Source organism: Spermophilus citellus (genome assembly GCF_964194105.1).
Source record: "Spermophilus citellus genome assembly, chromosome: 9".
Taxonomy (NCBI): domain Eukaryota; kingdom Metazoa; phylum Chordata; class Mammalia; order Rodentia; family Sciuridae; genus Spermophilus; species Spermophilus citellus.
In genome coordinates this window covers 70,728,677-70,800,765 of record NC_138191.1, presented here as the reverse complement: position 1 = coordinate 70,800,765, position 72,089 = coordinate 70,728,677, and the positions used below count along the sequence as shown (strand labels likewise).

At 36.5% G+C, this 72,089-nt stretch overlaps 1 pseudogene across 1 annotated transcript; it reads left to right on the top strand.

Moving 5' to 3' along the window:
- Positions 1-62,404: 62,404 nt before the first annotated feature.
- LOC308657072 (large ribosomal subunit protein uL23-like) lies at positions 62,405-62,905 on the top strand (annotated as a pseudogene). Its single transcript has one exon. The product of its transcript is annotated as a large ribosomal subunit protein uL23-like (transcript).
- The last annotated feature ends 9,184 nt before the right edge of the window (positions 62,906-72,089 follow it).

Sequence of the window (72,089 nt, the reverse complement as noted above, 5' to 3'; positions counted from 1 at the left end):
AACAACTAACCTCCAAAACATAAATGGGGTTTGGGGATAAAGCTTAGTGTCATTACACCTTCATAGCACACATGAGGCCCTAAGTGGATCCCAGCACCACAAAAAATAAAATAACTGGTTGGCCCATCTTGGAATTCTCTAAATAAGTCTTTTTAATAAGCAGTCATTTCTTGATCAGGAATGTTGATTAACCTTTTTTTTTTTGTTTGTTTTAGGCCAGAGACAGTACTTGATTTTCTGTTGCAGGTTTGAGACTCACTTGATAGAAAATCCATCCATCTACACAGTTTAATTAGGAATGAATTTTCAGTATTCAGAACCAACATATAATACTTTGACTTTTAGAGACTAAAATGAGAGCAGTGATTAGTTAACAGGCCTCACATTGGCTTCACCATTTCACTGCTTTTAGAAATTTAACTGCCTGCTCCATCTCACCATTTCTAGCCTTTACCTCTTGCAAGGTTATTGTAATAGGGATACTCAATGCAGAGAGAAAGATATTCCTTGGTAGTCAATTAGATACTAACTACTGAACTAGAAATAGTAAACAAATAACAAATATGCATAGTACCCAAATAAATGAGATAAATATACTATTTTATTTTTAAAAAGAAGAGAATACACTTGTACTACAAAAGTGAGACGTTCTGGCATCCTTTTACCAGGCAATCTGAAGCCTGTAAGTTTAAGTGTCAGAGGGTAAGAAAAAATCGGGAGGTACATTTATAGCTGCAGTTTGCAGAAGCTGAGAGAAGCAGGTAGTAACTGCTGCAGCAGAAGAGCCTATTATCAATATGTAAAAATAGTTTCTTCTTTTTCTACCAATGGTGAGCAGGTACTTGCTTTTCTTTCTTTCTTTCTTTCTTTTCTTTTCTTTTTTTTTTTTAATCCATAGGGGGTTTACCACTGAGTTACATCCCAAATCCTTTTTTATTTTTTAGACAGGGTCCCGCCATGTTGCTGAGACTGGCCTTGAACTTGCAATACACCTGCCTCAGCCTCTGAGTTGCTAGGATTACAGGCATGCTCACTGCACCCAGCTGGTACTTGCTTTTCTTTAGGAAATTTATAATAATTTCTTTTTAACCTTTAATCATTGACAACTGATACCAAAGTCAGACAGGTAACCCTTTCTTTCCTTATGCTTTGGTAAAGAATAACTGACAAAACTCAGTGGTTTTCAAAGAGCATTAAAACAAACAAAGAATTGTGTCATCCATGTATTTTTAATGTACTGCCACTTTGGATCTGAGGGAATAACTACCTGGGGGGAGGAATATTCTTTAAGGTATTTTATTTTTCATATTTAAAACATTTATTAAGTTCACATTGGTATTAACTTTACAAATGCTTCCTAGTCTAGTCTGTTCATCATCCCCTTCACCCCCAAAGACTTGCTTTCTTATTTGCACTCACATCTGCCTTGACTAGAGGAACAGATGCTCAGCTTCTCAGGGTCAGAGTTTGACCCTCTCTCTCCTCTCTCCAGGACAGATAGAAAGGGGTTTGTAAGCAATGGTGGCAGCTTTCCAATGGCTGGCCTGGACTTTTACACTTAAAGTAAGCAGGTGGCATCAATGGGCTGTCTAATGACTAACAAGATAAGAGTGCAATTGATCTTTTTATTAACCCATCTCCCCAGGTGGGTGGCAGTCTACTCCTCCCTCCTGGGTTTAGTTACATTGTTCAGTTCCAGTAATCATTTTAGACCCTTTTGCTTTTTTAGTCTGAGCTGATACTTAAAGCACAGGGGTATAAACAGGGATATTGCCTCATCTAAATTCTGTCCATCTGTACCTCCAAATTGGTAAATGCCTTAATAATTTGAATCTGATGCAAAAATACACCTTCATTACTATTGATCTTTCCGTGCTGTGTTTGAACTAGGATTGTCTGTCTTCTTTCTAGGTCACAGTCCACTTACTCTTAAACCTTACAACTCATTCTGAAGAGTATGGAGCCTACATAGAGCAAGGTAAATGATTAATTTCAAAATAAGATATAATGGATCCAAATAATGTATGAATTCAAGCATTGTGTAAATGTGCTGTGCTTTATCTGCTGGTGGTTTCTAAGTTATTATATTGGGTAATCCTTGGGTAGAGGATAGAGCTGTGATCCTAGGTAGACATGGGGGATAAGACACTGCACTGCATGCAGGTCTTCCCTCCCTTCACAGGTCAGGTTCTGTTGTGTGCTGCTTCAGGCTGGCTGCCTTCCTAGATTACTTAAAAAGTATTCTTCTGCTCTTAGGAAGTTTGGAGGAGGCGTGGAGTATGTCTGGAGAACACAAATCACATAGTCAAGTGGAGATCAATTATTGACATTTTCGTAAATGAAGTCTGAAATTATTAGCTGCATTCCTTTGTAGAGGTAGGAAGAAGTGCAAAACACCCCACTTAGGCTACTTCTACCACATCTGGTGGTAGATGACTCAGTATGGGATAAGGGACTTTTAGAGGATAGTCTCACATTTCCATTTCCTTGAATCATCATCGTGATTTGCTTTCCTGGTGGTTTTTAAGTAATTGTATATTCCTAGATACTATCACTTCTGCGTTAAGGTAGATATACAGGAGCTTTGATTCCACCTATAGCAAAGTGACTGAAAGTCTAGGCTTTGGCACCAACTTAAATTCAAGTTCGCGTTATTTATTAATCCAAATGGTGGTTTTGCCACTTACCAGCTACAGAAAGTGGCCTTTGGAATTTTCATCTGCAAAATTAAAAAATGCAATGGTAACCTTAAAGAGCTGTGGCATAGCATAAACCAGTTAGTAGAAATACAGCACTTATGTGTCAGCAGTGACCTGGCACATAGTAAGCACTACTTTACTGATTAACTAAAGTGTTATTATTTTACCCCTCACTCTACTTGTCTAAGTCCCTCTACTCTCTTATAGTCCGCAAACCTGGTTGTTGTAGAATTACTATTATTTTAATAATTTTATTTATTTATTTTTTGGTCATGTTAGGTATCAAATCCAGGTCCTTGCTCAGGCTAAGTCCACATACTACTAGTTAACTACAGTCCCAGCCCTTTGGGAATTATTAAGGGAACCAAACTCCCAAGTTCCATTTAGCAGATTCTCTCCTAAAGGAGTTTTATTATCCTGCATGTAAATGCCAGAAAGGAAAATAATTGGCATCCATTGTCCCTTGAATGCATCCTGGCCGGCCCAGGTAATGCAACATTTAAAGTAGCCTGCAAGTGGGGCGCCTGCCAGCTCAGCACACGAAGTCGTTGGAGAATCAATTAGGAGGCTTGTCACCATTTCGGAAACACGAAAACATGAATTGGCATAGAGCTTCAGGAAGCAGAATAAAAAGGAACCAACAAAACAAAAAGCCTTTCAGGGGACTGGAGGTCCAGTTCTTCCAAATCACAGCCATGATTATGATCGCCATTAGAACTTAATGAGCCCGTGTATGGCTAATGACTTCATTTCTCCAGTAGATTTGCCAATAGTCCATGTTTCTAGTCACTTTCATCCTTCTCTTCCAAGAAGTAGAACTATGGTGCTCACAGGTCAGAAAACATGTCCCTGGATTTTCCCTTCCTCCATTAGCAAAAGCATCTCTCTCAGATCCACCACCTGCTTCCTTCCTTTCAGGACAGAGGTAACAAAGAAAATAACACCAGGTAGGGTTTATAGAGCCCTGGAACACCTGGGTTCAGTCCAAAATTGGGCTACTCTCTGACCTCGTGTTCTCATCTTGAAAATGTTAATTGGCTGCTATCTTATCTACATTTACATAGTGATACATCACTACCCTATTTCCAAAGACAATACTAAAAACAAAAATGTGTGAAATTGCCGAGTATGCTGGTACATGCCATCTACTCGGAACACTGAGGCAAAAGGATTGCAAGCTCAAGGCCAGCCTCAGCAACTTAGTTTGACCCTGTCTCAAACAAAAAAATTAAAAATGGTCTGAGGTGGAGCTGGGTTTGTAGTTCAGTTGGTAGAAAGTTTGCCTTACATGTGTGAAGCACTGGACTCTAATCCTCAGAACCACATAAAAACAAATAAATAAAATAGAGGTTGTGTCTGTCTACAGCTAAAAAATATTTTTAAAAATGACCTGAGAATATAAATATGTATGTATATATGTATGTAAATATATATATACATACATATATACATATACATATATATATACATACACACATATGTATATAAATATGTATACATATATATTTGTGTAGTAAGTTATATTTCATAGAGGTTCTGATGGAAGAAATGGAGTCCAAGATGTGATTTATAATAGTGAATAAAGTTCAGATTCACAGTTCTTTTCTGGGCTCAACAAACACAAATACTATGATTTTGGAGTATCCAGGGTCAATGTAATGTACTGTTTCACTACAAGTGAGGCAGGGAGGTAGCTGAAGGGGCTGGGCAGTTCACTATGAAGTTATGTGAATCCCAGCAAGCAAGGCTTCCACTCTTCCAAGCCCATATCCCATCAAATGCCCAGTGTGGTTGGAGCCTGGGGCATCCCCCTCACCTTGCAACACTGAAGGTTCCAGAGACTACAGAGAGAATTGATTCACTTCTGGAGAGGGAGGTCACTGCAACTACTACAACCTTTAAACCCCAAATGCTGCTCTTATGAGCACAGCTCACTCTATAACCACAACTGGCTGAAACAGAACTCAGAGGCTTTGAGGCTCATGCAGCCCAAGTGTTCTCTCCCTGAGGACTCAGTTTCTTCTGCTCTTCCTGTTGGCCCATCAAGATGCTTTCTTTTGGTTTCTGAACAATCCCACAGTGAACCAGTTAAATGAGTTTGTTTTCTGCCTCCTGGGAATATTAATAAAGAAGGGGCTGAGACTCTAGCTCACTGGTAGAGCTCTTGCCTAGCATGCACAAGGCACTGGGTTTAATTCCCAGCAGTGCGAAAGAAGAAAAATGAATGGCCTAAGGATATAAATATACTTAACTACCATTATGAAGAGTTTAATGCGTGCCTGCCACTGTTATATGCCTTAATATATGTATATCTCATCTAATTCTGACAAAAATTAAGAATATATTGTTCCCAGTTTAAATATAAAAAAATGAGGTTTCAAAGTTTAATTTGATCAAGTTTAATTAACCAGAAGCAAGTGGCAGAGCCAGGATTTGAACCCACATCTCCCTGAGGCCACAGGCTATGCTCTTTCCATTATGTACACTTAGACAGTGTTGCCTCACTGTCTAATGATGCTTTTGTTATATACTCAGGTACCAGCAAGATGACTGAGTTGACAGTTTTATTGCATGTATGACCATTAACATCAACCAATATTATTATTTAGTTCCATGAAGTCAATGAATGTTTTGAAAGCAGATGGGCTACAGATTCAGAAAAATCAATGAATATTTGAGTAAGCAAGTGAATTATAAAGAGTAAAAGCATTATATGTGCTTTTCCTTGGAAGTAACAAGAAAGCTATAGTGTTAATAAAACAGACCCAATGTTAGTGACTTAAAGCCCCCAAAGTAGAAATCAGTCTGACAGTGAGTTAGGTTGATTTTTCTTCTTCTATTAACCAATTTCTCAATGAAGTTTCTTAATTTTGACATTCAGTATACAAAATCCACCTCATGTCTTTACGTTCCAATTCAAGGCCAGTTTTCTCCTAATCTCTTCTCATTTATTATTCGATTTCATATAAGGCTCACTTTGCCTTCTTCTCACATTCTTCATGTTCTCCCCACTCGTTAACACTGTTCTTACTGTCTGAAAGATCTTTCATTGATCTTACCTTTTCTTCCATCAATTCTTCACCATACTTAGCTTCCAGGATCTGAAGTTCTGATTTTGCCCAAAGCCTCTTCAATTAATACATATAAAACACTATAGTCCTTCCATGAAAATAATTTGTCCTCTATAGCCAAAGGCACTACCAGTGGTAAAATGTATTCACTTGGTATATAGCAGTAATTTCAGCAGTTAGATTGCACTACTTCTATTTTTTTTTCTACTTTTAGTAGAAAGTTTATTGTAGAAAATGATTAAATATCAAAACATACAAGAAGGATATGGAAGTCATTGTGCATGCCAACACCCCAAAAAAAGAATCCTTGACATATTGTCATATTTCTTTCTAATCCTTTTCTTTTTTCAACACATTTGGTTATAGTTTAACTTAAATTCCCCCTGCGTTATATATTTGTATACTGCTTTCTTTCCCCTCAAGCTAGACCCTCTAGGATTTGGTTTCACTCAGTTCTCTGAATTCTTATAAGCCAAGTAACCAGTTAGAGGTTTGAATCTTAGGAGGCCTGGTAAAGCATTGACTCAGAAGTACTCAGATTTCTGAGGCTTATTTAAAACATGTAAGTCACACACGGTCATGTGTGCAACTCCTGGGTACTTCTTCACTTTGCCTCCGACATGTGTTGATTTCCTGTTCATTAAGTCCTCTCATTATTTATATATATATAAATATTTGGGGGTGGGGGTACTGAGGGTTGAACTCAGGGGTGCTTTACCACTGTGCTACATTCCTAATCTTTTTACTTTTTTTATTTTGAAACAAGGTCTACCTAAATTGTTGAGGGTCTCTCTAATTTGCTGAGGTTGGTTTGAACTTGAGATCCCCCTGCCTCAGTCTCCCCAGTAACTGGAATTACTAAGCCTGGCAAAAATATCTTCTAAGGTATTAAAATCCGTTGCCAAGGCCCAATAGGATGCTGCATCATTCCTGTAATTCCAGCGACTTGGAAAGCTGAGGCAGAAAGAAGGATCACTAAATTTGAGGCCAGCCTCAGCAACTTAGTGAGACTCTGTGTCCAAAAAAAAAGGACTGGAGATGTAATTCAGAAGTAAATTACCTCTGGGTTCAATTCCCCCACCCCCTAAACAAACAAACAAACAAATAAAACCCATCATCAAGTCAGCAGGATAACAGATTTACTAAGCAGAAGACTTTCAAAGATTGCATGAGATGCAAAAATGCTTTCCTTCTACAAAATTGTTTTCCTTAAATGCTATCTCTGAATCTCCTATCTATGAAAAATGGCTTTTCCACCCCTTATGTATTTTTTTCACAGTCCCTAAAAGAGATATGAGAGATTATCCAGGTTAAACACTGATTCTAGAACTCTTGGAAACCACCAAATAAATACATGCAGCTGTAGTGTAGATTTCACTACTGAAGTTACAGAAGCTCAGGTCTGAGCACTACTGAAGCTGAGCATGAGGGATGAACAGCTGTAAGAAAGCTGAGGTTCCCCCAGGCAGTGGGGGCTCAAGAGGACAACCATAAATTGTCAGGACAATCAAGATACCATAGTATTTTAGACTACAGACATTCTGCATCCAGGCAGATATTGCCAGCAAGAAGTCTGTGTTTTATTGAAGTCTAAACTAATTCCCCTTGTTTTGTGCTACTGAATGGTTCATTTGCTTTGGGAGCCTCAGGGGATAAAGGGGAGGGAAAAAAATTAAGTCAAAACTGCAAAGACTTGTTAAAAACTACATAAGGTGTGTCTGGCTCTCTTATTGTTATATGATACACTGGGAGGAAAAAAAAATCTGTGGGAATTCCACCCTGACTGACTCCATAACAACTTACAGCTGATTAAGTCAAGCTTTGAAATACTCAGTGAAAATACAGAGAAAACCAAACTTAATATGCAATAGCATAAACTAATCATTGTTTCATTTTCTGGAAATTGTGTTGGCACTGGGGTGAGAAGTAGATGAAAAAAAAGCTCCAAGAAAAACAAAAGCATCTCTCTGTAAATCAGTGAGTTTACAGATTAATGAAGAGCCAGACTCTGCTGTTAAGGACTTAATACACAGTGATTATGTGCATGTCCCTCCATAAGGGCAGGCACTTAAGAGTTCCAATGAGGGACTCGTATATGTGCCTAGAGAAAGGAGGAAATAGAAACATTTATGACTTCTGCACCACCCAACATATACAAAAACACATCCTCTCTTAATCCCTATCTATAAAACTTTATTTACATAGTTATAAATTGGGAAATCCCATGCATAAACCTCCGTATCTATTAAATACACAATGGTTTAATGGACTGGTGACCAGGCAGGCCTGCTGACTTTTGTTTTTCCTGGCAGCAAATAAGAAATTATAGGGAATCCATATTTCTAAAGGCAAAACATAGCTCCCAGTCATTTGTGGCATCATTAGCAACATTGTGATGTTCCTAAAGGACAAAACACATAAATGTTCTCATGTCACTTACAATTGTGTCAAGGAAAAAACCAAAATGAACTTGCAAAGTCATGCACTAGCTCAATTTTGGAAGGAAAAAAAATCTTCCTTTGAAGGAAACGAAATCAATCCCCAGTTCAAATTAAATTTGAACTATTCTGTGAAACTCCAATACACAGCTCCAATAACAATCAGTACTTACGGACTTGAGGTGCAGGCAAATAATGTTTCATTTAAAAAGAAATTGAATGAGGATTACTGACAGAGAAAGTTTTGATGCTATTTTGTCATTAGTTAAAGTTAAATCATGCCATTATTGGCTGTCTTGACATCTCAATTCTCATTCTCTCTCCCACCCCACTCATTCTTTTCTATGCAGTAGAGGCCCTTTGCTTGATTGGGCTTATGTCTTAATCTTATCAAAATCTTGTCATGCAAATGTATCACAAGTTAGGCCTGGCTCATGCAAAATTTAGCTTAAATTCTAGTGGCATGCAATACTTTGTTATGCACAAATCTTCTGTTTGGTTTGCTGACATTCTTCTTAGTCGGCTCTCATGGTGATTCATTATCTTGTGATATAGATTTCCAAGTATCATCTTTGTATTGATTTTTATATCTTTAATAACCACTCCACAGAAGATGGCTCCACTGGTGTCATTGATCGCATCAAAAATTCAAGGCTTACAGAAATACTAGAGGGCTAATTGGTAGCAGTACATTTCAGACTTAATCTTAATGCAGTCTTAATCTTCTGCATTAAACCTACCTGAAGCTTTCCTCTTGGAGTCAACGAGGGGAAGCTTTGTGCTTCGTTGAAAAACACCTGGTGAGAACATTGGAATAAATGGAATACAAACTTGAAAATGTCATCTTGATACTCAGATATCAAGAGCAATCTCTTCATCAGGACTCTCCACATAGCATGCTCCTTGCCTTCCCCTCTGCAGCCTCTGGCTCCACCCAGCCAAATGCTTGCCCATTTTGGAGCTAAACCAGGCTAAGATATGCCCTCATAATTCCATAGCATGGGCTACCCTGCAGTTCCATAATTTCCCAACTTAACAATAAGTGAGATTCCTTTGTAGACATTCAGAATGATCATCCTGTCTGTGTAAATGACTTTAAAAAACAAATTTAGGATCTTGGTGTAAGGTTTTGTTTCTCATTGTAGGAAGAGAAGAAGCCACTTAAGAGAAGGTGGAAAAGGAGAAGCAATAGAAGAAAATTTGTATATATTCTGTTCCTTGGCAGAGTTTAGAACTAAGAACTAAATGTACACACTGATTCATCAGTAGCATAGATATTGTATCCAGTGCTAAGGAGAATTGGGAAATATTTTTATTTATTTTTATTGATTCATTATACTAGTATACAATGGTAGAATCTGTTCTTACATATTCCTACATGCATACAATAAAACAATATAATTTGGCCAATAACATTCCCCACTATTTCCCCTTTCTCTCTCCTTTTTCATCCTCCTAGTGCCTTTCCTCTACTGATCTCCCTTTGATTTTTTAGGAGACTCCAATCCCCACCTTTTTTTTTTTTTTCCTTTTTCCTCTCTAGCTTCCACATCTGAGAGAAAACAAAGACCTTTGACCTTCCGAGTCTGGCTTATTTCACTTAACATAATGGCCTCAAGTTTCATTCCTTTTCCTATAAAGGAAACTTCATTTTTCTTTATGGCTGAATAAAACTCCATTGTGTATGTATACCACATTTTCTTTATTGTAATTTTAAAGACATTTTAGAGTTAGAGTGAGGATTTTTAGAAAGACTAGAAATACAAAAGGATGAATCAAGGAAGGAGGCCACAGTGAGATATTATAAAAGACATGGTGAGTTTTTTATATTAACATTCAGATTCTTGAATCTTAGGATTCGAGTGATTCACCAGAAATTATAGTTGCAAATTTCAGTTTCTAATTTTTAAATTGAGATCACAATAATCTCATAAACAAAAGAATAATAACTGTCAGGTCTATGCAAGTAATTTATCTGTTTAGTGTTAGAATTTGTTGCTGAGATCATCTTCAAAGTGTCACATTATAATGCAAGCATGGATTTCAATTTATCTAGGATATGCTATTTAAAGAAACAGCAAGTCTTTTTCTTTTTTCTTCTTTTTCTTTTGGTACCAGGGATGGAACCCAGGGGCATTTAACCACTGAGCCACATCCTGGGCCCTTTAAATATTTTATTTTGAGACAGCCTCTTGATAAATTGCTGAGGCTGACTTGGAACTTGCAATCCTTCTGCCTTAGCCTCTTGAGTGGCTGGGATTACAGGATTGTACAAACCACGCCTGGCTAAATTCTTATAAAAATTCTTTTTCCATTGAAGTCATTATTCCTGTTTCATAGTTGTTTGCTTGACAGTTAATTTAGGGACCATGTATCTGGTCATAAATACCCATGTGCTGATGAAATTTCCATTTATACTATTTTCCAGTTCATCCTCCTTTCTAACAGGCCACAGTTTTCAAACCTACGGGAGCAAAGCACTTTTGATCAAGTTTCATTATAGATGGTTTGACTTCATACTGTATGTCTGCCTTTTGAGCTGACTTCCCACAAAGCATTTGTTGATTTTACTAGTTTATCAAAGTATTTGTTATCCTACCTCTTGGCTCTGCTTGCCTTCTATTTTCTTCCTCCTTTGCTTTCTTCCTTCCCTTTTATATTATTTTATTTTTTGAGTACTGGGGATTGAATCCAAGGGTGCTTTAACATAGAGCTACATTCCCAGCTCCCCGCCCCGCTTTTTTTTTTTTTTTTTTTTTGGATGGGGAAGTGAACCAGGGTTATTTTACCACAGAGCTACACCTTTTTGATTTTTAAATTTTGAGACAGGGTCTCACTAAGTCGCTGAGGCTACCCTCAACTTGTAATTCTCTTACCTTAGCCTCGTAGGTCACAGGGATTACAAGTGTGTGCCACCATGCCTGGGTTCTTTGGATATTTTAAATTACAAGGTTTATGAATATATAAAATGAAAGGAGACAAAAAATTCTCTAAATTTAGCCACTATAAGACATCATGAAGAGTGTTTTCCAATGTTGAGAAATTTCTTTTTTTCCTGAAACTTTAACCACTCAGCCACATCCTGGGCCCTTTTCTTTTTTCCTGAAACTTTGCCTTTTCACTTTTTTCTAACATTCACAGAAACTATTAAAAGTCTCTGAGGTTCAGTCTAGAAAAGATATCCTTTTGCTGAATAAAAAATTAATATGAAACGTGAACATAATTTTCAGTTCTTATTTACTTTTTGGTACTAAAAAAAAGTACTGGGCTTTGCAGATGTAATTTTCTTTTTAAAACTTCTGATTTTATAAAAAGAAACTGAATATCCACTCTTAATATACGACAAAAAAAGGTATCTATTTGGTGCTAACCAACTCATTCTTTTATTTTTTCTGAAAAATTGTCTTTCCTTTTTAAATAGTATTGTCTATTTTTACCCTTGACAAGAAATTAAGTTTTGACTTACTACTTAACAATAATACTGTCAGTAATATCTGATTATTGAACAAGAATCAAATATTTGAAAAATGCCACTAGCAAAAACATGTTTTAAATTTTTACTCTATTAAATTTTTCTTTGATAGTTTTTAAAACTACAGTTAATAGACATTTCCAACCAAATGAATTTTCAAAATATTAATTTGTATATAAAATGGCCCAGAAGTGAAGTATGAAAGTATTGTTATTTTCAAAGCATTTGCTTTCAGACTTTGTTCTTCTGGTCACAGCTTGGTACCCTTAACACTCTCCAAGCAGTTTCCATATCATTCCATAGAGGGAGACACCTTTGGAATCATTATTGATCTAATCATTAAGAGAAAATTGCATGTGCTTTTCAATTTTTAAATTGGCATTCTAACTTCCAGTCAGGTAACAAAAATAACTGCCATGTTTGGGGCAACTATGATGCTTTCACTTGTATTGTCTTGTATTGTTTTAAAAACCAAATTTAAGAAATACCATCTTCATTCTATAGTTGAGAAAACTGCAATTAAGCAATGTTGTAAAAATTCACAAAATCAATAACATAAGACTTTCTGTTCCATTTGGCAAATAGCAATATCCTCTAGAATAGCAATTTGCCAATGGTTAGTAAAATTTTTATTTTTGTGTTCAGATTACTTACCATGAGGACTGGGGTTGTGGCTCAGTGGTAGAGCACTTGCCTAGTATGTGTGAGACACTGGGTTCAATTCTCAGAACCACATATAAATGAATAAAATAAAGGTTCATCAACATCTAAAAAAAATTTTAAAAAAGATTACTTACCATGAGTCTACTTTGTTAAAATATTTTTAAGTGACAATAACACATTATATATACACAATGTTGTACAACATGTCTAGGATTGGTTCATCTGGCCCAACTGAAACTTTATACCTGCTGATTAGAAATTCTCCATTTCTTCCTCCCCATAAGCCTAGCTGGTAGTCATCATTCTACTTTCTACTCCAAGTTTGACTACTTTAGATACCTTATCTAAGTGGAATCATGCAATATTTGTCCTTCTGTGACTGACTTATTTCATTTAACAGAAAGTCCTCAAAGTTCATATATATCACATATTGGAGAAATTCTTTTTTAAAGGCAAAATAATATTCTGTTGTATGATACATACCACATTTTCTTTACCCATTCATATGTCTCTGGACATTTTAGGTTGTTTCCTCATCTTGGCTATTGCAAATAACGCTGCAATGAACACAAATAAGTAAATATCTCTTTGTTGTCCTGGTTTTAATTCATTTGTATAACTACCCAGTGGTGGGATTACTGGATCATATGGTGGTTCTAGTTTTAATTTTTTTGAAGAACCCTCATACTGTTGCCCTGGGCAGCTACACTATTTCGCTTTCCTCCAACAATGTGAAAGCGTTTCAGTTTCCCCACATCTTTGCCAAGTTTTGTCTTTTATTAATTTTGGTAACAGACAGACTAAGAGGTGTAAGGTCAACTCATTCTGGTCTTTGCATTTCCCTGATGATTAGTGACATTGAACATCTTCATGTACCTGGTGAGGTGACTATTTCTGTGTCCTAGGCTTCCTTTTAAATCTAGCAATTATTTCCTTTGCTTATTGTTTGATATTGTCTCACTTTATTGACTTTTGTTGAATAAATGTTTTATACTAGCATTTTGTGTGTGTGTGGGGGGGGGTACTGGGTATCAGACCCAGAGGTTCTTTACCACTGAGCTACACTCTTGTCCATTTTAATTTATTTTGAGATAGGGTCTTGCCAAGTTACCAAGGCTGACATGGAATTTATGAAATTCCTGCCTTAACTTCGTGAGTCCCTGGGATTACAGGTGTGTGCTATCATGCCTGGATATACTAATGACTTTTTTTTTTTTTTTAATGCTAGGGAGTGAACCCAGAGCTTTACCACAGAGCTACTCCCCTTTTGGGACAGGTCTTGCTAAGTTGCTGAGGGTCTTGTTAAGTTGTTGAGGCTACTCTAGAACTTGAAGTCCTCCTGACCCAGCCTCCAGAATTGCTGGGATTACAGGTGTTTGCCACCAGACCTGGCCTACATTAATAATGTTTTAAGAATACATATTGTGCTTAAAATAGAGATCAGGGATTGGGTTGATGTTTCCAGAACATTATTTTGTGTCAATTTTACTTCAAACCACATAATTAAACAAAGCATTTTGTAAACTTTTTCTTTCATAAGAATTTACAAATACAGAGGCTGGCTGTACAGCTTAGTGGTAAAGTCTTTGCCTGGCATGTATGATGCCCTAAGCTCAATTTCCATCATTAAAATTATATATATATATATTTACAAATACAATAACAAGATATTTACAACAGCTGTGTTACTTTAGGCATGAAGTAACTAATGAATTATTTCATGAATTGTTTCATTTTCAAAGTTAAACCAAAATTGCAGGGTTTTTTTTGTTGTTGTTGTTTGGCTTTTTTTTTGTTTGTTTGTTGGTTTGTTTGTTTCCCTTCTAGTGGTAGAGACTGAACTCAGTGCTGCTTTACCCTGACCTGAATCTCCAGCTCTTTTCTATTTTTTACTTTGAGACGAGGTCTCACCAAGTTGCCCATGCTGCCCTCAAACTTGTGATCTACCTGACTTAGCTGCCCAAGAAGCTAAGCATTTAAAAAATGCATTTTCTCAATCCATACATTTGACAGGTCATATTACAAATTTCCTAAGGTTTTTTTTTTTTTTTTTTTAATTTCAAAATGTCCATGTCCCACATCAGACAAACAGACTCAAAAATCTTAGGTAGCACACCTTGCAGAAGTTGTATTTAGGGTTGGGGATGTAGCTCAGAATGTGCAAAGACCTGGGTTCCAATCTTCAGCCCCACATACACACCCACATGCACACACAAAAGTATAATGTCCTGTTTCCTCACTAATTGAATATGTTGCTGAGGAGTTGAAGAGTCATCCCTTTAATTTATTAATGAGGAATAAAACGGTCAGACAAGGACAAGAAACTTTGGATTTTCTGCCTTTTACCAAATTGCCTCTGAATGCTGCTCCTAACTAGGCAAGAGACATGTAAAAAACAGACTGTAAGAAACACATCCACGGCCTCGGATTTCCCTATAAAATTGCTAGCATTTTCCTTGCTTCAAGACGCTCTGTCTTACCTCTGCCAGGTGTATATTTTATATCAGTCCAGAAGGCAACAGCAGTACTCATGCAGACATGTGACAATCCAGATGTCTCCTGCTCTCCTTTCACTCATGCAACCTTCTATTTCTTCCTGTCCTTTGGCAATATTGCTAAGTTTTTAACAGAGAAAAGGAGTCCAGAAAATAGAACCAAATATGTTTTTAAAGCAGAACAAACACATTACTTACTGAACAGTAAAAGTCTTTTATCTTAGTTTTAGTATTTTTAAATGTTTAATATTCATTATCTTTTCTAAGAACATAACACACTGTTGTAATAAATCATGGTAACAGACGTAAGAGGGTTCTTTTTAGCTAAATTTTCAGAATGACTAAGGCAATTTTTGAGACATTGCAGAGTGTCAATAACACTTCATCTTCCTGTGCTCATTCTGACTTTTACATCGTGTTAATTTATGTCCACTTATTGTATTTTACACTAAATTCTAACATGTTGCTTGGGTAGCTCACTAGTAAAAGATCTTGTTTAATCTTCCAAAATACTTGCTTTCCCTTGAGGCATGTCATGCAATCTCTTTGTTCTTTAATGTCTATATGTACTTCAGAGAGATAAAAAGATAAAATACTGTAAATATGTTATGTTCTGAATATTTTCTCATATAGCCCAGGAAGTTGAGAGCATAGCGAGGAGGCAAGGAAACCCAGTTGAGTGAAGGAAAGGAAGGAAACATAAAAGTTTAAACTAGCCAGTAAACTTGAATTCTTCTAACCACAGAAGAATAGCTAATGTACAAAATATTAATAGTAATAATAATAATAATAATAATAGGGGTCTGGGGTGGAGCTCAGTGGTTGAATGCTTACCTAGCATGCACAAGGCTCTGGATCCAATCCCCAGCACCACAATTTTAAAAAGAAAAAAAAAAAGAAAGAAGAAGAAGGGAAAGTTAGTTTTACTGTCTTTGATGATCCTTCACAGTATGTAGACAAATACGTATAGAAGCAAACTCAAATTAATGAGAGATGGTAGATGCTGGCCAGTCATTTTTTTCCTACATGATCTACAAATGTGGCATTTGACATAAAGTTATCAGGTTAAGTAGACTAATTTTTACTCGGTTATTCAGTTCCTTAGTCCTTGTTCACATCAGCATCTTGCTCCTGAGAGCTTCCAAGTATATCATTGTTGAAATGCTAGGCTTTTATGCCTTCCTGATCAGTCAAGGGCTAAGAATGCTATCCATATTCTGGGGGATAAAAAGGTTGTTGCATTTATTTTGTCAAAAGTCATTTATCAGGATTAGGGTAAAGAAAATGAAGATAGAAAAAAGAAAACAAGTTGTATAAGCTTTGTTGAAAAAACACAAGTTGTTGTTGTGTTTGAATTTGCAGGTTGGAGGGGGAGCATTGCGTTAGACAGACTGGGTTGGATTTTGTTTCTCCCTCCTTCACCAGCTACACTGTTGGTCTCTCTGGGGCTGGATTTCTTCTCAGTAAAATGGATACCGTAACTTTTGTGAAGTTTAAACCAAGCAGGAGAACGGCAGAAAAAGTGTTTAGTACTCAGCCAGCTCTTGTTAAATGTGATTTCACCTTGCTAAGATCTTTTTCTTCAAAGCATTTCTCATATTCGTTTTAGAGGCTGGTTCCCCCAAACTGAGAACTTTTGTTCCAAAGACAGGCCTGGGAAACCAATGCTGTAGCTGTTGTCTGATTTCAAATCGAAAAGAGGTTTTCTCCTGGCCTTTCTCCCCACTGCGCTGAGCTGTGAAGGTGTTAGAAACAATTCAGTTTTGTTTTATTTGTCCTGGATTCTCTTTAGTGAGGTAGTTACTGAAATTATAATAAAACATAGACCAGAAATGCAATAACCCCTGGGTGATCGGACCTCAAATACTTAACTTCACAAGGTGGTGTGGAGGCTGAATTAGAAGACTGATGTTTGTGACAACGGTTTAAGTTCTTGCAGAAAACTATCCTTGGTGCTGTTATTTAAGTCTAGAAAGAAGAAAAAAATCTCACTTCTGCTCTCATTAAAAGAAAACTGTATTAAAGCCTACTGTAAACCTGTTTCTCAGGTTGGTCCAGGTAAATGCAAGAGTAGATAAGTTTCTTCCCCCCCCCCCCCCCCCCCGCTTTCTTTCTTCCTTCCTTCCTTCCTTTTTTCCCCAATGCACACAAAGCATTCCATACATCCACATAATCATATTAGAAGTACATCCCATTGGGAAATCTGAAATGATTGATATTTAAAATGCCAATGTCTCAGGTGGAAGTTTCCATAGAGTACAAATTACCCAACAGTTGCATTTCCCCCTTCTCTTTCTTTTTGGCAAACATGTAATATACACCCAAACAAGTGGTGCCAGGCAGCGTCCTTTCTCCCTATTCAGTGCCTTCCTCTTTCCCCCCTCTACTTCTCATTAACCATTTGGATTTGTACACACAAGCTGTGCCCCCACCCCCACTCATCTCTAGCAGTGTGAAAGGAGAAAAAGCCTCGGAGTTTCTGGGCAGCCTATCAGTTTGCTAAGGTTCGTTTTAGCTAATCCAGACATCCCGCACAGCAGGGGGAAAACTGCTGTATCTAGTGAAACAAGAGCATGAATAATTAAAACTCTGTTATTAATGAACTTCCAGTCGTTATGTAAATGAAACTGATTTCAAGTCTAATTTGTCAGCCTGAATTCTTTTTCTGTTCTCCCTTTGTCTAGGACAAGAACTCATCATAATGGACTTGATAATAAAACACTGGTAGACATGCTGTGTGCAGTGCCCATCTGAGTTAGAGCTTTTAGCGTGGTTAATTGATACAGTTACTCCAGAACAAGTCTATAAGGCATTTTGTATGGCTCTCAGTTTTAAAAGCCGCTCTTTTTCCCTTTGACAGGGTTGCCTATTCTTTGCACATACCTCATTATCATTTACCTTTACATGAGGGGTGGCATATAATTACTGCCTAGTAAATAGTTTCTTTTGCAATATCCATGATGTTCAAAGACAGCAGAGTTCAAAAAGGTCCAGGGGAAGGGAAGTCTGTAGTCTTCGGAGAATGACAAATAGCCACCAGGGAGAGAAAGAAGAAAAGAAAAGAAAAAGGCATAGTCGACAAAGCACAAGACCACTATGTCCCAGTCGCTTACTGTTCCAATATCAAGTGTCACTCATGCTATTGGTGGCATTGTCCAAGCGGTACCCTGATGTCGTTGGTCACATATTTCAGTTACATTGTTTAGATTCACTGCATTGTTGGTGAAATCATTCACTATTAAGGTGACAGCTTCAAATACGGCAATCTGATTTCCTCTAGTTACAAATATTTTACACAACATAAAAGCAATAATTCTCTCAACAGAAAACCATTCAGTTGCGTCAACTCATTGAGAATTTACTGAGCTGGGATCTCTAGATTTGAATTTTGAGAATGCATCCATATTAAACTTTTTAGGAAAATATATGAATTAGATATCAGAAATTAATTAGTGCTTTGGATAGTTGACATGTGATTTTATATCTCTAAGACAATATATAAATCCCGTGACAGAAATCCACTCATTTTTTTAATACACCTGCCTAAACATTATTTTGTTCCATATTAAGAAGCAGGATTTTAAAAGTTTTTCATTTAGAAAAATGCTATATTTTAAGCTACAAGTGGCAATGACATGATTCTTTCTAACTAGCAGATTTCTTTTTTAATTCAAATGATAGTATAAAATACTAATAAAACCTGGAAATTTTTCTAGATCCCACAAAATCAGTGCACCAACTAATAGCAAGTTTGAAGTCCCACTCCGGGCATCTACAATACCCTGCTATCACTGAAATCAGAGAGTGTTGTTTCATTGTTTAGTTCTGCTGTCTTTTGTTATTTTGTACTCTTGCTTTGTTTATAGTCCAAAGAATAAACGATATCGTAATCACTTTTGTCCAAACAATGAAAAAAATGGAAATCTAAGCATCCGTCTGAATGATATAATCAATCCTGCAGGGATTCGTAATTATAAATTTATTTCACACACATTTTCAGTTACCTCAAGTGTGCCAGACCCTGGGTAAAGTGATGGCAATTAAATTTTCAAAAGAGAAAATCCTTTCGTAAAATGGGGAAATGACCCATCAACCAATATTTATCACATAATGTGAAATGTATATAATTGAGAGACATTCAGTCTATTGAATGTGTAAAGTGTCACAGAAATATTCCAGAAGTGATCTGTAAGAGGTCAGGAAATATGATGCCTCTGAGCATACCATCTTTTTTTTTTCTAATGGTAAAATATTATATAGCTCAAGGCCACTGCTGATGCCAGGTGCAAGATCTCCTTTTAATTTTGTTTCTTTGCTCTGGATACATTGTGTAGCAATGTATGCCTCAATTTCCCAGCCAGTGAATGGAATACAGTTATTCCAAAACATGTCTGATTTTCATGATATAAAAAAAGTCTAACTTGAAGGTGCAGGTTACATAAATCCAGATCCTCACAATTTCACAGGAACTTGACTGCACCGTAACATCACAGCAGGGACAACACACTTCCATGACTGATGATGCCCAGCCTGACCCGCCCATGCAGCTGTCCTGCACTTGATGGTTTCATCACTTGCACAGAAAAGGTTTCATCTCTGTGGTGCCTATGTCAAATTTGTGCTGTGTTCACTTTTTAGTTTCACATTTGGATAAATCCTGAAGTTCCTCTAAATTGATCTAAGCCTAACAACTCTCTATATTAAAAGTCAAAGGAATCTAGTGATATGTACAAAGTGTGCAATGACACAAAACATAATCTCTTTTTCACACACACACACACACACACACACACACACAATCTTTCTGTTTTCCATTGATAATATGGCTCATGAGGCCAGCAACTCTGTTCATTTTAATTCTGGCTAACTCGAGAAGTCATAAAAAATACGTAATCTGAAATTAATGCCAATTAAACTACGTTGCTTCTTTAAAAAGTTAAGAGGAAAATACACGTAAGTAATAGAAATCAATTATTATGTATTCCCAGTCCTATTCTTATAAACCAGAGAGGTAATCTATCACTCTGGAGATTTCTACAAGGTAATTACTGTTTATTCTTTAAAGATAGTATTGTCTTCCCCTTCCTTCACACCAGCCTTTTGCAGCTACCACCTCTAAGAAAGCAAATAAGCTACAGTTACAAAGGAAAAAAAGAAGAACTGTAAGAAAGTTGGTGTTGTGCATACTGTGGACAATGAGACTGCTGAACTTCATCCCCTTTTTGTGACTTGAGGCTACACTACTTTATGGGCCATGCTGTATATACATGTTGTAACTGTTTTTCAGTAATAAATGCAGCTGTGACTTTGAGAAGGGACACTGCTGCAAAGGATGAATTAATAGGAAATATTTTTCTTGTGGATGTTTAATTACTTAAAAGAATAAAGTTTGAAAATTATGAGCTGAAAAAGAACATGGACCAATTAAGAATTTGAAACAACTAGCCTGAAACCAACTCTCTTCCCTATCTTTAAACAGAAGGGGAGAAAAATGAAAAATAAAAATAATGCCGCTGCTATTATTATAAGCATGAACTGAGAAACTTCACGGTGCTTCAGTCAATACCGAACTAATAAATATAAGTTACCTTGGCAGATTTTAACCGACTTTGAAATTAAGGTCCCACCCCCTTGCATGCAGGGAGAGCTGGACTTGAGCAAAATAGACTTAATAAACTCCATTGTGCTTGTAGATCCCTAGTGAGATTTCCTGCCCATCCATGACCAATCGGTATTATTTTTTTCAGTGACTGGTACTTTTGTGAGCAAGATTGGGGTTTCTGGGAGTGATTAGCACTTTTCACCATTGATTGACAGGTTCAAACAGAAGTGAGACAATAGAAGGAGTCATTAGGAATTCAAATGTAAGGTTGGTGTTTGCAGGCTTTGGGATTGATTTTAATAGAAAGGAACTATATATGTAAAGAAAAGAATTAATGTTAAAAATGTGAACTTCAGTTTAAATTAATCTTTTCAAATTCAAGAACTTTTTTCATAATTGAAATTAATGAAAAATTACACAGATACAATAGCAAGTTTTGAGATGTTCTTTTCTAGAAATTTCTCATGTCAACCATGGATATTTTCAGCCCATTGTTTTAGATATTTAAAATCCAAAGATTTAAATCTCAGAGAAATTCTCAGTAGCAAAGGTTTAAATTTAATTTTTCTCATACAGTGAAAATCTTGTAAAAAAATATTGTTTTTTTAAAGAAATAGGATGAAACTCTCCATTATATCCAGGGAGATACCTTGGGGAAATAATTATAGTGAATGATTCTAGCATTGACCAGTAATTGATAATTGGCCACAAATAATTAGGGTGGAATATCTTCACTGGTGTAAATTATGCTAATAGCTCAGCTTTGTCCCTAGGTGCTGATGTTGGTTTCTTATAAGTAATTTTGTTTTAAATTCACATTATAAATTTAGCATACTACATTTGAAAATTTAATCTTGTTTGGCATCAAAGCAAAGGCAGATAATGCAGAATTAAACAAAGCTTAATCAAAGAAGAAAAATAATATGCACCCCAGAATTTGTCAGGATTTTATAATCCAATTTCGCTTCTTCTGGGAAAAGAAGTTTTCTGTGACAACACTGAACATTAACTCTGTTGTTTAAAAGCAAAACCAAAGCAAAGCAAGATGTGTTATTTGAAGTTACCACCGAAATTTGAATGGAAGCATTTCTGATACCCATAAGTTGTTAATATTTAAAGGATGATACCATAAATCCAATACCCTGTGCACGAAATAATCACCACATCAGATTTGTATGCATATCCTGTGTGTAGCTCAGCGTTCAGGCTGCATTTTTGAATATGTTGTGACTAATTTATGCCAAGTTTTCATCAACCTAGCATTTTTCGTTTTTCAATTGACATACAAAGTTCGGTAATTTGTGTGCTCAGTATGTTAATATACTGAGACAGCAAGAGAAAAATCCAGTACATCACAAGGATGAAAATAATCCGTGAGGGAGCTTCACTGGAAGTCAGGGGTCAAGAAAACAAATACAGTCCAGGGAGTGGCTGGTGTCAGGACTTATGTAAATCATTAATAAACCCCATTTCCCACATCACAGGATGAATTTGTCTTTTTTGTTTTGTTTTGTTTCTAACCTATCCACCCCTCCACCTGCTCTTCAATTTCCCTCCAAAATTTCAAAGAATCCTCTATCAATGTTTCTCAGATTTTTTTTTTTTTTTTTTTTTTTTTGCAATTGAAATTACCTGGGAATCTTTTAAAATTTCTCTGTGCATGTTGGTGAACACCTATAATTCCAGCATCTCAAGAGGCTGAGGCAGGACGATTGCAAGTTTGAGGCCAGCCTCAGCAACCTAGTGAGACTCTAAGGATTTAAAATTTCAAAGAAGGACTGGGGATGTAGCTCACTATTAAAGCATCTTTGAGTTCAATCCTTAGTACCAAAGTTTAATCCTTAGTACCAAAAATCTAAGGCTTGTTCACACATTCTGATTTCTTGATGAAGGTACAACCCAGTTGTCGAAAAATTTTTATAATCTCCAGGAGATTCTAATATGCAGCAAAATTTGAGAAACACTGTTGTAAATTGTGCCTCTGTTTTCTTTAAATTGATCTGAAGAGACACCGATACCCTCTCTTACACATGGCAGAAAGAAGTGCTTCCCATTTTGCTGTTGATTTCAAGTTCATGGCTCCTTATTCTGCAATTTTTTCTAAGGATCATATCAACGTACCCAGTGCTTCTTTTAAACTAGCTGACAGCCTCTCATCTGCACTCAACTTCTCCCTTTTATACCCTTTCATCCCCTAAATTACTGCAGATCAACTGTTATCCCTCTGAGTTTCCAGCTCTTACTTAATTTCCCATCCTTAGCCATCTTTGGTATCTTATCTTTCCTTTTCAATGATACCTATTTCTTTTCTTTATCCAAAAACCCACAGGCAGGCTCCATTCCTTTCTTCAATCTTCATCCCAGAGCTGAGTTAAGATCCTTAGTGGTTTCTTCATCTCATTATAAGTGGACATCTCTGTTTCAGACTCTAGTTTTCTGCCATCCAGTAGGTGTATTGCTTTTCTGTAGAAAAATGCTACCTTCAGAGTTCTTGTCATTGCCTTTGCTTATTATGAACATCCCATCAGTGAGTTCCTTAAATATATCTTATCCAGTTTTTCTTAGTCTCTATTCTCAAAGGTGCCTTCAGTGGCAAGCTAACCTAGAATGACAGATCTGGATGAAAGTGGGTCTCTATGTTGACAGCAATGCTTAATGAAGGATCTTCGCCAAAGAGATGGGTGCAGGGGGAGTTTTCATAGCACAGTGACCAAAGCCTCTCTAGAGTCCCTGCTAGAAAAAGGTTGGTTTGTTCCTTAGGTCTGTTCTTCTTCCTTTCCTTGCCTCATTTTATCAAGATGCACACACCTTATATTGAGCCGGGATCCTCCAAAAAGCCAGGAAGGAAGAAACAGGACTGAATTATAGACATCAATATCTGTGCTTTATTCTTTATCTGATTATGTGAATTGTGTGCTTATTTGAACAATTATAAAAAAGAATGGCTGCCTTTTTACTTTCCACCTCGAGGCTGTGTTCCTACATGAACTGAGCTATCCCTTTTCTCTTTCTTGTTTCTAACCCTCTTTCACATCCTACATTCTCCTTTGTCAAATCACCTTCTTCTATTTTCTCAACTTCCTCTTCTAACCTTCCTTCTTTTTAAAATGATACTAAAGATTGGAACCCAGGCCCTCACTCATGCTATGCAAGCCCTCTATAACATAACTACACCCCTGGCACCATGTTTGCTTCTTTCCTTAGCACTTTCCCTTGAGCAGCTTTTCAAATATCTCTTTCACAGGAAAAAAAAAATACACCAAAAAGAGTTGTTTTTTTTTTTTTTTTAAGCTGTAAAAATATACATGAATGAAAGCACTAATTTCTTCTTTGTAGGTGTGTTGTGTTCCTGAACTACTAAATATAGATGTCATACGATTATGAGTATCAAGTCCTGGGATGTAGACCCAAGTTAAAATTAACATGCAAAGAGAATAACAGATCAAGAATGGAAAAGCAAGATTCAGTTGTTGCAGAGTTTTTAAAATGAGTGTTGAAATGATTAATACGATTATTTTTATTTGCTAATTTTAAATGATGGTATAAACATACAGAGCTGTTGCATATTTATAAAGAGGGATGGTTTATCTGGCTTTGTACTTGAGATTTGGACAGATCTAGTTTCAAATTCTGACTGCAGTTTTCCTAGTTGTGTAACATTCAACAAATACTTTAACCTCTCATGGTCTGTTTCCTCATTGGTAACAGGAAAGGATAAACAATATCTTATGTGAAGGATATTTTTAAGGTCTATATGAGATAAGATCTGTTAAGTACATTGTTGGCCTCAAGTGGAGGAGGAAGTCTGTAAATGGTGGTTGACACTATTACTATTTATGTATTTCAATAAACCTATCACTAAGTACCTGGGTTTTGGTGTGTATATTTTGTTCATTTTGCTTTTGGCACTGTGGATAAAATGAGGGGAATATCATATATACTAGATAAACACTCTACCACTGAGCTACATTCCCCCCTCCCCTTTTATTTATTTATTTTTTTAAATTTTGAGACAGGGTCTTGCTAAATTGTTGAGGTTGGCCTTGGATTTTCCATCCTCCTGCCTGGACCTCCTGAGTAGCTGGGACTCTGAGTGTGTCCCCCACCACTACCACCCCAAACAGATCTGGGGGTTTTCTGTATATTTCATGGTCAGTTGTAATGTGATTATTTCTTCATATCATCTCAAATCTATTCCGACATTTAACATATCAGTAAAAGAGATTTTATAATTCAGTATTTTACATGTACTTTGCCCATTTTTTTTTTATTCTAGAGAATTTTAAATGGAAAACATATTGAGCCATGTGCTTTCAGCATAGTCTATCTGTTATCAGCCTCTATAGCCACTAGATGTCAATACAATGTTTATCTGGAAGGTTTAATAAGGATTCATTAGTATCCCATTTAATGATTAAATAATGTATTCTCGTATGCAAGGCATTTTAATATTGAAGAGTTTCTGAGAATTTTGTTGTAATATTATGTGAGTGAATATGGAATTCACTCCACTAACAACTCAAACTTCACCTCATCCAGGCATAAATAGTTGTTGAATAGAAACAATTTTAAGCCTGAATCAAATTTAAATTGCTAAGAAAAAATGTATATCGGCAGAGGATAATTGCCCTAATTGGGTATTTTGCTGTTACTTTACTTACAGAAAAGCAAATGAGATCTTTATTATTCAAAACAGGAAAAGACCTAAATTTTACATTTCATTTTAAAGCTGATATCTTCCCTTACCATACTTACAATTATTGAGAGCAGAAATGATCTCAGATATTTCTAAAATCATTTCCTTTAGAATACTGGCTATTTTAATAGTGATCTGGCTATGGGATAATTTAAATTCTTTTCAAAAGTGGGTTTTTGAAGGTCAAAGTCTTTACTCTCCAATTTTTAACCCTTCGATTATAGTCAATATTTTTTTTTCTGAATATACTCAATAACTTTATGTATTTGAAGCACAGTAGCAGTACAAGAGAAATATAATTCAAATGTCCTTTCTGTTGAAGTTAGGGGGTCATAATATACATGAAAAATGAGGAAAGAATTCCAAATACAAATAAGCCCCCCCAAAAAATCAAATAAGAAAAAAAAACTTATTATCTTTATATAGACGCATTTGCTTTCCAATCCCAACTTTATGTTTGTTTGTTTGTTATCTAATTATGTCTCATTAAACCTAACTGCTCATTTCAGCCAAATAAGATAACAAGAGAACTTGGAAAATCCACTAGCCTGAAAGAAATCTTTAGTCTTATCTTTAGTGTATACATCTCTTGATACTTAGAATCCCTTAGTGCCAACTCCCTCTCCTAAACAGTTGGGGTACCATAATAAAATTTTAGGATAGGAAATAAAATTTTAGGACAGCTTTAAGAAGTTTTTTTTTTCTTTGCTTTCCTTTCAACATCCAGACCGAAAGTTGACATTATTTTACATGAGATTATAATTTAACATATCAAATGTTTTAGAAAAGAAAAAGAAGGAAAGAAAGATGGAAATTGAGGGCAAGAAGATCTACTGGATCACCCATTGGTTTCTTTCCCAACCACTGTATGGAAATTTTTTTTCACAACTAGGACTTCAATACCTGCTAACGAGTTAGCTACAGAAATCAATGTAAGAAGGTCAGAGATGGGGTAGGAGGAAGAAGAGGGGGATAAAGAAGAGAAAAGAAGAAGAAGAAAGAGAGGAGAAGGAGAAAAAGGTGGAGAAGGAAGAGTCCAAAGTGGTGGTGCTGGAGGAAGAAGGGAAGGAGGAAGAAGAGGTTAGAGTGGAAGAGAAAGTGGAGGAAGAGGTGGAAAATGAATGGGGGTGGGGGAAAGCAGTGTTGAGTAGAAGTGACAGATGGGATGATGCAATAGGCAAGAAAGATTTGTATAGAGTCAGGATGTTAAATGGACCCTTGCCTTTGTCTCAGAGTTCCAGTCAAGATGTACAAATGACAATAAAGTGACTGATATCCCATTTTCAAGGGACAACTGCACTATGGTAGTTCTTAGGCACATGACATCATTGGGCACCTGAAATGTGGCAAGCTGAAGTGAAATACGCTGCAAGTGTTAAATATACAACACATCTGTCGCATTACAAAAAAGAATGTAAAAACATCTCCTTAATTTTTTTTTTCTCTTTTTTTCTGCGGTGCTGGGGATTGAATCCAGGGCCTTGTGCATGTGAGGCAAGCACTCTACCAACTGAGCTATAGCCCCAGCCCTGTTATTGTTGATTTTACATTAAAATAAGATGATTTTTGATGAATTCAGTTAAATTGAATGTATTATTATAATTAATTTTACTTTTTTTTTTTTTGGTGGTCCTGGGAAATGTACCCAGGATCCTACACATGCTAGGCAAGTGCTCTACCACTGAGCTACTCCTCCAACTTTTTGATTTTTTAAAAATCTCGTTTCCAGATAAATCAAACTTTGTACATGGCTTGAATATTTCTACTGAACAGCAATGTACTACATCATTGCAAGAGCCCCGTTAATTGATAGCAAAAATGGTTCTTTGACACTTACCCCATACCTTCCTCCAGTTTAAAGTTGTGAGACTAATTAGAGAATGAAGGATTCTTTGTAAAAAAAAAAATATAGGCCCAAGAATAGGACCGTGGCATCTTACTTCTATTAGGTGAGTGCTGTGCTTTTATCCAATTTCAAGCTGAGCAAAGAAGAACCCAAAAGATAACCATTTATTCAGATTGAGATGCAGGACTGAAGGAGAGATTGATACCTCACATCATATAGATATATCCACGGGGTTGCAACAACTCTTAAGTGACTCTTTGCCCTGCTACAGGGAGTTGAGTATTTTAAGAGAGCGCTTAGAATAACTTGACCTTAGAATAACTTGCAGTTGGAGGGAATCGGAAGCCATAGAGAAGGCGAGGGAGCAAAGGGAGAACAGGAGATAGAAGGAAAAACACTTGCCCCAGCTCTCCTCAGGTCCCCTCATGTGGGCGGCCGTCACTTGGAGAAGATGAAGTAGTCTTGAATTGAATATGAAATACACATTAGTTTTTGGATAGAGCTGAGTTTTGCAGCCGACATTTCTGATATATGAAAAAGCTAGAAATCCTATGGAATAAGTGCAAGTTCAGAGGCAGAAAAAAAAAATCTATTGTTTATTGTCCACCTCCCCATTAAAATTAAACTCCAGAAGGGGTAGGATTGTTTTCATCTGCATACCCCAAGGGGTTTAAAATAGTCCCTGGCACATACTAGGTGTGCAATAAATATTGGTTAAATGAACGAATCTGATATGATTGAGAGCAATAGTTGGGAGAAAATAAAGCTTCTTTTTGTTCCTGTAGAGTCTAGAATGTTTGGTAAACTGGACATTTGTGTTAAGAAAAGCAATGCTGGTGTCATTTAATGAGCATGAAGTAGCTGGCAGATAAGGGGAGAATTGCTGGTCAGTTCGTCAAAATGTAGTCCATTTTAGAAATTATAGAGTATAGCCAAATCTCTGCATGATGCTATACTATCAAGAACTCTTTTAAATTTCCTTGCCAATAGACTCATATTAAGGCTTGCGGTGCTTAAAATATTTCCAGTGCTTTGGAGTTATTGAACCTTTTTTCAGTCAGTAAGATCCTCAGTTAAATTTCTTCCATCATTCATGGCCAATTACCTTTGTTTTTTCAATTACTGGTCATTTTGTTTGAGATTGAGTTTTGAACGTGTTGAACGCTTTTCATCATTACTTTATGTAGATTCAAGTAACACTGAAAAAGACTGTAACTTTGACAAAGATTAAGCTGCTACCTGTACAGTTTTCTAACCTTTCCTAAGAAAAAGTCTTCTTAGGTGGATATGTGCGCACTGCATTAAAGCCCGGGGACTAAAAGCAATCAGAGGTAGTACAGTTTTGTTTTTCTTGTTGTTTTGTGATACTGAACCCAGAGCCTCATATAGGCCAATGGTCTACCACTGAGCCACATTCCTAGCCTCTGGTTTGTTCTTTAGGTTCCTATGGCTTTAAATTATTATTATTATTATTATTATTATTATTATTATTTGCTAGAAACCACTGACATTAGTTGTTGAAATTCAAAATTGTTAAAGAATAAAACAAAATACTGAGCATTTAGTTGATAAATTTGGTGCCTGAACATTTTTGAGAATACTCCACATAGGTATAAGTTATAATTGCTTTTCAAAATATAAGAAGATGATTATTATTTTACCTGGGTATGTGAACTTGGCTGAAATAATGGATGCACAGTTAACATCCTTACCAAACCCAGGCTGACCGTCTCGGTTTTCATTACTGTGGTCCATATTCCAAAACCTCTTCCTTTCTCTTTGCTGCCTGACATCTTTGTCTAAAGGTACCAACTAGCCTTTAAGCAACATAGATGAGAGTTTTCTCAAAAGATTTTAAAAGTATGTATGCATATATTAGAATATTTTATGAAAAAGAATTTGGAACCTCTATTTTTCTATTTCAAGATTTGGCCAATTTTAGTCTAAGATGTTCCATGACAGATGATGGGAAAAGAATGCTGCAACCTTTAATGATTTTTGTAAGTGATTTCATTTTCTTAAAAAGAAGAGCAATGATGATCTCTCCATACTAGAAGTATTATTCCAAGGAGAGAAGGACAGAGAAATTTAAAAGACAAGGAAAGCAATAAGGGATCTGAACAAGTTGATCAAGATTATAGAAAGAGAACGAAGAGTAGGGATAACAAAGTGCTGTCAATTCAGTTGTCACTTGGGGTTAATAGCAGGTTTCCCAGTAGGAAGGATTCAGAATAACTTTGAGGCTATTAAAGTCTGTGTAGGAAAGAGTGCTATGATTAAACAGTTATCTCTGCCCCAGTGTAGAAAGTGGCACTAGGGACCCAGAGCCATGTATTCCATTTCTATTCTAGAAGGTAAAGTTCTCAGGTACACTAAGAAAACCAGTGAGTGTTCACAGGAAGCAGAACTTCAGGAAGAATCAGGGAATCCCAGTGGACAATGGGGAGCCAAGTCTGGATTTACTCTTTCTACTGAGGAGAAGACTCTTCACGAAGGACATTTAAAATAAATACATGATTAGGGAAACAAACTGACAGAAAGAAGGGAGTAAGGTCTTTACATCATATATGTGAGGTCTCTGTTCTTGCAGGTTTTTTGTTTGTTCATTGGTACTAGGTATTGAACCCAGGAGCACTTTACCAGTGAGCTATACCCCTATTTATTTATTTATTTTTCTATCTATGTATCTATCTATTTATTTATTCTTTCTTTGAGACATGGTCTCCCTAAATTACTGAGGCTGACCCCAAACTAATAATCCTGCTGCCTCATCCTCCCAAGTCACTGGGATGACAGATGTGTGCCACTGTGTCCTGTGAGGTCTCCATTTTTATACTTTAAAATATATAAGAAACTTGAAATTAGGTCAGGTGTGCTGGCACACACCTGTCATTCCAGCTACTCGGGAGGATGAGGCCGAAGAATGGCAATTTCAAGTCCAACTTGGACAACTTAGTGAGATGCTGTCTCAAAATAAAATTTATAAAGGGCTGGGGGTGTAGCTCAGTGATAATGCACCCCTGGGTTCAATCCCCAGTAGAGTCACTCCAAAGATGCAAGGATTGTGAGGAGCAGGAAATGTCTCCGAAATCTGGATATGAGACAAATGGACCTCTTAGTGCTCAAAAAAAGAGAGAAAAGAATGGAGTATATTTACCAAATTTACCCAGGGGACAATATCCTTCCTTTATTCCGAAATGAACCCTTCCTTTGTGTTCCGTCTCCTATCGCCAAGATTCTTTGTCCTTCTCTTTCTAGATATATCCATTCTACCTTTCTTCTCCCATTTGCCTTTTGATTCCTTGCAAAGAATTTGATTCTTCTCCACAGAAATCTCCCCAAGTTGCTATTTAAGGGATTGCTAAGCATCCACTAGATACTTCTCATCCTTACCTCCTTTTAGGCAACGTTGCTGTTTAGTATACCAGGCCATATGCTTTCTCTGAAGTCATCCCACCACTTTCTCAAGCTCCTCTTGTGGCCCCTTCTTCTTTGTAGATTTTTCTCTTAGAGTCTGTTCTCAGCCTTCTGATTCCAAATGTATGATCTTAGAAATTTTATGAACATCCGCAGACTGTTTTAGAATTACTGATGCCCACCTCTGCCTAAGTGGTACAGGTTTCCAAACATTTACTGGTGTTGCATTGTGGCTGTCCAATGGAAATATCCAGAGATAGTTCACACACACTTGATTCAACTTGTCCAAAGTAAAATTCATCTTCTCTGTCCATGGCCTAGGAACACAGGTTGTTTTCCTTCTGTTCTTTGGATTGGTTGAATATTGCCACTGATCCACTATTCACCAATACTCTGTACCCACCAGGCACTGTGCTACAGTTTATGTGTCATATCATTTAACACATATTACAAACCATGGAGATGATTATGCCCATTATATAGGTGAAGACATAGAGGAACTAAGAGGGTAAGTAACTTGCCCAAAAGGACAGAAAGCTTATAAGTCACTGCGCCAGGAATTATGTTGACACCGATCTTAAAAGCCAGTGACATTTTCATACCAATCATAAGGAAACATGAGGAAAGGGAGGTGAATTTTTTTCTGTTTCTGCAGAGTACACAGCTGGAACAGTGAATAGAAATGAGATGAATATATCAAAGAACTTGTTTAAAAGTTACTCAGCAAAGAAGCAAGTTTCCTGGTAAAATATGGCTTCAGACTCAGGATAGCTGCAAAAAGATCTTTTGGATGGAAAGGAAATTTAGGTGATAGAGACTCTCAAAAATTTTCAGCAGAGTAATATTCCCTGGTATTGCCACAACTTATATAGTAGCTTCAGGAGTCTGTTTACTAATTGTGTGAAAAATGAAACATAGGCACATAATTACTTAGTAAAGGTACTACATGCTAAATAATAAATATACTTGTATGTTAACTTAGTTAACCTAAAATTATAATTTTAAATAGGAAGAAAGGGATTTTCCCTTTCTTTTAGTGATTCCAGTCATGTTGTGCTCTCTGTTTTGAAAAGCAACTACCACAGCTGCTGCGCACATTTTTTAAACGATTCATCACTGCGATGTCATCCTGGCTATAACATCATCTTGTGTGGTTCAGCTTGGGAGAGGCATGAAAAGTGTGAATGGAACAACCTGACATCGTGTTCCAAAACTAAAGAGAACATTGCTTGCATGTTTGAGGGTGGTTTTTGCATTGTTTGTTTTTGTTTCTGTAACAAAAATTTTAATCTGTTGTCTTAAAAAAAATCTGCTTTCAGAATGGGTCTGTGCTCCACACTTTGCTTTGTGTGATAATTATTCCTCGGGAGAATTGGCAAATAGGTGCAAGGGGCAGGAGGCATCATCATCTCCAACAAAAACTACAGTGGGGGAAAATCTGAGAGGTGAGGTACCAGATAAGAGATGCTGGAATTCATGCTCAGTTCCTGTGGACGGGCAGGCTGGGCGACATGCCCAGGGCTCTAGCTGATTCTGTGGAGGCCACTGGCAGGTGCCTACAATGAGACTCTGTTCATCCACTTTAATTAGCACCTCATCACTTTCAGCTTGGTGTCACCCAGCTGGCTAGAGCAAGACGACACCTCCAGCTTGAACTGGGCTCCATTCCATTTTCTTGGAGCTTATCGAGACATGTGGTGCTTTCTTTAAGTGCAGCTGGTGCTGGCACTTTCATTGTAAATTTAAATCTCTGTTTGGAAAAAGGTGATAAGAACAGTTTGTTTCAAGTCCCTAGTGTTTAAGCCTTAAGCAATTCCCAGCAAATACATTCAAGGCTCCTTCTGGTTTGATCAGCTACAATTTGTAGTCGTCTTATTAATAGTAGCAGCGTTCAGATTCTCCTTAATGACATTCACACCAAGGAAGGCTCTACACGGGCATCACTATTTCTCTGTGGTTCAAAGTTTGTGCTGATTGCTTTTAGCATTTTGGGTGATGCTTGATGATCAGTGCAAGTCATGAAAAACTACGACTGTTATCTGCATGCATTTATTTGAAGTTTTTTTTTCTTGTTTCAATGAAACAAAATTGGGATGCTTAGTAGACACATTCTGTTTTACTGCAATTCTTTCTCCATAGCACAGGGTTGCTAACATCTAAGGCTGCATGCACCATGAGCTTTATGTCACAGCTTAGTAGTCTTCTGCTATTTTTATACAGTTACTGAACCATCAATATTTAACTTGTTTTATTATAAAGTGTCTTGTATATTCTCCTTGAAAATATCACATAAAATAGCATTTTAACCTATCTTATAACCAATTTATATACACCTTAGATTTTGTCCCCAAAATATTGGCATGATCAATTAATATATTTCCCTTTAAACTTTTTTTTTTCTTGAATGTATTAATATACTTTCTAGGCACCAGGTACCCTTTATTTTGGAGCGAGAAATAAAATTATTTCATTTTTTAAAAATTATTTTAATTGACATGATATTTGTACTTAAATGGTACAGTGCTTTATATATATGTATGTATATATATACATATATATGTATATATATATATACATACACACACGTATACATACACACAAACACACAATATGTAATGATCAAATCGGGGTAATTAGCATTTAATATTACTTCATTTTTATGTAATACCCTAAATAGCTTTATTTGTTCTCTCAACTTCAAAATCATCTTTTAAAGTATCATTTTAAGTCATAATAATACCTGATATTGTAAGCAATTTATTTAATGGACATTATCTAATGTGGTTCTCATGAAAATTCTTCCTTTAAAGAAAGGAAAACTGAAATTCAGACTAGCTAAATCACAAGTGATGATGAAGGAAGAAGGTCTTAGGCTCAATCCCTCTCACCTGCATAGCCCCAAACCAGCTAAACCTCTAGGCTGACCTAGCTTGAACCAGATTTTTTGGCCTAATATATAACTTACAAGGACAACAAGGAGGCTTCAGGCAGTACCAACCTCAGTTCCCGGGCCTGCTAGAGGACTACTCAAAAGACTAGTTTTATTTTGTAAAAGAGGCAAAAATCAGACCAAAGTCTCAAAAATATTATAAAAACGAAGGTAAAAATTTAAGTCTTAGTATAGTAGATGTTAGTTATCTCATTTTGCTTTTATGCAAAAATTATAGATGTTTAGTTTAACATTACCACATGAAATTGAAATATTCTCAGTTGGTCAGTTAGCTGCTACATGATGTGTATGTGGGTCATTTTTCTTAAAGCACAGTAATATTTTATAGCAGAAGTTTTAATTTAAGAACACATAGCATAAGCCTACACTTTTTCTATATAAAACAAATGAGAAATATATTTTAAATAGCGATATATATATATATATATATATATATATATATATATACACACACACACACACACACACACATACATACACACATATCAGGGAAAAAACACACACTTGTTTTTTAAAAGGAAGAATACAATATATTGCATGTCTTCAATATGGGAATATTAAACTCAAGAAGAAGTATATTTTCATTTTATTTCATTTTTTTTTTGTATTGGGAATGAAACCCAGGAGTGCTTTACTGAGCTATATCCCTAGTTCTTTTTTTCTTTCTTTTTTAATCAGCTGCTTTACATTTTTATTAGGAGCATATTACAATGAAATTTCAAATATTTTCTTTTTTAGAAGACATGTTTCACTAAAGAAACATAGAAGAGGACAATTAGATTACAAAAGGAACAAAAGGAACAAGATTGGTATTTAAAATATTGTACTCCACACATCAAAGGTTCTACTTGCTCAAGAACATTATACTTTCTAAGTAAGGTGACATAAGTCCAAGTTAAACCAATATAATGTTGTTTTTTCTTTTCTTTTTAAAATTTTTATGTGTTCTTTTTAGTTATACATGACAATACAGTCTATTTTGACATTTTTATACAAACATGGAGTGTATCTTAGTCCTTTTCATTTTTTATTTTGAGACAAGGTCTCGATAAATTGCTTAGGGCCTTGCTTAATTGCTGAGGCTGACCTCAAATTTGCAATCCTCTGCCTCACCCTTTGGAGTCACCAGGATTACAGGTGTGTGCCATCAAACTGGCTCAAAAGTATACTTTTAAAAAATTTTCTTGATGATAATCATAATAGAAAAATAGAAATAGCTAACATTCAGTATGAAACTAAGTATTTTTTTTTTTAATTTGTGGTGCTGAATACTGAACCCAAGGACATGTGCTACTAGACAAGCAAAAGTTCTCACTGAACTACAGTCTCAGCTCTACTAGGTGTTTTTTATAAACTAATTTTATTGTCAGAACAGAATAATCGGATGTAAGTTTTTGTTAAAATTATTTTTGCAGATGAGGAAAATTAGATCAAAAAATAGCATCATCTAGTACAAAAACTGATCCCAGTCCTAACACGAGTGCCCACATCCACCACAACATATCATCTTGAAATTACTTAGCTACTACATGTAATGGTAATTTTATCATTGTGTGTGCTTCTGTCGTGAGAGATGCCCCTCAACTCCTATGTCCACAGAGAATTCAAACATATTTTGGCATTTATGTTCTTTCTTTACCTCGAAAAAGTAACCATTATTCATAAAACTACTCATTAAAGTTGAAAGTAGATAGAAATGAAGAGATTTATTTTGAACTTTGACTACCACCATAAACAGTCATTTGTTAAGTGGTTTCCAAATGATTCTCACCTAGTGTCTAGCCATAATCTCTTAAACATGTTAAAAGACACTGCAGCTCATTAAGATTTCTTACTTAGAAATCCCCACTGATAACACAAGATTTGACTGTTCATATTTTCTCAGATGTAAAAATCACGTGAAAAATGATTTCCCTAAATGAGATCACACTTGGAATTCTAGGAAAAAGAGAAAGGAATTAGAAGGGTGCAATACCTGCATCATTTTTAATACTACAGGCTTCCATTTAAGGTTTTTTTTTTTTTTCCCATTTCTGGTGAGACTATGTGAATATGACCCTCCTCCTAGGAGCTGATGGGCAGATGGGCACCTGCCTGGGGTTGAACCAGCTACAGCTAGGAACCTTCCTTCCCCTGATCTGAAGGAAGATCAAGAGTCAAGTTTTGTTAATCTGGGTAACCTCATTTTCATCTCATTTAACTAGTGGAAGTTAATTGAACTACCTGCTGAGATCTCTGGTACATAGCTAAATAAGGTGAAATGAGGTTACAATGTTCCCTAACCCACTTTTGTCCCCATTTACTGTATGGGCTGGTTTTCAAAGAGGGTCAGAAAATACTTTGCTATCCAACTGCCTTGTAGCTACACCCATGAAGATTCCTTGTCATCCTGCTCCTTAACTCCACCTCTTCCTAAATATTTTTCCCTCCTCTTTTTTGGTTCCCCTTCATGTCATGGAGATCTGCTACCCATTTTTTTTTCAAGCCAATTACCGACATATCCTTAGGATCTTATCCTCATATCTGTGTGTTCTATAGATGTTTCCAGACGTATTGAATCCACACTGCTCCTTGAAACTCTTTGTCTCACTATTCCCTATTTCAGCCTGAAAAGACTATATGTAGGCAGCTACAGGTTGCATTGGAAAAGAAAAATTCAGCCTACCAACCATTTATATTCTTTTGATATTTTAGCACTGCTTATCATTGCTTTAATTATTTGGTAGCAGAATCGTATTTGTTATTTCTGACATAGAATATATTGTGTTTAAAAAAAAAATTTAATGTACCATATGTTTCTGCATTGTTTTCTCTTGAAAAAATGTTAAGGATTCATTTGGTGATGCCCTTAAACATATCTATCTTTAATTTTCTTTTTAAAAAAATTTTTAAAAAATTTTTTGTAATTGTAGATGGACAGAATGCCTTTATTTAATTGCATATGGTGCTAAGGATCAAACCCAGTGCCTCACATATGCTAGGCAAGCGCTCTGCCACTGAGCTACAGCCTCAGCCCTCTATTTTTAATTTTCTATTCAAAGAATACACATTTATTTTGGAAAAAAAGTTTAAATTCAAAAACATATAAGCACTATTGTTTCTCTTAAATTGCACATATAGATTATTATTAAGAAATGAGGGAAATACCATTTATACCTCATTTGCCAGTGCAATTTTGAAGTTGAAGCCAAAATGCCTGAATTAGTGATATTATATACTAATGATCACAAATTTCCATGTCACCTTGGAAGAATGCACTAAATATTTTTCCTTTATTTTTAACTTGTGTTTCCATTACTATCAGTGCTTTATGCTAGAATAATAGTAATTATAAAACCATTAAAATACATCTCAGCATGAATACATCTTTACTTTGTATTTGCAAACTGAGTCGACTTAGCTAGGTTCTATTTTCAGTGTGATATAAATAATTTGTTCTTATTTATTATCACTTCAAGCCTTCTACCTTCATTACATAACCTTATGTTTTACATTATATGTGTATTATATATAATTACGTTTTGTGGTAAGTGCATAAAAACTCTCATTTAAAATGGCCATAATCTCCTTCTTGACTCTTCTACTATCTTCAATCTATTTACTTAGGAATACATACAAGTTTGTGGGGTTATTTTCTTTAGTTTATCCCGACTAGTGAAAGTGGACTAGCTGGTGACACCACACAAGGAGAAAACAGTCATCCCCAGAACCTGGACTCTCTACTGAAGCAACTCCCCCATCAATGTTGGTAAAACTTGAACCCAAATATAATGTGAATATCACATGATTTTTCTAAAACTGTCTTATGTAGCTTCTGATGGACATTCTTAATCCACTTTTTTTAAAGTTATGCTGGTTGTATCCTAGCAAGAGAGATGAACATGTCAAGATGAAGAACACAAAGCAATCCAGAAGAATTTACCTTTGTAAATTTAGAAGCATAGATGTATATTGACAAATAATAAACTCTCCCTTGAGTGAACAACAAGGGCACCAGGCATGTATGAGCCAACCTCTATTTGATAAACCTCTATTTTTATTTCAAGGCAATTCATTCTTTCATTAATGGTACCACATAAAACCCAAAACTGGATAAAAAGAAACATATTATTTCCCCAGAAGCAATCAAAACAATGGTTCAGTCGTGTGTAAACAGAAGTGATGAGCCAAGTCCCTGGAAGTTTTATCTACTTCATACTGCACGCCATAGGATGGTTAAATTACAAAATGATTTTTAACGGGTTGTTTTTGAAGTTGGATCTGACTGAAGTTTGAGCTTAAGCAAGGTGTTTTCCAGCATGTTTCCCTTTCTAAAACTTTTAATAGACAAGTGGAAATGGAAGACACATGTTTAGCAATTATAAGGTAAGCTCATTTGAAACTCTCCCAAATAAGACTGAACGTTTTCTAAATCATAGTGTCTGTGATTTTCAAAAGAGCTACGCAAGTCCTCAAATGAAAGCAATTGTGATGGACTGAATTAGGACAACTTTGTGGTTATATTTGATCATTTTTAAAGGGTGTACATTTCTAAAGGATATTGGTTTTCATGTCTCATGTATAAGTCTTCAGTGTAAGGAGACCAGGTTCCCTTGCCAGATGTGTATATTATCCCAGCCTGGGGGGGGGGGTACTTTTACTCCCATAATGTTGGAGAACAAATCTGCTGCTGCTTTGCTGTTGTAAATCTAACTTTAAGAATGAATTTCATAAAGTGATTGATCAAAATCACAAAAGGGATTAAAAATATGTCTACACTTCCTTATTAAATCTAATTGTAGAAAGTACATTCTTAAATCTGAAGCTCTTTTCTATCCAGACAACTGATTGGAATACTGAGGAACAGAGAGGCCTGCCCATGTCAACATTTCATTTCACTTGGGCTCCAGGTTTCTGAATGAACTTCAACACAGAGCCCTGTAGACATCTGAACTCCATAAATCCACAGGTGTTTAAGTAGCCCTGAAGGCTGGGTCAGATAGCAGACTTGTTCCACTCTGACTTTACAAGGATTTCATACTGTGTCAACAACACTTGCAAGGATTTCTCTTTATTGCTCAGTAAAACCAGTAGCAAAAGGAGACACTTTTAGTGTTCTTCCCTAAACTGTGATGTGGTTTGGTTTTATTTCTGATATGAGCTGATGTTTTAGGATAGGTATGTATATACCCTGATGTCTATATTAGAGTATCTTGCATACAATGTAGGTAGCAGTTTAGTATTTACATCTTGAACAGGATAGTTTGTTTAGTTTTGTTTTCCTTTTGCTTATTTTGATTTGTTTTGGTAATTAAGCCAGAAGCCAGATACAGAGGGCAAACTCAAAAGAAAAACTAAGTTTCATAGAATGAAATGTGTACAATACGATTTATATGCTATAACAATCTGTGATAGTCAATAATATCGCTCTATAGGACATTACCAGTTCAGCTTAGACTGTGAAATTAAGTCGAAAAACAAAACAAAAGCAAAGAATTAAAAAGAAAAAAAAATGTAAAAAAAAAAAACTGGGAAAAGAAATAAAAAACAGGGAATTTTCAAGATTAGAATTCAGAAGAAAAAATGTGAAAGTCCTTGATAGATATTCAGGAAAGGCTGAATTAACTCACATAAAAAGCCTAGACTCTCCATGTTGCTCCTATTTTAAGATTTTGAGTGATTTTAGAAACATGTTTATAACTTTTTTTGTCATGTTATTAAAATGGTATACTTGGAAGTATATTTGACATCAAAGCAGGATAAAAACCACGAACATCAACATGGTCCTTTATATGGACTACATGGTATTTCTGGGACTTGGTGGTTTAATATGCAAAATTTCATTTCTTAACAGATGTTTCTAGGATGTCTTGAGTACAAATAGCTTGAGTATTTCAGGGAAATAATCATTGTTAGCATTGTTGTAGGGCACACACAGATGCCAGAGTCTTGCATCCTTCCCACTTTTAAGAAAGTTGCTAAAGAACATTGACCCTGCCTACATGGTGAATAAACAAACATATGGGAAAGAGAAAACCAGGTCTGCTCAAGTACACATTGATTAGCAGTCCAGCCTGATTCCCCATCAACACATCATGTGTAAATGATGAATCAAGTAAATGACTGAAGATCAAAGACCACCAGTATGGAAAACTAAAGACTCGGAGTGAACCTCCAAAGGATGACATATCTACTGAGTTAACAGCTCACGCTTGCACACAATGCCCCCTCATGCATGGATGGTGTGCATTTACAGTTCAAATGGCCTTTGTAAATGCCTTCTATATATAAGCTGCTTTGCTAGCTTTCTTGGAGAAGCAAGCAAATATTCCTTTCATGCTCCCAAGCCTGAGTTTGAAACATTTGAAAACTGATCTCATATTTGGTAGATTTTTAAGTGATTAAGTACTTTCATTTCTAACTATTTTTTTGTTTATTGAATCAGCAGGGATAAAAAAAAAAAACTTCAACAAAGTGCATACCTGCTTGAAAGTAACTAAGACTCTACAAATGTAGCAGAAGTGATAAGACTACTAGACGGCTAATTATTAGATGAATTTTTGAGAAAGAAGTAAGCCTGGGGATGTAGCTCAGTGTAGTGTTTTCTAGCATACAAAGGCCCCAGCTTTAAATCTCAGCACTGAAAACAACAACAGAAAGTTGTGTGTGTGTGTGTGTATGTGTGTGTGTGTGTGTGTGTGTGTGAGTGTTTGAAGAAAATCGTGTGTGTGTATGAAGAAAATTGTGTGGGGGGGTGGATGAGGGTGTGTGTATGTGCATGAATATAAACAGGGAAAAATTATACCTGAAGTTCAAGCAATATAAACCATTTAAAGGTATATTGAAAAGTGGGGAAGTGTGCTGAAACACAAAGATCCTAAAGTTGTATATTTAATAACATTGACAGCTCATATAACCATTTCTTTTTTTTTTAATATTTATTTTTTAGTTCTCAGCGGACACAACATCTTTGTTGGTATGTGGTGCTGAGGATCGAACCCGGGCCGCACACATGCCAGGCCAGCGCGCTACCGCTTGAGCCACATCCCCAGCCCCTCATATAACCATTTCTATGGAGTTTATGATAGCAGATTGTCTGAATATTCATTTACTTGAAAAATGGACATACTGAGGAAGGAATGTAGATACATGCTCATGTATGTCACTATAAAGTTCATTTTCCACACAAATACTTAAAAACTTATAATTTTGTGTTTTCTTTTGTTTCCTCCTACTTCTCCTCCCAGCCGCCCTCCTCCTCCTCCTTCTTCCAGTGCTAGGGATCAAACCGAGGGATTACCTTTAAAATATAAACAGAAGGGGATCCAATGTCTCAAATTATAAGAGAAAGAACTAGTGAGCTTTGTTAGAACAAAAGATGGTAGAAAGTAAAGATGCAAATAGGAGTTAAAAGAAAGAAAAGTAGTACATGTCTGTAGTCCCAGATATTAGAAAGGGGAGGCAGGAGGTTTCTCGACTTAAATTCAAGGTCAGCCTGGGCAACAAACAGAGGGAGACCCCCTACCTCCTTAAAAAATAGAGGGCCTGAGTTTCACACAGTAGGAGCACGCTTGCCCAGCTTGTGTGAGGCCCTGGGTTTTATCCTTAGCATATCACACACACACACACACACACACACACACACACACACACACACGAAGCTGAAAGAAAAAAAACATTAAACCTTCAATCTTGGATGGAGGGTAAAAGGATTTCTATTGTCATAGGCACTCCTAGTTACTTATTTGTTAATCCTTTCTTTCATTCTTCCTTGAAAGCATAAGCCTGTATTTTATCCTTTGCAGTACTATACCCCCAAAATACTATATATTCCATCCCCTCTTGTAGTTAGGGTTGTCCAAAGTGACGTGTCCTTGAAAGCTTGTTCTGCAGCAGCCATTCTATGACATGAGGTAACCCCAGGATGTGGGTCAGTGCTAAAACATAATGAAATACAAAGAAGGAACCTAAGCTCCTGAGGACCATAGTGACCCCCATCTCCAGCCTGGACTGTCTGCTTCTTGTATTTTATATGAAGGAAAACAAACCTCTCTTATTTAAAAAAAATGTACATTAGTGATAAATATTTTGCTTCTTATTAGGAAATTAAAACTTCCAGTTCTCCAATAGTGTTTCTTTCATCATTTTTCCAATTTAATATTTTGATTATCGTTGACCTAATAAGTTGAAAAATTTTATCATTTTGTATATGTGACTCGAATTAGCAAAAAAAAAAAAGAGAGAAATGATGAAAATACATAGAAGGTGTTTCTACATAAATATCTTCACAAAATAACCAAAGAAGTGAAGAACACTTTAAATTCTACTTGCTTCTTAAATATCAATTTTTGAGTAGTTTCGCGTATATTTTATAAGTTCAAAATTCAGTTAAATATACAGAACTTTATTCTGGTAATGGCAGTCTATTGACTGAAATCACATGGGAATGAAAAATGTAATAAAACATAGAAATACTTAGATTATTGCTAGAAAAAAGATGCATTTTAAATGAAAAATTCTTAGATCTATACATGCTAAGGTTTCTAATAATTGAAAGTCATCACCGTGCAATATTTTAAACATAAATTAAGAATGCATGATTTCTAAACTTGGTAAAACTGATTTCAAGTGAATAAAATCAACCTTAAAATTGGATACAATGTTCAATATTTGGACTTTAGAAGGAAGTTTTAGACAGCAAGGCATTTCATCCTGCTGTCCAGATACTATTCTGATCTGCTGATGCAGAGTGCACTACTGACGTCAATCCGAAATTTGCCTATATAGGAATTGATGAATACACTTGCTTCCTTTCTAGATTTCTTCCTCTATCCAGAAACAGAACAGGAAGATCATTTATTTTGCAAATAGACAAGTATGTGAGTAGCATAAAATGATCATGGAATATGGCCTCTGTCGACATCTAACATATATGTCTATTTTGAATCTTGTAATAAGTACACAAATGCATATGTAAGCGATAGACAAAGCCTGCAAAAAAAAAAAATGAATGAAACTTCGGCTTAATATTAAAGCACAATATAACCTTAGTACTAGTGAGAAATACTTGCATGTAAATGTCATACAGTTCTAGAAGTTACATAGGGCAGTGTCATTCACCCTCAAAGAGATTTGTGAAAAAGATTTCAGGAGCATATAAATTAACAAACAAATGAAAAGCCCTAAAAATCCTAAATGTAATAGCTCAATGGCTCAATAGATGCAACATCAGGTTGTCCCACACAACACAGTTACCATCCAGTATACTAGAGCGGGTAAAAGCCAAACTCCTAGGAGAGATCTTTGGCTGTCCATCAGATGAAAGTCTGTGGTTGCAGTAAATATTTCTCTTCATGTATCACTGGCTATCTTCCTATCTTTAATTTCAGCTCCTTTAAATTTGATTTCATGAAATATTAAGATATATTTGTACTCTTCTATTTTTAGTCCTATTTCCCAAAAGTGTCCTATTTGTACAATACATCAAAAAGACAAGAGTTGGCTGTATGTTTCTTCCCTTTGTTGGGATATGTGGAAGGAAGGGAGTGGAGGTTATTTTGGGCGAGAATTTGTCTCTGGTCAGCTGAAACTCATCAGTGAAGTAATTTCTATTTAAGTCTTGGCTTTGTCACTCGGTTGTAACAAGCCAGAACTATCAAATGGAAATTGGGACACAAATCAGTAATGGGTGCCAGAGAAAATGCATGGACAAAGAAGAATTACATTTATTATAAGGCAGGAGGGCGTGGTCAGTGGTCATCCCAAGCCAAGAGTCTCATCAGAAGTTTGGGTCAGGAGATGCTGTAACACTCATTCTAAAATCCCATTACATACTCTCAGAGAATCCTTATCCACTGCTCAAAACGTGGGTCCCACTGGGTATTTTTGTCTGATTCTTGATGTGGGGTGAGGGGGGACGAGTCACCGGGTGAGTAGGACACAGAGACACTTCCTGAAACAATTTTAAAATTAATAGCTGGCTTCACTTTTAAATTGGCTGAATACCAGTGTCAACATTCCCAAGCTCGTCTCCTTCATGTTTTGACAACGTTCAGTGACCTAACAGCACCAAGTTTTGCAAACTCTCTTCCTTAAATGCCAATTCTGCATAGTAAGTTGGATATGTCTTGTTAGTAGTGTCAGAATGTTGCTGATTTTCACTCTCTAAAGTGAAAGTCTTACTTCAATCAATCAGCAACATTCTTAGCAATGTATCTGTTACAGGAAAACTGAAAGAAGATGTGGTGTTCCATTTCTTAAATCTGATCTATGTTCATCGTCTTAAAAGGTGTAATTGGGAAGCTCTGGGTCCTTCTTCTGAAGATGGGCAGTTTGTTTGGAGTAGCTTTTCCCAGAGGCAAGATCAAATGCCCATGCTAAGCCCAAATCATTACGTAACTTTCCCATCATCCTTAATCTGTTTTATGAAAATAAATAACATAGTCATACAATTCTATTGGTGGGAAAAAACTTTAAAAAATCACCCACGATTGTCATTTCATGTCATCACTGAGAAAACAGAGCTCTGAGAAATTGATTAATTTCCTCTAGAGCACACTTTGGTGGCACCTTTGTGGCAAAGGATGAGCTGACACCCAGAGGTCTTGATTACTAGTTCACCATTCTTTCTGGGACAAATACAAATGTTACCAGAAAAAAATCAACACTATTCCTTTATAAATTCTCTCTCTTAGTCTCTTCAATTTAACTTTTCTTCACAAAGGAATATTTTAACACTTCAGGTATTTTTTATCCTGCAATGTCTGTGCTCAAAGCCATTAATTTTTAAAAAGTGCTCAGAACTAACATATTCCAAATAATGAAACTGGTACCCTACATCACCATCTTTTATTTAATAAATTTAATCTGCCCGTGAAAGCCCCGGGTAGGCAAGTTTGCACTTAGCATGCATCAGAGAAGCACATGTGTGACATAGATAGATAACTATTAACTCCTTTTAAGCCTTCAAATGCCTTAGAATATCGAAGTAAAAAATCTGAAAACTGCAGATCTTATTCAAATGAACCAGGATAGAGCAGATGGTTGAAGAAGGCACACAAGCAAGAAGGAAATCTCCTGTTCTCCCTTTCTGATTACTTTGCCCACAGAGGAATAACGATTCAAAGAAAATCAGTAATCATGGCGGATGTCATTAGCATATTCCCAATAAGGGAGCTTACATAAAAATTCCCAGAGAAAATGAATGACTGCTTGAAGATCAATGTGCAAAGAGCACATTTTCAGCTGCCTCTTTTCTCCAAAATGTGAATGATTTCAGATTATAAAAATTGAAGTTCATAAAAATAACATGCAAATACTAAGAGTTACTCAAATTAATAATGGTGACTATTATGAGCAAAATAAAGCAAGTGCTTTTACAAGTTTATCAGTAATTAGAATAGTACCTAATGTTGCACATTTCTAATTACATTCCATTTGGATTGCAAGGAAATCCGAAGACTTATTAAAATATCGAACATCCCTCTTCTCACCCCTTTGTAAAGGAGGATTAAGCAAGCCACAGTGAAGTATCTTTATTGCTTTATTGTGAATCCATGCAGTAAAGTGTATTTTTCCCCTTCTTAATGGATGAGCCGAAATCATTGAAATAGCAGATCAACTCTAAAGGAAAACTTGGATGAAACAAATTTAAAATGGAAAAAATTCTAACTCATGTGACAATGAATTTAATTTTCCAATGTTGAGAAAACACTTTGGAAGATGTGCTTATAATTAATGCTAAGCAAGAAAATAAGAGATGCTTACCTACAAAAGTCAAACATAACACACCTGATGAGAGCTTGTCATTGGTACAAACCTCTCATTGCTTTCTTGCAGAGTTTCTGAATTTCTAGTTATTGAGGGGCTACAAACATTAACTGTTGTCAAGTTGAATTTTTTTTTCAAGCTGAATATTTAATCCTCTAACACAGGACATAAGAATTACTTGTATAGGAAGAACAGCAGTCACTAAATATGCAAATATCATTATCAATAATAAATCTCCCTCCTAAATTAGTCACAAGAAAACAATATTGGCAGGTCTTCTTGTTAAGTAGAGAGGACCTAGGCAATGCCATCATTGATTAGACCAGGAGGAAGCAGATGGTTAAATAATACAATAGGAAATGTCACAATCATTTTAATTTTATTATTGAAACCCAAACTTTCAGTAGCAGTAGACAGATTGCCTTCATTTTTCATCCATAAAACAAGCATCTTGAACATTTCATCAAAAAGAACTTTTTCTTACACTGGCATTGCAACCAATAAAACCTTTTATGCATGGCAAGTTGGCAGAAACTATTAATAAAATGTCTGTCAACTGCACATCGTTCTTTTTTGCTCTAGTAAAAATGGGGGGGATCATTAATTACAGTTTCTGTCACACTCAAAAGACACAATGATTGTTCTGGTTTCTTAGCCTGAATTCACCTAGTGACCACCTCTTCTGTTGGATTTGAAAAGGAATAGGTCCTTATCCATCTAAACAAAAAGCTACAGAGCTCTCCTAACACATTGCCTGTGTCTGCCTGGGCAACAAATGTGGTATTTTAGGTTGACTCTGAAAGAGGATTATGAATATGGATAGAATGCAAATACTTCATCTATCTTAATCAGAATACAGGAATTCAAGCTGTTGAGGAAAAAAAAAAAAGACCTTAGAATTCCCATACAAGGAAAGAAATTTTATAGTGCTTATTGAATTTAGAAGACAGAGATTAGAAATGAACTTAATGAATCTGTTCATCAGAAAGCAAGCAACAGAGCAACAGACTTAGCAACAAGTGTAGAATAATTATCCTGGACGACAAATAAATATAATGAACTTTCAGAGTGGGAAACAACTGTTCAACACAATTAAAAAAGTAAACAATACATATATTTTTTCCAATGTGGATTTATTTGCTTTGTCCTCCTTTTTCTACTGGATTAAACTTTTTTTTTTTTATTAACTATTTCAAACTCCATCCTCCTAAACTGATCTTTTCTCCAGAAGTTTCCTATAGTGGAAAAGGAAGAGCAGAACTACATAATTTCTGTAACAAAACATAAAGGTAACAAGGAGCCCAGGAATGACTTGGATAGGTTCCTTCTGAATTTGCAACAAGTTTTTAGCAATAACACCCTGCCAGTTTTCCTTAATATTTCAATTTATCTGCTCCAAGTAAGTCAACAAAAAGGTCTAGGTAGTTTAGTTTACCTCCTCTGGGTCCCCCATTTCCTTTCAGTTTTAATGAATGTATTTGCTTCAGGCACTAGAGTGTAGAAATGCAAGAAGTTTCTTTGTGGGCTGGGGCGGTAGCGCACTTGCCTGTCATGCATGTGGCCCAGGTTCGATCCTCAGCACTACATACAAAGATGTTGTGTCTGCCAAAAAATGAAAAATAAATATTGAAATTCTCCCTCTCTTTAAAAAAAAGTTTCTTTGTTTATTTAGAGAAATATTTCAATTTAGTATACTTAATATGAATACTAATAATGACAAGTCCTGATGCTATGGCTTTTTTTCATTGTGTTTTCATTATTTTATGAAGTTCATTCAAGAATTTCTTTATCTATGCAGGATAGGAATTTGAGGAGATGGGATATCTAATTTTAAAGAACAAAAATGTTTTCTAATAATTTGTAAAATGAAAATAAGAATCTACAAATACATATTATCATTTATCTAGATTCAAGTCCTAGGTCTGCCTGATACTAGTTGTGTGACTTTAAGCAAGTTAAGTTTTCTATACCTAAGTCTCTTCATCTGCAAAAAGATGAAAATCCTAGTGTTTACTTCACACAAGGAAGTAAAGGATACCAAGACATGAAGCACCTAGAACACTACTTGTTTATAGGAGGTGCTATAGGAAGTGCTGTATAATTGTTAGCCACTATTATTAATGGGTCTACTTTCCTTGGATCTAAGGCCAAAAATGAAAATTGTGACCCGAGTTCAAAATTGAAAGGCTAAAGCACTAGATTGTTTGTCATCCTGGACTGCTACTAGAATAGATATGGCAAATTTTTAAGAAGAATTTTACACAATGAAAGCAGGGACTCTCATTCTGAAGGGGATACTGTGAGCAGCTACTCCATTAGTAGATTAGATTGAAGACCATAGAAAACAATAATGTTGGTAATGCTCAAGTTTTCTCACAGGACAAATGACTATAAAAATCCAGCGAGTATTAAGAACTATCCTTATCTGGCTATAAAGTTTGAATCTGAGAAGGAACCTTGCTGTTTCTTACAGGGCTTTACACACACACACACACACACACACACACACACACACACACACACACACACACTTTATATATATACATATGTATGTGACTCTTAATAATCTTTTTTAAAAACCTCTAGTGAATAGAACTTTTATTACCACTGGTTAAAAAATGGCATATCATGAGAATCTGGCAAGCATTCCGAGCCATTTAATCTTTCATCAAGGTTTAATCAGAAGAGGTTTATATCTCTTTTGTGCAATGTCAAGTGCCCACCACAATTTGTCTCCCCCATGCTGGACTGACAGATTGAGCAAGTATGCAGAGAGCCAGAACATTTGAGTATAATTGCAGTGTCAGCACTGTTAACTGTATTTATGAGAAGAGAGTTAACACTATGACATTAATAATTTCATCAGATTACACATGTTTGCTTGACAAACAAGCAAGCTATTCTCCTTAAATTATCTGTGACTAGTGCCGATTTCAGCTGGAGAGCCGCCATGAATTCCAGTTTTAGAAGAAAAATAAACTCACTAAAACACTATTCAACTTATATTGTTATGTTTAGGGGAGGGGAAAAAATTAAGTCTTTAAATATTTGCATTGAGCCAGACTTTATAAACCCTGGTTTCCTGTCAATAAGGAAGCAAAAAATGGTTAGGACCTTACAACAAAAAGGAAGGGCCAGGAAGTACAATAATTGTGTCTCACTGTACCATAGTTCAAAAATAGCTTCGGGCAGAGACATGAAGTCTTTTAGTTTGCCTTGACTTTTGAAACCACGAGATGCTCACCTGCAGTGGTTTCTGTGATTTGTGGCAGCTCACCAAAGGCACAGGATAATAAAGACAGTTTGTTACCCTCTAATTTTGGAGGGGCATAACACATGAAGCTTGTACAGCAATCTCTTTCCTACATATTTCACTCCATAAGGGGAAACAATAAGAGGGAACATGACATGTATTAGAGAAGTAAATTACAATGTTATACTCTTTGGTCCAATAAACCATTGTGGGCTGTCATGCTCCTGACGACTGAAGTGTTGTTTTATGCTACAGCTTAATCAGCTGGGTCTGGGCTGCACTTTCATATGCCAGTGCCTTAGGCAGCAGCAATGCTGTGATTCACACACATGATCACAGAAGCCTGTATGGTGGGGTCCTCACAACCTGCCATGTGCATTATTGGCCCTGGGTGATGGATCACCTTGCAGTTCATTTTGAAGAGGGAATGGGACTTGAGCCGGATGGTTAAAATTATCACAAAATGTTGAGCCACCTGTTTGTCTTATTTAATAGGAGCATCTTGCTGGTGTTGGTTCTAACAAAGGTAATGTTTCATCATTTGAGCTTGGAATCTATGCCCTTGCGAGAACCCTACAGGCAGGAAGCATCTGTATTTATGAAGCTTACGTGAGGCGGCATGATGTGAACCTGAATGCAAAAGTTAGAGAGAAATATATCGATTCCATCACCACAAGTTCCAGAAGAAAAGCCCACCACTGCTATAAATACTTACACAATCGGGTGTCAAGAGCAAGTATTTGGCCTTCCTTTTTAATAATTAAGATAGCAGTTATATATTCACTTTTATTATTCTTATGGCAGTAGGTATAATGAAACAAAGAGAACGGTAGTAATAGATTTTATACACACCCATAATCTTCATTTATACATATTATACCTTCGTGAAAAAAAAAAGTAATAGATATACTTAGGAAAAAAAGGAATAATTTATCCTTGGACTGAGAAAAAATCTTGACTTGGTATCAATCAGTCACTTAGGAATCTTATTGCCAGAGTTTTATATAAAGAAGAAAAAATATTTACGAACCAAAAAAGATAAAACAAGTTTCCTTACCAGGGTGGCTATTATTAAAACAGAAATAAGTATTAACAAAGATGCAGAGAAAGTGCAAAGTTCACTGCTACTATGATGTTAAGCATTTAAGGATAGATTTGATGTTTCTATTAGAAAAATGCTAGTATAAAAGTACTTGGATTTGAAAACTCATTCTGTTCACTTCTATGACAGCATTTTTACCCTGAAACTGTGTTTTACTCAGCTTTTTTGCTGTTGTAACTAAAAGATTTGACCCAGAGCAACTATAGAGAAGGAAAGGTTTATTTAGGAGCTCACGATTTCAGAGGTCTCAGTCCTTAAGAGGATGGCTCCATTCCTTGGGGCTCAAGGTGAAGCTGGACATCATGGAGGAAGTGTGGCAAAGGGAAGCAGCTCACATGGTGATCAGAGAGCAGAGAGGGACTCCACTCATCAGATGCAAAATATATAGCCCATAGCCATGCCCCCAATGAACCACTTCCTCCAGCTACACCCCACCTGCCTCCAGTTACCACTCAGTTAATCACATTAGGGATGAATTCACTGATTAGGGTAAGGCTATAACCCAATCATTTCTCCTCCAAACCTTCTTGCATTGTCTCACATGTGAGCTTTTGGGGTATGTCTCACAACCAAACCATAATAACAAAAAGCAAATTTTTTTCTGGGACAGAACAGCTGAGGATTTGTCTTGAAGCACATTGGTATACTATTCTGAGTTTTTGTTTTGTTTTGGGTACTGGGGATAGAACTCAGGGGCACTCTCCCACTGAGCCACCTCCAAGCCCTATTTTTTTGTATTTTATTTAGAGACAGGGTCTCACTGAGTTTCTTAGTGCCACCCTGTTGCTGAGGCTGGCTTTGAACTCGTGATCCTCCTGTATCAGCCTCTTGAGTCACTGGGATTACAGGCATGCACCACTGTGCCCAGCTATTCTGCAGTATTTCTGCTACATGATTTTACTTGTGCTCAGCCCCTGCATGTGTTGAGAGTTCAATGCCAGTTATTTTGGCTTAGGGTGCTGTAGCTTGAAATCCTGTTTTGATAATTGCTCACATTCTCTTTTGAAAGTGCTCGGCACACCTTGTGATGTTTGTATTCCAGTTCTCCCATCAAGGGACAAAACTTGTCTCTTCATTTCCATGAATTAACTTCAGTTAGAAGAGCAGGATTCAGAGACATAAAGTTGAGAAATTTTTGAGGTTTCATTTTGTTTTCTTTTTACTATCTTACATCTACCTTGGTTTGTTAATTAAAGTGGATTATCATCATTACCTCACTTTCATTAAAATCATTTAGAAAACAGGCAGTATGAATAAAATCAGTCTAGATATTGTATGAAGACCATTAAATGTAGATGGGGTCCTTTCCTTCTGCATATAGGAGTTTCTGGTCCTGTTCTGAAAGAGATGGGTGAGGTGCAGGATTATAGGAAATGCAGAGATCGAAACAGGCAGAGCAACAAGAACCATGGTGTTGCATCATAGAGGTCAAGAGTAGACTTATTACAGTGCGAAATTTAGGAATATGATGAAACAACACAGTGCAGGGTGGGAGAAACTTCTAGTCAGCCCAAGAAAGGCGGCTTCATAAACCCTGAAGGGAAGAGGTGGATTTACTCTGGTAAAAGGCTCATTTGAAATCCTGTGAGGTCAATAAATTATCACTTTTGAAGAAAGATGAATGGCCACCAAGTAATGTGCAATGGAGGGCTTGAGAACAACACACTTCCCAAACACGTGGTTATTTCCCAAAATAAGTTCCAAAGAATACTGGCTCTAAATGGTGGGGGTTGGGGGTAGAGGGGTAGGGTGTTAAAGGCTCTCCTGGTCCTCTTTTTTTTTTTTTTTTTTGAGAGAGAGAGAGAGAGAGAGAGAGAGAGAGAGAGAGAGACAGAGAGAGAATTTCAATATTTATTTTTCAGTTTTCGGCGGACACATCTTTGTTTGTATGTGGTGCTGAGGATTGAACGCGGCCCACACGCATGCCAGGCAGCGCGCTACCGCTTGAGCCACATCTCCAGCCCTCTCCTGGTCCTCTTGACCTGTCAATCTTGGTGATTGACAATGAAAATCGAGTCATCAAAGGCCCTGCTAAGTCCCGCAATAAGGAAGATTGTTGAGCTGGCTCTGGAGATGCACACCTGTAATTCCAGAGACTTGGCGATTGAGGTGGGAGGATCACAAGTTCAAAGCCAGCTTGGGCAATTTAGTAAGACCCTGTAGAATGCTGAATTTTGCTAATCCAGTCTTTCTAGTTTTTTACATAGTCCTTACATGATATTAGGTATTATAACTAATCTAGAGATGATTTAAAATATAGAAGAGCATTGCATAGGACATACACAAACACACTACATTATTTTATATAAGAGACTTGAACATCTGAGGATATTGGTATCCTTATGGGTCCTGGATAACAATCCCCCAAGAACACCAAGAGATGATTCTACTGTACACATTATGTCAGAAAAAGTGATATGCAATGGAGAAAACCTTTTGAAAAATAGCAAGAGGTGTTAGTTGCAGTGGCTGTATCTGTGGTCCCAGCTGCTCGGGAGCCTGAGGCATAAGGATCTCTTCAGCCAGGTGCTAGAGGTCAGCCTGGGAAATATAGCTAGACCCCATTTCTTAAAGAGAAAACAGAGAGAGAGAGAGAGAGAGAGAGAGAGAGAGAGAGAGAGAGAGAGAGAGAGGGTTGATTCTCAAGGGGAAAAGGTGCTATTGAGAAAGTAGCCAGGAAAGGTTTGTGTGACAAGAAGACAGTTGGGGCTCAGGTGAGAAGCACCCGTGTAGTTGATTGCTGGGGAGCCAGTGGAAGTCCCATGATAATATGACAACAAATTCCCGTTTCCAGAAAGTGCTGAAAGTCCAGCACTTTCTCCCTCACAGGCAGAGGCTTTGTACTGATAGGAAGTTCTACGTGGTGGCACTAGCCTTAAACAATCTAATAAGGGATTGATTTTACCAGTGCAGATGGGGAAATTGCTCATCTTGTAAAAGCAAATTAACTCTTTGGGGCCCCCAGGGTATTGTTCATTTACTAATTCATTTACAAATTGTTTGCTTCTTGGCCTCTAATTAGTGACACTCTCCTCGGTGACCACGTGTTTGGGAAGTGTGTTATTCTCAAGCCCTCCATTTCACATTACTTGGTGGCCATTCATCTTGCTCCTCAGGAGGGAGGCAGCACGTGGGAGTAGCTGGTCATACATCATTTGTCAGAACCAGAAAGGGATTCATCGCCCTGCTGCTGAGCTATGTTGAGCAGAACAATGATAGGGGACTGACAGGTCTGCTCTCTGATTCAATTCTTGATATCATAAGAAGGGGCTCCATTTACTCTTGTTGTCATTGAGAGATCAGAGATAAAATAATTTCGAAAAGGTGGGAAGTTTATGCTACCTTATGCTACCTTGGGACACATCCCCCCTTACATCCTCCTGATACAACTATTTTCTGCTTTCAGAGCCAGCTCCATATATATGAAAGTGCGGAAAGTCATGGGGCCCAGTGCAAAATTAATATGTGGGGTCCTTTCTTCAGCAGACAGTGAAAATGACTTTAAACGTCTTAGACTGTAAAACATTTCTTTTTCCTTTTGTCAACTATCTCTTTCTTGTCAGAGTGTTTATTTGCTGTTTCACACGCTTCTAAGGAAAATCTTAATTATTAGCCTGAATTTTACCACTCAGTTTTATATTGTGCAATGCCAATTTTAAATGCAAATAGGAGCATTTAAGTCACATGGAATCACTGAAATCACAGAATTCATACTTTGTAGACTGTGTATGCATTTTATTCTTGCCAGAACAGTGGAAACATTACACAAAACTAACTCAGCTGTTTTTATTCCACTTCTTGATACATGCACGTTCCGTCTTCACCATCATCCTGATGAGTAAGGAAGGCCTGAAAGGAAGCAAAGGCATGTGTTTTATATTTGGGTTTTTTTCCCCCTCTGTGATCATTATTACCCCTCACTCAGATGCAGATGTAACCCATTTGCCTTGTGTTCACCTTGAGACTCGCTGATTTCCTGCACATAGTGGGTCCACCAGAATTTGGGGCTTATGAGGCATCACAAATGCTCTCTGTGTGAGGAGGCAAGGAACAACACACAGATGTCGCATTCATCTTCACTTGCAAAATACAAGTTCAAAGGTAAAATTTTTATGAGCTTCAAGATAGCAGAATATTGAAACTCGTGCTGGGCCCCTCTGAACAAAGCTGTGTACATAGGTTCCATGCCCATGAAACTGTCCCTGTCACCTTCCTATGGTACACACAATAGGCAATGCAGAGCCACCAGTGAGGGTGCTGTCATCTCACAGAGAATGTTACCAGCACTGGTCCTTCATTTATCTTTAGGTGTACCTCTGACAAAACCTTACAAGGTGAAGTGTTCACCAAGAATATACATTATTCGTTTGAAAAGAGCTTCAGGACTCAGTCTGAACAACTATCATCCAAAGTCTGTCAACCCGTATGCTCCTTTTCCTGAAGCTCCATTCACAGAACTGTGGATCGCCTAATGGAATAGCTCATCCATCTTTTAATGCATGCAACGTCATGGCTCCTTCCCTCTTCTCATGCTAAAATCACATTTTGATTAAAGCTGTCCTACTTCCTTTCTTTTAACCACTGCCACATTCTTTGTGTATCAATCCCTGTCTTTCAAAATGATTAAAATCTAGTGCAATGAAATACTTCAACTGCCAAAATGAATGGGGGATCGATGCACAAAAAATACCCAGAAAGCCAACAAGCCTGCTGGTCATTCTGACACCCTGGTAACTTCATCCCAGGGTCGGATGGCCTTTGCTTCTCTTCTCTCTCAGTGACAACGTAGTTCTCATTCTGCTCAAGGTATCCTCTGTTCCTTTCACGGGAAATCTTAGAATCGCTTAGGAATAAAAAATACACAAGTGACATGGCAAAAAAAGCTGCTTCCCAGCACTTTTCTCTCACCACTCTTCTGCCGTCATCCATTGTATTGACCTTCAGCCCTACTCGGATACACATTTTATAACTGATGTGGAATATATAGTCTTTTGACAGACAGTTCACATGAATTTACTATCAACCTGGTGCCTGTCTGTATTGTGGTAGAAATCATATTACCAGATTCCTAACAAGAAGCATTATGATGTTAGAAACTGTTAAAAGAACATGAATGAAAAAAAAAAGACCCCCTTACACACAGGCTGAAGAACTAGTTCAAGTAACAAAGCCCTATTTTCCATCTTGTATGTGAAGCAAATGGATTAACAACAACTGGCACGAAGCTGAACTGACATCCTGACTCGCTGTGCCAGGCAGGCTCTCTATTGAATTGTTCGCACCAGCCATTTCTTGTGTGCAAACAGGAGGAACTTGTTCAGGCAGCAGCCACTCTGAATGGTATGCGAGGATTTAGTGAAATGCATACTTAGGACAGCTTTCTTAATCCTTGCAATTCTGCCCAACAGAGGGAATTCCAGGGTGACAGATGAAAGGACACATCCAAACCTTTCACTGAATACCGTCAAGACCAGAAAAGAAAGTTGGTGGAGCTTTTAAAATATATTTTGTTAATGCTCAACCCACAAACACCACTGTTAGGAGAAAAAGTCAAATGAATGATGGTAATAAACAGGCTGGTATTACCCTCTGATTAAAGTGTCATGATTCCTCTTTAGAAATCAAAGGAGTTATCGCGCTAATGAACTAAATTAGACTGAACTAACATTCATGTTAATAATTATTACTCACAAGGCTAGCTGTGTTAGGAGTGCTAATGATAATGTGAACGCTGAATATAATAATAAATATTCCTCAGGTGCATATCCTCTAGTTTAAAGCAGATTGGACAGGGACATGTGCATACCCCAGTGACACAATCTCCAAAACTAGAGGGATTTTTTTTCCCCCAAAGTAAGGAGGGTAGATTAGGTCCTAGGTGAGTAGGAAAAAGAAGGCTAAAAAACAGAATTCCTTATTAGAACCAGAAGTGTTAACCTGACAAACACACTCATTCAACTCTTTAATACTATGTATGAAATACATATGGTACTCATTTTCCCTTAAAATGAGCCATGATAAAAAACAATTTTATATTCTCAAGGCTAGAAATAGAAAGATATGCATTGGTGATAGTATTGATTTTTTTTTTAATCTACAGAAAGGCTGCTATTAGATAGGTTATAGTTACAGTGAAAACCTAGAGCTGTTTTTAATCCCCTGGGGAGGGGGGGGTTCTGTTGGGCCCTTTTTGTCATTGTCAAGGTGTAGAAAGAATGAAAAATACTTTGGTGTATTTCATTATTAGTACACATGAACAGTTTGAACTCTCCATTATTGGGCTGTCTTTTTTCATAGTCAGTACCTTTTTTCAGTCTCTTTTTAAAAAAACTATTTGACAAGAAAAAAAAAATAGCCTTCTTGGTTTAATATGTGAGTATATACAAGTTCATACAAGTTTTCACAAGAAAGTAAATGAAGAGCATGCCCTGCAAGCTTAATCACATTAACTCGGAATACAATCAAAGCTTCACATTTTAACTCTATCTTAGCGTCAATTGAGCATGCTAAACAAAGACTATATGAAGATATTCCTTGATCTTACAAAACTTCTTTGAATAAATAAAATATATTACTACCCCTCAAAGAAAAATTATGATGTATGTAAAACAATACAAAATAACTCAGCTACGGCCAGCTACTGTTACTTGATCACATCAAATGTGGAATGAAATCCTCCTGGAAGAGGTAATCATAGACAGAATGTTCCAGACTTCGGGGTTGTTGTCTTCCTTTCAGCAAAGACCACAAGTGAAGAAGACCAATGACTTTTGAATATACAAGTGGTTAAAGAGGTTTAGGATTGTTTCTTCGATATTCCAGTTTTCTGAAAGTATTGCTGTTAATAATTATAGGTAACTTGCACCTTTATTTTCTTTGTGTAGGGGAAAGGAGGCAGCCAAGGGATTTTTTTTTTAAGTTAATAATCTCTCTTTTTCCATCAGAGTTTAACTGTTTGATATGATTATACTTTCCACATGTTTCTTGTGTGTTGCTTTGTCTCTTAAGGAAAGCAAGGTGAGTCAAAAAGAAAAATGTGTCATGTGAATATTTGACTTTGGCACTATTTGGACCAAATTAGAGAGAAAACAAGGTTCTGGAAATTATTATTGTTTTATTAAGCAAAAAGTGTCAGGATAGGCCTTAGTGAATCAAGCAAGCACATTTTTCAAATTATTTCAGTAAAGAGTGGGGAGTTGAAAAACATTTTTGGGGGTCTTAATGTTTCTTAGTAGTTTTTTTGTGTGTGGGTTTCAAACCCAGGGCCCCATGCACAGTATGCAAGCACTTTACCACTAAGTTGCATCCCTGGCACTGTCTTTTTTCCTAAAGGGTAGGCTGTCTCTGTAATATCTGAGTGTTGTCCTGGATGCGTATCTGTGTATCTTAGGATGGGTTTTACCTCATCATACTAAATGAGCAAATGAGGAGATGTTAAACATGTCTACATATTTCCTGTGAATCTCCAGCTTGCTCTGCATAGTCTTTGGAAGTTTATAGTACGATGCTTCACATCAGTCTTAAAAAGGCGAGAGATTGGGTTAGATGAAGAGTATTTCCTTGTAATCAACTGTAAAGAGTCCAAGGTCATGGAACAGATTTCTTCTTTCTCTGTACTTAGCCAGGAAGACTATGTGAATGCAAATTGCTTTATTGGTAAAGGGAATTAAAATTATAAAAAGCCAGGCTTAAAGAAGTGCAAAATCAGGGCTATGTCGGAGCAGGGACAATATAATTGTGGTATGGATTCCCATATGGGACTAAATTATCTAGATTTTAGTAACATCAGCAGTTCTGTGTAGCTGCTGGAATGCCGCCAATGTGCCATATTTGCTTCATTTTTAAGATGGTTCTGATTCTACACAATTTTAAATATGCAGAAAGCTAAAATTGTTCTGGTATCTTGGTGGTACTTCTCAGATACATGTCATTTCATGTCAGGAATTTTATTTGACTATTAAACAGGAAATGACACTGATGTGGCTTTATTTTTCTAAGCAAAATGCCACTTATTATCATCTCTATCTAGGCTGTTAAATCTTCCCAGTAGGGGAAAGAAAAATACCCTCTTTTGTGAGTACATATCAAGGTTGTCTTCCTTTACAGTGTACCATTCAGTAATACTGTTTTGTAGCAACTCAATAAAGCTGATAGTTTTTCTGGGTAATTACCCACAGCCCCCTGCAGGACAAATTAGCATTCATGACCTGAATAATGCTTACTAGAAAGAGTTCAATGGAATTTACTTAATCAGAATCATTGCTTTCTCTTGGCTAATTTTTTTTTCAATCTAGTCCCCAGTGCCTCTAATAGCAAATATCTTTCCGGCCAGTGTTTGACATCTGATAGAAAGGAAAAGTCTTCAAATTTTGTAATATATTTGGGGTCTTGGAAAAATAAGCATGTATGTTTTTTATCCAGCATATAAACATTAAGCTATCCATCTTAAAATTTTCTAATTAGATTTATATGATCTTGTCCTCTTTCTCTTTAGTGCTGGTGCTTATTGATTTTAGAATGACAAAGAGAACGCTTTTTTTTTTTATAATTTTCTAATCATCCTTCAATAGTTTCTCAATTTGTGGAAAAGAAAACTATAATATTTGCCATGATTTTAGAGTAGGTGTTTTATAATCATCCTGTATTCCTGAGCATCAAAAGTTAGAGAAATTTTAACAGTGTTGTTTTGATGATTTGATTGGTTTTTGTTTTACTTGTTTTTGATGATTTGTTTGATGATTTCATAATTGGAACAAAAATGCCATGGGATGTAGTTATGAAGAAATTAGGAAAAACGAGGAGGAGAAAGTAATATTTATGAGCTTCTTCGTGCAAAAGGCTCTGTCAGGTAAACAATGTATTCTAGATTATTATTATTATTATTTTTATTATTATTTTGGTACCAGAGATTGAACCCAGAAGATCTTTTCCAATAGGCCACATTTTCAGCCCTTCTTATTTTTTATTTTGAGACAGGACCTCACTAAGTTACTTAGGGCCTCACTAAATTGCTGAGAATGGTCTCAAACTTTCGATCCTCCTGCCTTAGCCTCCTGAGTCACTGGGATTACAAGTGCATGCCACCATAGCCAGCTCCAGACATTTTTATTTTGACAGGGTCTTGCTAAGTTGCTGAAGGTCATCGCAATTCTGCCTCAGCCTCCCCAGTAGCTAAGATTATAGGCATGTACCACCATGGCCAGAATATTTCATTAATTCTTGAAATGGCTTAGTGAAGAAAGTTCTGTTGTCCTCATATTTACAAAAGAGTAAAGCGAAGTTCATGATTGAAGATTCTTCTTCCAGTTTCTACAACTCAGTTAAAAACAGATCCAAGATGTAATGCCTAGAATGCCTGAACAAAATGTTTGTGCTTTTTGGTTTTGTGTTTACATGTAATGATTTAACATTTTTAGAAAGGCGATAAAAGATGGTCCTAAACCAATTCTCTGGAATGAATCTCTAACTTGGAAAAGACTCCTAACCTGGGAGAGTAGATCTTTCTAAAATGCAGCAGCAAATCCATATCTTCAAAGGACAGCCTGAACAGCCATTTGCTCTCCTTCCTGTCCTCCTGTCCACAGCGCAGCCTGTGTCTCATAGGCAGTGGGAACTGCTGAGACACCAAGTTCCACAATGGAACGTTAGTGAGTGTTTCAAAGTAATTCAGTCAAATCAACAAATCAAGGTTAAAAGTGTGAGATCCAACCCAAAGAAAAGAAAGCAAGCCCAGGAAAGCCCTGGTCCTCAGTGGAGACACATGCATTTCTGTGGGATAGGGATAACTGCCCCAAGGCTGTTGTCCTAGCAACCTCTCAGTTTTTACTGAGAATAGTATGGTTGTTTAGATTTTCATATTTTTAGAGTCAATGTTTATCGGAGTTGATGGCGGGGTGGGGGGGGGTTGATGGAGAATATGTGGAGTAGTTAGACCTATAAAGAAATCTCGTAGCTTCTCCATTGATAAGAGTCCATGCCTTACTATATAACACAGTTCAGTATTGAACTGAAGGAATTCACTCACTCAGTCCCCTGTACTATGCAGAGTCAAATGGAATTGGGTACTTAATTAAGTTTCTTAGGGTACAAAATGGTTATCCCACATATAAATCTAAATAAATAAAAATGTTTTTTCAACCTTAGGGGTTTCAGAAAACCTACAACACATTTTTGCACAGATTTTCCTTCCAAACACTAGAATATTGCAAGAAAAAAATTCAATCCATATGTTTCAGATTTACTTACAGTTGTATCAAAATCTTATGTTGCAATTGACATTTGATGTTCATAAAGTTTTCTGAATGCTTTTTATTTGCTCTTAACTCAAGAACAGAAAGTTGATTTGTCAAGCTTATAAGTACCAAAACCCCCAAATATTAAATTTGGGTGGAAGGCAACAAACTTAAAATTCTGTATCAGGCGTTAAATCTAATAAGCCATTTGTCTTGCTATCTTTACAATGCTGTTTACTTACAGATATGCATATGCTTGGCAATATGGCATACTTAGACATACTTTGGATATTGGTGGGGTAAAGAGAAAGTGGGGTGATAAAAGAAGCAAGGAAAATATTTTTTATTCTGGTACTCTGTCCCAATTTAAATATTAACAGTATATCATTTATAATTTAATATAAAACAGTATATACAGTGACAGCCTATATCCAACTTTTTCTCCATCCTTCAACTGATGATCTCAAGTCTCAGGTTGGTGCTCAGTAGCACTTCCTCTCCTGCAGTATGCAATTCCTGCCAAATCTTCATCTCCTGGGGTATCAGTGTCTTAGGGATGGTCACACAAAAGACTCTGCATCCGTTGTGTTGCTGCTGTTTTAGGTGTTTCCCAAAATGACTGCTTCCATTTATTCAATGCTAAACATGATTCTGTCTCTGCTTAGAACAGGGTAACCATATCTTTCAACTAGAATCAATTCAGTAAGGGGTATCACAATCCTATGTAGCCAGCCTGCAACTTCAAAGGGAGAAAAATGCCTTCTGTTAATTCAAACTAAATGAGTCTGTTGCCATTTATCTAAAGACAGTACAGAAGTAAGCAGTTCACTTTGTTATATGATTTGTATGTGCAGGGTTTTATAGTTTTTTATTACTTTTACTTTAAATATATCCTCACTTAGGACAAATGATACATGTTCAGTGTGGAAAGTGAGAAAATGTTTGTAACCAAAAAGAAGGAAATAAATCCCTGAAATCTCAATTCCCAAAGATAACTGCCAATTATATCTGTCTTATGTCTTTCTATTGTACTTTCAATACATAAATGTGCATGTGTTATTTTTTTTCTCAAATATAATGTCATATCATAATTTCTCCCATACTACCTTCACTGGTGACACAGAACAGTAGGTGAATATGTCAAGTTCTAGATGACTGCATAGTACTTCATTGTTCCAATCAGCATGTAATCAAACATTTAAATAAATTTATTCAAATTTAATGATACTAAATCTTAGATTCAGGTTGTCCAACTGTATTTGTCACATAAATTGTACTGCAAATAACTTTTTTTCTTGAAATCTTTGCCCATGTCAATACCTATTTGCTTAGGATGAATGAATGTAGGTGAAACGATGAATCAAAGTGTTAAGACTTTTGAAGCATATATACAAAGATAGTATGCAGCTTACATTTTCTTCTTTTGAAACAACAATGGATCCATGCCTCTGCTTTCATGTCTTCACTTCATTCTTTTCAGGAGGTATGCAAGAGGGTCAGAGGTTGGGGATGGAAAGTATGGTGGATGGCCATGTAAGAAAATTAGGCTAAAGAGTACAAAAGGCTACACTACACATCTTGTTTGAAGAATCCATAATTCTTATATTTCTGTACTTCCTTCCTCCATCTTCATACATTTTTTTCAAGTCCTCATCACCTACTCCAAAGTATGACCTGAACTTTAGGGACTACTCTAGGACTATTACCCATGAACTTCACGTTTTCCACAAATGTAGGACATTTTTAGAGTAAACCCTGAGAGTGTGATAAGATACTTTTAATTGTAAGAAATGAAAATTATTTTACTCTAGCATATGCCAGCTTCTCTTTGGGGGTATATTCCTGTGTGATGTCATTATGAAGTATATAGGAATAAAGTGAATGAAGAGTGCAGTCTCTCTATTTTTAGGAGGTGAGACAGGAGAGCTAAATAGAAAAACACCCCTACCCTTTGGGAAAAGGCCCAGTTTACATGCAGCCCCTGCACTTACTGACTTTATGACTTTAAGCAAATAGCCAGAGCTGTCTGAGCTTCAGTTCTGCTCTGTGCATGGTTGTAATATCTTTTTCATGCCATCCCATAAGAATCCAGTGGTACTGGCAAAGCATCTTGCATGCAGAAGGTGTTAAACAAAGAGTAGGTGCAGCACTTTAAGTATTTTTAGACAGGGAGGTGTAAGGTACTGATTGAAGGCTATTTTAAGTGTCTTTGGCCCTTCACAGCCAGAGGTCATAGTGATTAAAACTGTGGGCTGAGGATGTAGCTCAGTTGTAAAGTGTTTACCTACCACATGCAGACACTGGATTCATTCCCCACAAAAAAAAAAAAAAAAAAAAAAAAAAAAAAGAGTGGGGGGAATGTTGTTTTTTGCTATAGGAAAGATAAAAAGAGTAACTTAAATACAAACTTATTTTCCCCACATAATTTCGCAGGCAGAGGTAGGTCCTGTTGGTGCTGATTAGTGGTTTCAGAACATCTAAACCAAGATGTGCAGAATTAATTTCTTCTCAGCTACCAACATATGGCTGCTGGCTGCTTTTGTCCCAGTTTCAGGAAAGGAGAAAGAGGAAGAGATCAGGAGGGAGAAGAAGAACCCACCTAAGCAGTCCAGAGCAGACTGTGGGGTCCTTGCCGCCCTGGCTACAAGGCTCAAGAGCTGGCACCAGCTTTCCTAAGAAAACCAGAGTAACACTTGTGTGCCAAAGATGCCCTTCCCCCTTTTCACCAAGATGGCGCCGAAAGCTAAGAAGGAAGCTCCTGCCCCTCCCAAAGCTGAAGCCAAAGCAAAAGCTTTGAAAGCCAAGAAAGCAGTGTTGAAGGGTGTCCACAGTCATAAAAAGAAGAAGATCCGCACCTCACCTACCTTCCGGCGACCCAAGACATTGAGGCTCAGGAGGCAGCCCAAATATCCTCGGAAGAGCGCCCCGGGAGAAACAAGCTTGACCACTATGCCATCATCAAATTCCCTCTGACCACTGAGTCAGCCATGAAGAAGATTGAAGACAACAACACACTTGTGTTTATTGTGGATGTCAAGGCAAACAAACACCAGATCAAACAAGCTGTAAAGAAGCTCTATGACATAGATGTGGCCAAGGTTAACACCCTGATCAGGCCTGATGGAGAGAAAAAGGCATATGTTCGACTGGCTCCTGATTATGATTCTTTGGACGTTGCCAACAAAATTGGGATCATCTAAACAAAGTCCAGCTGTCTAATTCTAAATAATACTTTCTTTTTTCCAACATAAAAAAAAAAGATGCCCTTCCCCTTCTCCTCCTTCCCTTTCTCTAACTTGCTGCCAGTCTGACAGAGTAGGCTCTGTTGGCATGATTTGAGGGGGATTGCATATCCTATCTGATCATTCTTTCTCTCCCCCAAGTTTCTGTTCATGTCTAAAATTTAGCATTGGCAAATTAAGCTACCACCTACTAGATGTCAAAATGAATGTACCTATGGAAAGAAAATTCTCATGTTGCTTCATCTTTGTTATTAGCACCTTACATGATCAACAAATTTGTTAATTAGATCCCTTTAAGAAGAAAATTAATTTGAGACTTGGTTTTAGAAAGGAAGGACAGAGAACTCAGCTCTGCATGTCAGGGGATAGTGGGGCAGGCCAAGGTAGACACAGGCAAAAGGAAATAAGGATCAGGGAGGGCAATAAGAATATGCAGAGAGGCAGTTGAGCTGTTATTAGCCAAGCACCTCAAACACAAATGTCACCTTCTTCACAATCTGTCCTAGGAGTAGTCTGATTGCTCCTTTTTCTTTAGTTCTCAGTGCATCATCTGATCACATGCAGACCTTTATATAAACAAACCTCTCAACACTCCAAACCACAAAAGAGAAAACTAGCTGAACCTGTGTCTAGTATCCTTGTCCTGCTCCAAGCTTTGTATTTTATGAAGCCCAATGTGATTATAGTTGGGACCCACTAGCCAGAGAGATGGGAACTGTTGGTTACACAGGCTGCTTCTCAGCTTGGAGGCTTCTGATCTGATATTAAGGTTTCAGTAAAAAGATATTCTTTTTTTGCTTTTTTTTTTTTTAACAAAACAGGTAGTGTGGCCTTGTAGTTCAACCCACAATTTCTAGAACCAAATTGTGTGGGTTCAAATCCACAATGCTCAGTTTCTTCATCTGTAATGGTATTTTTCTTCTTTGTTTACACTGAAGATTAAATGAGGTAATATAATTTGAAAACTAAGAGCTGTATCTGGAATACATAGTGTTTGCTTTATAAAGTTAAAAACATTCCTTTTTTTTTTCTCTCATCTTTTCTTTAGATAGACAATCATATCTTAAATATCTTTTTTTGTTGTTTTGTGTTTTGTTTTTTTTAATTTCCAGGAAAATTTCCTAAATATTTTCTTGGTTTCAGGCAGGTAGGTCATTATTGTTATTATCCCCATTTTACAGACGGGTGAATGGATTCATAATGATTATGCTCATGTCCAAGATCACACAGATAGTAAATAGGAAAGTTTAAGGAATTTTCGGTTGTAACACATTAATTTCTATTTATAAGAAACGTTTCAGAATTGTAGGAAAATGAACATGTCTCAGAAGTGATCCTGTTTGCATGTTTTCATGATTCTCAAAAATTGAAAACCTTACATGCAGCCCAATAGACTTGCCTATGAAGATCAAAGGAGTGTTTGACTTCCTGATTTACATACAGTTAACTGTCCTACCCTGGCAGAAGCCCCATACATTCCATTATTGTTGAATGAGCCAGGAATTATACTTCTGAGTATATACCCAAGATCCTAAGCAGTAAAAGGGGGGAAAGTTATATAAAGAAGGATATTAATTTTAAAGTCATAATACCCAAAGAAGCAACAAATAGTCTTAATATCTTTGGCATAGGATCAGCTTAATAAATTGTCACATTAACTCAATGCAGTAATGATAGCCATAATAACCACCATGTGTGGAGCATCCAGCAGGGGCAGTACATCTTAGTAACTCCTGTCAAATGACATCTCTTTTGCTTTCCTAAGAGCTATCACGTCACTGCACAGATAAAATGCCACAAAATCAAGGTCCTGTGCTCACTGTGAGTGATACAGCTGGCTCATCCTTCAGCCAATGTGCTTCTCTATGGCTCAGGGTGTCTCAATTAGCAGTGATCTGCCGCAGATGGGTCAAGAATAGCCTAAGCTGGTAAAAGCAGTTTTGATCACCTTTCAAGTCTAGGGATAGACCTTGGCTTCCTGGTACTGGTGTATGGCATTCCTTCTCCCCTTCCTTCCTTCCTTCCATTGACAGGAATGTATACACAAATGCTGAAGCTCAAGAAGCCATCTTGGTCTCTGGCAAAGACACATTCCTGGGGCAGGGGACTAGAAAGCTGGAAAGACTTGGGTCTCTGAAGACTTTGTGAAATGACATATTTCCCCCAGATTGCCTTTCATGGGTTTTTATGAGAGAGACTTTTGACTATGTTAAAGTCTTGGGCTGGGGGAATGGTTCTAAATCCCTCACAGTTTTACTCAATCCTAAGTAATAAATTTGCTTTCAGTACCAACAATAGATGATCGTTCTTAAGATAAAGTTGGAAGTTTCACCCCTCTTCGTTAACATCATATTGGATAAAACTGCTAACTTCAGGAAAGAAAAGGAAACATCATCTTCATACTGGGTAGGAGGTCATGTACCCAGCTAAAAATTAGGAATTGAATCAATGGGGAAAACGAAGAACAGAGGGAGACACATACAATTGAAGCCCATATCTGTCTGACTCCAAAGCCAGCCACTCACTGCTATATTGCACTCTCCTGCTGCTGATTAGACTGAATGATAATGTAAAAAACCTGTTATATTATTTTCCGTTCTTTTAGAGTATTCAAAATTAAAACATACTATAAAAAGAAACATGCTTTTAGTAAGTTATGCAGAATAAAATTCTGTATCTTACATACGCAGGTAAAATTATGATTTCAAGAGCAGAAGGGTAGGTTATTTGGATTTAGGAATGTGAATGAATTACAGATTTGTTCCTACTTCATCTTTTAAGCCTTCTTTAATAAGCAAATCATAATTTTATAATAAAATATGTTGTGGGTAGTTATGCATATATACCTTTTTTTAAAATCACGTAAAGCACCCAGCTATAGAATCTTTTTATATAGAGCCACTAAGCAGAATCTGTAAGTAGTGGATTTTATATAGAAGAGAAATGATAAATAGCATGTCATTTGATGCTTCATAATTTTTGGTTTTTAACTTTCTGGGTCACTGGTTTCTCAAAGATTTTTCATTCTTTCCGCACATTAGTTAGGTGATTGAGGAAGGTGTCAGGCTCCTGAGACATGGGAAAAGATGATGTGGAGGGATTAAATTCTTCTTTTCTTTTGGCTGAGTATACAAAATACCCAGTGTGATTTAGTAGTCCTTCCCCTGTGTGTATTAACTTCTGTCTACCGTGGGCAGTGCTGAGAAGATATTGTCATTGGCATCCAAATGAGATACATACTTTTTATAAAGTATATACTGATTTTATAAAATCAATGCCAAGAATTGATGGAATGGTTAGGACCACGAAACTTGAGAAAAGGAAGAAAGAAAGAACTGTTGATTGATTAAGATTAAGGAGTATATAGAGACAGGAGTAGGAAGAAACACTACTGGAGGGATGTTATGAATAGAATATGTCAGTTGAAGCTGACATTGTGGAAACACACCTGTAATCCCAGCTACTTGGAAGTCTGATGCAGGAGAATTGCAAATTCTAGGTCCGCCTGGGCAACTTAGCCAGACTCTGTCTCAAAGGAAAACATAAAAAGGACAAAGAATGTAGCCAGTGATTGAGTACCCCACTACCCCAATACCACACACTCAAAAAAAACTGTATGTGTCAGTTGAAGAGATTTTCATCAATGCAAATGAAAACTAAATGAAATTTTATCTCACTCCAGTTAGAATGGCAATTATCAAGAATAGAGGTAACAATAAATGTTGGCAAGGATGTGAGGAAAACGGTACACTCATACATTGTTGGTGGACTTGCAAATTGGTGCAACCAATCTGGAAAGCAGTATGGAAATTTCTCAGAAAACTTGGAAGGGAACCACCATTTGACCCGGTCATCCCACTCTTTGGTCTATACTCAAAGGACTTAAAACTAGCATACTATAGTGACACAGCAACATAAATGTTTATAGCAACTTAATTTACAATAGTTAAGCTATGGAACGAACCTAGATGCCCTTCAACAGATGGATGGGTAAAGAAAATGTGGTATATATACACAATGGAATATTACTCAACCATAAAGAAGAATGAAATTATGGCATTTGCCAGTAAATGGAGACTATCATGCTAAGTAAAATAAGCCAATCCCCCAAAACCAAAGGCCAAATGTTCTCTCTGACATGTGGATGCTAACAGAAATTCATTGGATTAGATAAAGTTGCATGAAGGAAGGGGCGGGAGATGGGAATAGGAAAAACAGTAGGATGATTTGAACATGACTTTCCTATGTTCATATATGAATATATGACCAGTGTAACTCCACATCTGTAAAACCACAGGAATGGGAAGTTGTATCCCATGTTGATATAATATGTCAAAATACATTCTACTGTCATGTATATCTAAAAAGAACAAATTTTAAGAAAAGAAAAAAGAGAAATATGAGGGAGCCACCGTGCAAGCCTCATATGTAATTTCTAGTCATTACACTAAAAAAGTAAAAAGTAAAAGAAGCACATGAAAAAAAAGAGAGAGAGAGAGAGATTTTCATCCCTGTGTGGTAAAAGCACACGCACAGTTTGCTTAAGTGATGTCAGAGGTACCCAGGAGCAAAGACATCCAGGAGTGAAATCCCCAGATAGTCTGGTAGTGTGAATGACAGATATCCCTTTTTGTTTTCAGTTCTGGGGATCAAACCCAGGCCCCCTTGAGTGTTAGGCAAATACTCTACTACTAAACTATATCTCCAGCACCTATATATCTTAAGAAAATATGTGTGCATGTGGTTTAAAATGTACTTTTGCTGTCTTTAATAGTTACTTCTGTACTGACTTTTTAAGAGGAAAAGAGACAAAGGCTTACTGTTGAAAATGATTTAAACCAGTTAACTCACATGCAATTTTGATAACTTAGGTAAAAACCTATCTTGTCTCCTAAATTATTAAAATGATAAAAATTCTTGGGTGATTTGTATCCATTTTCCAGTGCAATAAGTTGAGTATACAAATCTACTCTTATACAACAAGAAGCTCATGGCTCATTTGTGATAATTTATTTACATTAAATGGTTTACTAGGTATTGGGGGTTGAAATGCAGGAAATTAAGTAATATGCATTTATGAATATATCAAAATGAGCTCCACTATTATGCATAATGCATTAATAAAAATATTTTTTAAAAGACTCCATTATGGTTTAGATATGAAGTGTCCCCAAAAAGCTCACGTGTGAGACAATGCAAGAGGATTTAAAGGTGAAGTGATTGAGTCAGCCTTAACCTAATCAGTGCATTAATCTGCTGATAGGGATTAACTGGGTGGTAGAGTGTGACTAGAGGAAGTGGGTCACTGGAGGTTTCCTCTAGGGTATGCATTTTGTACCTGATGAATGGTTGCCATATTCTAAGTCACCTTCCTTCACCACAATCTTCTTCCTTGATGTTTTGAGATCTCAGTCCATACACAGCCAACTCTGAAACCATGAGCCCCCAATGTAAACATTTTCTACTCTAAAATTGTTCTTGGCTGGTCTTTTAGTCACAACAGTGAAACAGTTGACTAAAACAGGTTTAGTAGGAATGTCATTTATGAATATGTTCTAAAGAAGATATCTTTAATTTCCCAACTATGTCATTCAAGAGCTATGAAGTGATTGTAGCTTCAAAGAAAACATGGCCTCTTAACAGTGCATGAAAACTTGGGTAATAAATTTAACCAAAGGGGGGGAGGGAGAACCAACACTGTATGATGAGACTGTAAAAACCATTGAAGAACAGAAAAGACTGAAACAAATATGCATATGTATTTTGAGATAAGAAAACATATCATGAAAAGTTGTCAAATATCCTACACTGACCTACAAATATTATATGATCCTAATATATCAATCAAAGTACTTTTGGAACAAGATAAGCTGGTGCCAAAGTTCACATGAAAAATTAAAAAGAACTAGAAAAAGTCTTTAAAAGAAAATTAGGGAAGTAAGCCTTTTGGTTATTAAAATATCTCATGAAACTTCAGTAGTGAATTGTAACTTTGTAATGCAGTGTTAGTCCAGGTGTGTACACACAGAGACATAAATAGAACAATTTAAGGTGTCCAAGAAGATATATAAATAAAATTCAAAAATGAATGATGAGTTAAACAACATTAGAAAACTAGAATAGGTCTGGGGATGTGGCTCAGAGCTTAAGTGCCTCTGGGTTCAATCCCTGATAGAAAAAAAGGAAGAAAGAAAGAGAGAGAGAGAGAGGAAGGGAGGGAGGGGCAGAGAGAGAGAGAGAGAGAGAGAGAGAGAGAGAGAGAGAGAGAGAGAGAAAGAAAGAAAGAAAGAAAGAAAGAAAGAAAGAAAGAAAGAAAGAAAGAAAGAAAGACCGACCATGTGGAAAAATAGAATTTGGATCCATAATCTGTCTATACAATATATCAATATAAAAAAATAAGACATGGTAAAGGAAAGATACAGATATTTCAGAGAAAAGAAAATATATTTAAATAAAAAAGGAATTAATCTCACTCATAATCTGAGAAACTTTGTAAATGAAAGTCATCCAAAATTTTTATTCTTGCATCAAATTTGCAAAGATCCACAAGTTGATAATACACTGTGTGGGTGAAAGTGTGGAGAAGCTAGATCTGTTCCACCTGTATGGAAGAGAATTTGGCAATAGCAAAAATAAAAATAAAAATGAAGAAAGCATATAAACATTACTAACACTTCGAAATTAAAATTATGCTTCTAGGAATTAATTTGAGAATACATTTAGTACTATGGACTTACATGTGTATATAAACCATACTATATTGAATGTCATACTAAGAACTCTGTGAGTATGTAAAAGCAAAAAGCAGAAAACAACCTTAACAGGTGCACATCGATAAGAGACAGTTTAAGCACAATGAAACAGCCATGTGAGGTACTATTTGTGCCGATGTAAAAAAGAATGAGATAAAACATTTGTCTTTGGGCAGAGTGGTACATTCCTATGATCCCAGCGACTCAGAGAATGAGGCAGGAAGATCACAAGTTCAAGGTCAGTCTCAGCAACTTAGCGAGACCCTGTCTCAAAATAAAAAACAAAAAGGGCTGGAGATGCAGCTCAGTGCACTGCTGAGTTCAATTCCTGGTAACTCCCACCACACACAAAGTTAATCTATATTTACAAGCACACACACACACACACACACACACAAAAAAAAAAAAAAAAAAAAAAAAACCAAGAAGCAAAACAGAATGAGTACTATGCTACCACTTATGTTTTTAAAATAGATATGTACATTTGTGTAGAATAGCTTTGTGCAGATACACAAGAAATTGATGAACTTACTCATCTCCAGGGAAGAAACTTCAGTGGCTAGCATCCAGGGATGATAGACAGACTGCTCAAACCTTTTGTTCCTTTTCAATCAGAAACTTTTGAGCGTATTACTAAAAAAATAAAACAAACTTGAACACCTTAATAGTCATACCCTATAGAGTGACTAACTTCAGTCACATTTTTTTGTGTGTGTATACTGGCAGAGGGTGCTGAGGATTACACCCAAGACATTCTTCATGCTAAGCCTATGCTTTACCACTGAGATATCCCCCAAACCCAAGCACATATTTTCTAATTAAAGGGAATGGCTCAGTGGTATTTTAAAGCTAGCTCCCTTCAAACAAGTAGATTTGAAATCTAAATATAAATATAAATTAGAGAGGTAGAATTTTTTAAAACACCCAGAAATAGACTAGCATTCCACACATGCAAAAATGTCAAGATGGCCATTCTAAGTGTACAATCTGTCAAATGGCTTCCTAACTCTATGTTCAGTGACACTGTAGCTTGAAGTCACCTCTGGTGGGAGTGCTAACCCCAAGTTAATCAGGAAACACTACAATTCATGGCTTTATTGGCATGGTGGGGGTAAGGGCAGAGCCAGTGGTCAGACATTTACCATTAATGGTCAGAGATTTACCATTAGCTCAAATGTTCTAAAGCTTGCCATGACTTTCTTTGAGACTTTCAAATTTCTTGACATTGCTACTCAAAATCATATGTTCATATTCATTTGACAATGAGACTCATGAGGATTATGTGATATGGGAAGACAAGTAAAATGTGAATGGAGTGCTGGTAATTAAAAATAAATCCTCATTTCTGATGCACCATTAGTGACACCACCGAGAAGAGCAAGAATGTGGACACACCACTCATTGTACATCCCCAATTTAAAAGGACAGAGAATTTTCTGTTTTATTTTTAGGCAATTACATAAAGCTGGAGAAACAAAATCCAGTAAATCTGTAAGCTTATTTTGTCTCTTTGTATCATACAATGTTTCTTATTTAATACTTGTTTTATTAATAATTAAAAGCAAGTTTGCAATGTATAGACATGCAGAAGAATTTTTGAACCTATGGGAATTAATGTCTAGTGAGAATGATCCAAAAATAATACAAGTTCTGATAATAAAAACTCTGTTCAGCTATTTTATACTTTTGCTATATACTGGAGACATTTTCTTTACATCATGACCCACCTTCATATGAAATATATATATATCAATTCATGTAAATATTATAGCCAGATAAGCAGCATACTGCTTATAAATAGATATATGGCCATTAAATAAAGTTAATCTTTTAAAAATATATATATGAAGAAAGACAAAGAAAAATAACACTATAATCTTAAAAGAAAAATTACTTTGAATGTAAAGAAAAAAAGATATGCAATGTTTAAAATCACTTTGTGTTAAACTTTTATAAGCCCCAATTAGGGTTTCCTTCTTTGGGGGGTTTTTCTCTATGTTTTAAGAAAAAGACTTTGGTTTAGAGGAATGCATGTAATTTTCCTGCTTTAAAAACAGTTTCTATCTATGTAAATAGGCCTACCTTGCCATTGCCTATGTCAGTAATACCCAAAGGAAAGTTTATCTCAAATACATACATTTTCCATATTTGAGAATTGAAAATTAAATCAGATATTTTTGTCTGTTATTAAAATTCTAGTTTAAGTTTGCCCAAGGGCCAAGCTAACACAAGCACACTTACTTATACTGCTGTCATGCACCTATTTACTTTTGAATAAGGTATTGACCATTGTGAGACATCTATGGCTATGCCATTTCTCTGGCTATCAGGTTAATGGATTTGTTTTGTTGGTATTGAAATCAAAAGCCAGTGATCTTTAAATTATATCTGGCAGCTATCGTTGCCAAAGC